A 71,100-nucleotide genomic window follows, 5' to 3' on the forward strand; every position below is an offset into this window, starting at 1 on the left:
AGACTCATCCGAGCCCTCGAGCCCGGAGCGCTCGACGGCCCGGATGTACGTCCAGACCTCCGCCGCAAGCCCCTGGGAGTCGTCTGAGTCATCAGACGACTCACGCAGGGGGATGGGAGCCGGAGACCCCTCGGACTCAGAGGAGAACTCCTCCTCTGAGTATTCCGAGTCACCAAACTCCTCCGATGGAGGAGTCGGCTCACGCTTGCGCTTGTTGTTCTTGCCCATGGTGGAAGCAAACAGAAGGGAGGAGAAGAAGGCAGTAAAGAGCAGCGAAGAGATGTGAAAAAACCAGAGAAGCAAAGGGGTTATTTATAGAAGGGAAAAGCAACCGCTCGCTTCCAACCGCGGTCACTGAACAGTCGCAAGGCATTCAATAAGCACTCCCACCCATCTGAAGACACGTCAGACGGTGGACGCCGTTTCATGCAACACTACACCCATTGGGACTCCAGTCAACAGTGCAAAGGATATGATTACACTAGCCGTCCCATCGCATTACTACTCAGAATCAGTCGGCTAAAACACTCAGCGTACCAAGCCGTCCCTTGCCCACACCCATTGGGGGGGGGGACGCCCAGGAATTATCAGTATATTTTTCAAAACGGTCACATCCGTGCAGGACATGCAGTGAATACCTCAAGACAAAAATGAGATATCAGTAAGGATCAGAGGAAAGCCAAATATAGCCAGCAAAGTACAAGATATGGCCGACAGAAGCGACGTGAAGACTAGACAGAGAACGTCTGTCAAACGTCCAATCAATCGCAGAAGCAAATAAATTGCACCACCTAGCAAGATATGGATGGATTACAAACTCGGCTGCTAAAGACAAAATATATGCTGACCTCTGCAGCAAAGTTTTGATGACATAATGCTGACTTCCAAAGCATAATGCGAATAGCTTCATGCCAATTTTTTCAAGCAAAAGGAAGACCTTCGAATGGATTATCCTCAAAAAAATCCATTTGAAAGTCGGGGGCTACACCCATTGGGTGCACCTCCGGTGCACCCCATGGAGTATCATTCTAAACCGATATAGCGTCGACTTCTAAGGCGTAGAGCAAGATTGAAAAGACCAATCCTCAACCGAGATGCAGGAGCGCGAATGGAGATAACCTTTGGAAGAAGACCTTCGAGTAGATTATCTTCTAAAATCTACTCAAAGGTCGGGGGCTACACCCATTGGGTGCACCTCCGGTGCACCCAATAAAGTCCAGAATCTTACAATCCAAATTGCCGACCTCTAAGGCACAAGCTCAAAACTAAACTTCGGTCGAACGAGTGATCAGAGCAAGAGTAGGCAACAGGAAATTATTTTTCGGACCTTGGATCTTTGAGTAGATTACCTCTAAATCAACTCAAAGATCGGGGGCTTGTGGGGGATAGATATCCCCTGGGTCCACTAAAGAAGTAAAAGGCCTCACGAAAGGCCCGAGGGCCCAATAATTCGTAAGGTCATTCTTTCGTGGGCCTGGGGAAAGACAACCAACAAAGAAGAGAAGACGTGAGACCAGATTGGTGCAAGCCCGGACGGCCCACATCGTCGAACGAGTAAATCGCAACGGAGACCCGACTTTCCCGCGCTGAAGCCCCCATGCAATGGAGCCATGCGAGGATAAGTCGGCGAGGGTTACGTAGGGATAAACTCAGGAGGTTCACTACCTTTTAGCTACTTGTTGTTATCATACCCACGTGTACTGCCCTACGGTCGAGTATATAAGGCCTAGGGGGCACCCCTTCAGAAGGATCGACCCTGTTTGACATAGCCACCCACGTAAAACTCTCTGCGCCCTCTATCAGAGAACCCTCTTGTAACCACGCTCATATACTCACCAGGACGTAGGGTGTTACGCACTTCTAAGCGGCCCGAACCTGCAAATCTTGTCCATTGTCCCTCGTGCAATCGGCACGAACCATTTTGCTACAGTCGTTGACACCGTCCTACTCCTAAAAACACCTTGAGGGGCAACCCCGGGTGTGCGGTCGGACCCAAAACACCGACAATTACATTCTGCTTTCAAGCAAACATATGTTATTACATTCCCTTACAAGCGGGCCCCTAGCTCCATTTCTGCAGGAATGAACTACGCTGCACCAGCAGGAGTCGCGCTGGAAGCTGGCTCTGGGTAGCCTCACCAGCGGCGGCGACCACATCAGCCTCTCCAGCGGCAGCGACCGCCTCTGCACCGATGGGCGGCGGCTGCCCCAGCACGCACGAAAAGGTCCTCGCTCCCGTCCCCACTGTGGGAGTGAGGACAAGACCATCCAAGAACGTCGCCGCCGCCCCGCGGCGTACGACGTCTTGTACGACCCCTCGGTGCGGCGGGTGGCATGGGAGAAGCCGTGGATGTGGTAGACCCACGCACGGCATGACCATCGCCCGTGCGGTGGACGGACAGCCACGCCCCGTCCAAGCGGCAGGAGGCAGCGCCGGAGGCGGCATCAAAGCCACCCAGGCCGAGGAGCCAGACACGCGGTAGCTGACGGCGCCTCAGACAGTTGGCCCCGCATACCTGGAGTTAGCCTCCTTCGCGAGGCTGGCAAACACCCTTCTCCCCCCGAATGCTGGAGGAAGAAGCGGGCCGCCAGCCCACGTGGAAGGCGGAGCCCCGACTCGGCTCGCCCTCCTCCCCAGCACGGATGATGAACATCCTTGAAGCTGAGGGCAGGTGGGAGGCCGCAGCCCGGCTCGCTTCTCTCCACCACAAGGCTGGTGGTCATCCTTATGGATTACCACCGGCCAGAGGTTGCGATCGGACTGTGTGATGAAAATCCTTGAAGCTGAATGATGATGGAAGTGCGCCAACCCCAACGGGATTGCGCTCCTCCAACAGCAGCAAGAAGAAGACAAGATCAGCGGCACCACCATGAGCGCGAGCTCTCCAGCGGTGAGGTCGCCGGAAGGGACGACCTTGACGCGGATCCCTCCAGAGAACACCGGCGCACCCCATCTGGAGGCCCAGAAGGCGGAAGGGCGCGATGGTCGCAAGAGGAGCGAGGCATGTTTGCTGACCGGGAGATCGACCCCTTTTTAAAGGCAGATCTCCCCACTTGCGCCCCCGAAGCGTCACGGGCGAAGTCTCCCCCGACGTGCACCAAGGTTCCCACCTTATGACACGGGGGCTAGGCCCCACATGTCATACAGACTGACCCAAAGAAGGGCGTGCAACTACCCCACGGTTATGCGCCCCTCCATTTTTCGGGGCAACCAGCGGTCAGGAAGGCAAACCGCCGCACGAGGGGCATGCAACCACCCCACGGTTAAGCGCCCCTTCATCTTCGCCGTAACTAGCGGTCAAAAAGGCGAACCGCCACGCAAGAAGCGTACAACCGCCCCGCGGTTGAGCGCCCCCTCAGCTCCGCTGCAATCGGCGGTCCAACACGGGGCCCAGGCCCACATGTCATGCAACCGGCGCGCCGGTTACCGGGTGCAGAAAAATCGCACCGCCGCTTGCGCCAATGCCACGTCTTCTCGGGGCCGTCACGGAAGTCTGAAAAGATAAGTTTTTCAGAACCAGTGCAGCGACTCGAGGCACCCCGCACATGGCCCAACAGTAACATTAAGTACGGAGGTCACGGGCCAGTCAGCCGTGGGAATAGGCGTGGCAAACGACATGACCATAGGCGGGCCGGCAGTAATTACATCAACAGGCGCGCAGGTGCAGCATGCCAACCACAAATCAGACTCTGGCCCCAACTGCAGACTCACATCCTCCTCTGAGGCGGGTCCGGGGGCCACTGTCGGTACCCTGAATCAAGGGTACCCTCTTCTACAGTATGAAGGCGCTGCACCCATACGACACCTCCAGGTCACACAGAGAGCGGCACCCGATCCCACCACATGGGCAGGACTAAGGGCACCACGTGGCGAGGAAGGATAATACGTCCCAGGAAGCACCGTTGGGTCCGGAACTCCGCAGAGGAACACCGGACCCCTGTGAGTACGAGCCCGGAGCTCCCGAGGAGACATGTCGGGTCCCCCCGAGTGAGGTCCGGGCCTTGGTAGGGACCCGGGACGGAGAGGACCCCGGCACAAGCAAAGGTCCGGTGCCGACACGTGTCCAGGACTTGCCCTACGCTCCCCGCTCAGGCGGAAACCCGCAGCGGCCACATGGCTTGTGGCCCGTAACGTAAGCCAACGGGCCGAGCCTGACGTAAGACCCATGCGGCTGTGCAGTCTTTGCATTTATTACGGAGAGGACGCGCCGCCTGCCACCACGCTGACGGGCGACGCGCCCTCTCAGTATTTAATGCGTCCTGTCCAATCTGCCGGCAGACGACGTCAGGGTCACCCAGCAGACGGCGCGTCTGACCAGGTTGTTGGCAAACAGTGCGCCCGTGCCAAGCGGTGCACAGTACCCATCACCCCTTCTACAAGAAGCTTCCCGTGCACGCCGACAAGCGATATGAGTGAGAAGAAAAGGTGGAGGAGAGTGCTTGTGTCCGATCGTTTTAGGGAACAGAGATATTCCAAATATTTGGAGTATATTCCCATCTGAAGATTGAAAAAACGCTCCGCTGCTCTTTTGTTAGAAACTAAAGATCAAAAAAAGAAAGAAATGAAGCCCCTTTATTCTACTATGCAGCGAGTGAGCTTGATGGATCATTCCATAATTTCCATCCCTCCAAAAAGCAGTTGCCACCAGCTGTATAATTTATACATGGCAACCATACGGATCCGGAGAGAATAACCGATCGACCTCGAAGCGACACGTCGTGTTTGCCGACTTTGCCTGGCGAGCATCCCGATCGCTCACGCACGTATCCATCCCAGTCCACCCATCTGTACGCAACCCACCATCGATCGATCGATCACTTGGGGACAACGATCTCTCATGATTGTCGATAAAAACCCCTACACGACCTTTCAATTTTTTTAATCAACAAAAATAACGGACGAAGCAGAGCGCATGAACGAAACTGTAAAAGAAAAAAAAAGAATGGGAGGAATAACAAATATGTATATGTACGTGAATAATTGATCATACGCGCCACTAATAAATAAAAGTGACAGCACGCAACCATCAAACTACTACATCTGCGCTACACAAACCACGATCGATCGAACAAATTAACAGCAGAGATGTCTCGATCGATCGATCGATGGGAACGTCACCTAATAAGATCGACTTTGGATCGCCGCTAATCCCAATTAATAACTGGCGTGACATCTCGATCATCGCTTGGGAGAGAGGGAGGGGGAGCTGAGAGTGAGACGTCGCAAGAAGCAACCTGCGCCCATCATCAGCATCATCCACCATCCTTGTAGCTAGCTAGGCTTTAGCAGCGAGCGAGCGAGCTAGCTCACCTAGCTCTCTCGATTGCTTCTAGATACCTCCTCTCCATTGATGCTGAGGATCGCCGAGCTTCCTCGCCGTCTGGCCGAGCTCGTCCGTCCGCCACGGCGACGGACCGTAGTCGCCGTCGCCACCGCCCGCGGCGCCGTGGACGCCGCCCATCATTGTCATCACGGTGGTGCCGCCGGCGCACGTGGCGTTGAGGTAGTCCAGCAGCGTCGCGTCCGAGTACACGCCGCCGTCGGCCGGCCCCAGGTCCAGCCCGTCCAGCCCGAGGCTGTCCAGCGCGGCGGCGGCAGCCGAGTCGTCGTCGACCACGCCGGCGCCGCCGTCGAGGTCGAGGTCGTCGGTGTAACCGTAAGCGGCGCCGTACTGGTCCACGACCCACCTTAGTTCGGATTCGGAGAAGCAGGGCACCGGCGGGAGCGCGGCCGAGGTCGTCGACCCGGACGTCGTCGACGTGCTCGGGCTCGGGTCGACCTGCTGCAGGTAGTGGCCGCTGGCCGCCGGCGCGCTACTACTCGGGTCCTCCTGCTGGCTGCCGTGGGCCGGCGGCGAGCGCGAGGAGGCCGTGCCGGCGATGTTGTGCGAGGGGTGCAGTGGCGGCGGCAGCTCGCCGTCGCCGTGGTGGTGCGCGGCCATCTTCTCCAGCAGGCGCGGCATCCAGTAGCAGCGGACGGCGTCGCGGAAGACGGCGCTGTTGGCGTCCACCCGCAGCTGCCGCGCCTGCTTCTGCACGCGCGTCCGCCAGTAGTTCTTGATCTCGTTGTCGGTGCGCCCCGGCAGGTGCTGCGCTATCCTCGACCACCTGTTCCCCCACTTGGAGTGGAGCTCGAGGATGAGCAGCTGCTCCTCAGGCGTCAGGTTGCCGCGCTTGATGTCGGGCTTCAGGTAGTTGAGCCACCTGAGCCGGCAGCTCTTGCCGGTCCTCTTCAACCCTAATTCAAGCATGGATAGCACATCAAGACGAGATCGATCATCGATAGCTTAATTAGTCGAGACTGATCGAGATGCAAGTAAGTAATACATAGAAACCGCCGGCGAAATGGAATAGTCGGACTACACTACGTACTCACCGGAGCAGCGGGCGAGGAGATTCCAGCGGCCCTCGCCGTGGCAAGCAATGTAGTTCATGAGGAGGTTGTCTTCCTCGAGCGTCCAGGGGCCTCTCCTGAGCTCCACCATCATCGCCTCCTGGTCCTCGCGATGCTTGCTGGCCGTCACTGCAGCCGCCATGGCGCCTTTCCTCTGGGACATTATTGTGGCCTGTCTCCTGGCATGCACCTTGGATGATATGAACCCCTTGGAGGGTGCAACCTATCTACTTATAGATGCATATATATGGCCATGCACTAGCACTAGCAGCTACCGTAAAGCTGTGTGTAGGTTTAGGGATTGGAAAAGAAAAGGTAGGAGATGATCAGTTGGAAGAAGAAGAAGCAGAGTTGAGAGGAGGGACCTAGCTGCATGCAAAGACAGAGAGAACTTAGCTTCTTGGTGGCTTCCCTTTTATAATGACTTGTGGCAATGATATATATGTAGCCCATATTCAGTGCAGTAAATCCGAATAGTGATATATGTATGCAGGGTCGCAGGTAGTGCTGTGAATATGGACCGGACTTTTTGAAACAGCACGAGCACGGCCTATAACAGAAGCCGAAGCACAGTGAAGCACGAAATAATATGGAACCGGACTATCACGAACCGAAGATAGGCTTGAGCCAGGCCTTAAATTCTGGCCCTTGACAAGGCCCACACGCATGGGCCGAGCTTGGGCCGACACGGCCCAATCAAATCTATATTGTTTAATTTCTTTAATTTAGTAAGTTATTGACTTTATGCGGTTATAATATTTGAACTTTATGTGGTCAAATGATGCTCACATTGTTTAATATATTTAATTTAGTAAGCTATGAACTTTATGTGATTAGAATATTTGGACTTTATGTGATTTAAATATATAGTCTGGACAGCCCAACAAAGACACATCGTGCTTTAGGGTCTCTACTCTTTGGGCTGACATATCACAACCCAAAAGTTTGTTAGGCCTTCATGGCCTGAGCCCGTTTGGCTCGAAACACGATGGACCTGAACGAGCCTGGCTGGTCCGATCCAGCCCAATTTCCAACACTAGTCGCACGGATGCTGCCTGGTTAGAGGGAAGCTGATGCTGATCATAAGTCGTAAGCTCTGAGGACATGTAGGACAGACCGGTTTGGTGGCTACCTTAGCTGCTTTAGTGCTTGGACTTAGGATCAGCTGCCAAGCCTTGGAGGAGGTAAAGAGGAAGAAGGCCAAGCGTAGTAGTGCTAGTGCAGCTACACACCAAAAAGGTTTTGTTGAAATAGCACTGCCCACCACCCCTTAGATTCTTCGCTACATGAAGCGTGTTTGACTGAACAATTTGTCACCCTTGCACTATTGGGATTAGACGAGAGAGCGGGAAGTGACACGGAGAGATGGGCGCGCGAATTGTTTGTTGGACGTACACATCCCTGCTGGGAGGTGAACCACCTCCTTCCTTTTGCTCTCGATCACTGAAATAAACAAACCACGAAAACTACAGACATGCCAAACAATATTCCTCGACTTATGTATTTTTCAGTCTCTATATATATTATTCTTTGTGATAAGGTCCAGTCCAATACTGGAACGTACATGACTGTTATACGATCACATTTTATTTATTTATTTCTAAACTATTGGTGTGTTATCTAAAGAAAACATAAAATGGCTTAGAAATAGCAAAAAAAATTTATTAAGGATGACTCTGCCAGACCGCTCGTGGCATTTTTCAAGGAAAATTTAGATGCTACCCAACAGTTAGGAATCAAACACATAAGACCTCACATCCTCACACAAAGTTTTTTCTATCACTCCACCTATAACACGTCTTACGTTTAAACTGTAGTTTTATTAACCATGTTGGGGACTTGTTTTCAAATGCTATGAATCAATAACAAGGCAACATAAAGTATAAAATGTTAAAGTCCTTCGCCATTCGAAGCATTATTTCCCTTATAATATAACGATCTTCGGACGAAAGTCATGAAGAACGTACCTTCATCATCACGGTTATAAGATAATGAAAGATGAAACATATGAAACATGAAAGGTAATATGAATAGACATATAATGTTGTTCATATGTTATCATTATATAAACTTGAATATTAAATATAATAATTAATTACATTTATACCTTCGACTTGATAGAAGGCAAAAATCCAAGTGTGGCACGCGAGCAATTACATGATAGCTTGAACAGTATAGGGGTACTGTTCATCTATTTATAGGCACACGACGCAGCCTGTGGGAAATTACATTCATGCCCTTTACAAAGGTCTACAATCATAATACAAATTATCATGGGCCGATTGGTCATTTCATCTTTAAGTCGGTGCCTTTGGAAATGTACTCCGAAGCCTTCTGATTGGGAGCTTCGGCTTTGTGTCAATCTTTCGAAGGTGTTTCTTCTTATGGGACCTTCGGCGACGAAGCAGACCCCCAACAGTAGCCCTTCATGGTACTAGATCGTTTTTTGTGACAAGCTCGATCCGTGAAAAACTCTCCTAGGCTTCGGAATGCTGAAGGTCCGAAAAACACCTTCCCTGAGCTCGTTGCCGAGAAACGATTAAAATACTCTCAGCGTCGGGTGGTCCACCGTTCAGTGTATACGAGTTATCTGGCGATTCACCGTTCAGTGTATACCATTTTTATCGTTTTATGTATTTTTCAGTCTCTATATATATTATTCTTTGTGATAAGGTCCAGTCCAATACTGAAACGTACATGACTGTTATAGGATCACATTTTATTTATTTATTTATTTCTAAACTATTGGTGTGTTCTCTAAAGAAAACATAAAAATGGCTTAGAAATAGCAAAAAAAAATATATAATTTTATTAAGGATGACTCTGCCTGCCCGCTCGCGGTATTTTTCAAGGAAAATTTAGATGCTGCCCAACAGTTGGGAATCAAACCCATGAGACCTCACATCCTCAAACAAATCTCTTTCTATCACTCCACCTATAACCCTTACGTTTAAACTGTAGTTTTATTGTCCACACATTATAACCAACTAAGTGTAAATTGACTATTTAAAGCCCTAAAGCAACTCAAACAAAAAAAGTTATCGACTACAAAGTTGAATAGCTTTTGAAGTTCCACAACTTTTATTTGCAAAATTTGCATTTTGAATTTGACAAACTCGGATGCAATTTTTGAGAGCCAAGATGATTTCAAATAAAAAGTTGTCAACTAAAAAGTTCTATAACTTTTCAAGATTTACAACTTTTATTTTAAGAGTTTTATCATCCGAGGTCGTCTAAAAAACTCAAAATATTAAGTATAAAAATGATTTTTAGAGACTATTTCTTAAAAAACCGCCTCTAGAAATCGATTTCTAGTGGCGGTTTTTTTAACGAACCTTATGTAGAAATATGATTTCTAGTGACGGTTTTTTTAAGATACCGTCACTAGCATTGGCGATTGATAAACAAAACTTGCTGTAAAAATTATATCCTAATATGCAGGCTTTAAGCTCTTAATTTTCTACTAGTACAAATTAAAAAATCATAGGGAGTAATTTACCAATTTGGACTAAATTCATCTGCCCGAGCCCGATAGTCTACTTCAATGAAAGAATAACCAGTTAATCAGGGAGACTTCTGCTAGCAAAGCATGTAGCTTTTTGCAGTTCCGTTTTTTTTTCCTCTCTAAAAAAGCCAATGAAACACTAAGCTTTGGAGACAGCTCCCTGGGAAGTAAGCAAAGATTAGGTAGGAATGCTTGTGCAGGTTTCCCGGGTAATCAATAAAATACTCGTAGAACCTAATGATTCTTGACCTAACCGTCAGGCATGCAAGCATATGCTGGTAAAAGAAATAATTCAAAGATTTAGCTAGATTGATGAATAGTTTGACAATGATGTTGCCACAGTTGCATGGATGGCATCGAGCCGTGGCGGCTGGTCAAACAATCCATTTGATTCACCTAACGTGTCGTTCGAAGTGGTTGTTTTGCGGCTACGCCATTAGTATGCTTCTTGACTGAATTTTCTGTACAACAGATCATACTCTCTAACTATGTTCTGGAGAGAAGTTCTTGAGCATGCGTGAATGTAATTGAAAACGTAGTCAAACTAGCATATAGTCTGTGCCAACGCTACGATCACGCGAAAGAGAGAGGAGATGAGGGGTTAACGACTATGGGCGCCAATGAGGAGACAGAGAGGGGCGACATGGTCACAGGAGAGGGGGCAAGCTCGGGGTGGTGGGGTCATAGCTCCCGGGGGGAGAGGGATAAGGAATGATCCAAATAATATTACCTCCATTCACAAATATATGATACCGTTGACTTTTTTCGAAAACTTTGATCACTCGTTTTATTCAAAATATTTATTTAAAATGTAGATTTTTAAGTCAAGCACAAACTACCTTAAGTGATAAAAAATCACAAAAAATAAATGATAAATTATTATTTTTTGAATAAGACGGGTGGTCAAAGTTTTTTTTTTAAAGTCAACGGTGTCATATATTTATGAACGAAGTATTGTCTATTACATTGGAGTGAGTATAGGAGAAGATGTTATCCAACGACATGAATCGTTGGTTTTGATGATGAGTTAAGTCTGTGTGCAATTTTTTGTGGATTTAGTGAAAGTTATGGTTGTGAGGGTGATTTGTTTGGATGAGTTTTGCAAAATTTAAACTGGTGGATTATATAGTGGTATAGATAAAAGGTCATATCATGATGCATAAGAAAAATAAGCAAACCATATTAAGATAGTTAAGGCTTGTTTGAACACCTAAAGATAATAGTTAGCAAGCTAACAAATTGTTAGATAAAATAGGCCAACTAACTAACCCCGACGGCGCCCCCCTAGCCTCTTGACACCGCGCCCGTCTGGCCGGTTGGCCCTTCTGCCTGCGAGCGTCTGAAAGGCTGTGTCATTTCTATAAATGTTTTGATGATTAGATGCCCAACACATAGTGTTTTAGTTGATATGTGCTAAAGTGTTAAAGAGATGCAAATTAAAAATCAATGTATGTCTCTTGCCCATGAGTTTGGGTTATGTGGGGTATTAATGTTGCCTCTAGGTACTACTCCATATTGCATGTTAGACCTTTCCAACCTTCTGGGGGCCGAAAAGGGTTCATACCCATGTGTGGGTGGGATTATCCCACGTCCTTGAGGGGCCATGGGTGCTAGAGAGGTGTTAGTTGGGGGCTAGTAGTAGGGTTGCTAGTAATATTCCACGTTTTGCTCCTCATACCCTCTCGCGACGATCCGGTGTAATACTCGGACGGTTTGTTGACGTGCCCAGACGGTCTGTGCGCATAGCCGAACGGTCCAAGCATCTCTACTGTTCCTGGCGCAATTTTTGGTGGCTCGTCGTGGGGGATAGAGCCAACCGTCGCTGGGTCGGACCGTCCGGCCTCAGGCCTGGACTGTCCGACCATGCGTAGGGGCACATGATGTTCCCATATAGGTGGCGGAGGATGTGGCTGGCCGTTATAGGAGACCATCGTCTTCCCATAAAGGGGCTAGGATTAGGCATGCCCATTTGCCGTCGATGGGTCCCGTAGTTTTTTTTAGTTTGTTGGGCATCATGTGATGGAAAACTAGTAACATCAGAATTATCAAACGCACGTGCTAGCTGAAAGGGAATTAGGCTTACACCTAGTTCCTATATAATTTTGGTGGTTGAATTACCCAACACAAATCTTTGGACTAACTAAGTTTGCCCAAGTGTATAGATTACACAGGTATAAAAGGTTCACACTCAGCCAATAAAAAGACCAAGTTTTGGATTCAACAAAAGAGCAAAGTGGGAACCGAAGGCCCTCTGGTCTGGAAGCACCGGACTGTCCGGTGTACACCGGACAGTGTCCGGTGCGCCACCGGACAGTGTCCGGTGCGCCAGAGGATCCCAACGCCAACTTGCCACCTTCGGGAATTTCCAGAGGCGACTCCGCTATAATTCACCGGACTGTCCGGTGTACACCGGACAGTGTCCGGTGCGCCACCGGACAGTGTCCGGTGCGCCAGAGGATCCCAACGCCAACTTGCCACCTTCGGGAATTTCCAGAGGCGACTCCGCTATAATTCACCGGACAGTGTCCGGTGCGCCAAGGGAGGTCGGCCTCAGGAACTCGCCAGCTTCGGGAAACTCCAACGGCTAGTCCGCTATAATTCACCGGACTGTCCGGTGTGGACCGGACTGTCCGGTGCGACTCCGGAGCAACGGCTATCTCCGCGCCAACGGCTCTCTACCGCGCATTTAATGCGCGCTCTGCGCGCGCAGATGTCAGGCGCGCCCATTCCGGCACACCGGACAAGGAACAGTACCTGTCCGGTGTGCACCGGACACCCAGGCGGGCCCACAAGTCAGAAGCTTCAACGGTCAGAATCCAACGGCAGTGATGACGTGGCAGGGGGCACCGGACTGTCCGGTGCGCCATCGAGCAGACAGACTCCCAACGGCCACTTTTGGTGGTTGGGGCTATAAATACCCCAACCACCCCACCATTCATGGTATCCAAGTTTTCCACTTCCCAACTACTACAAGAGCTCTAGCATTCAATTCTAGACACACCAAAGAGATCAAATCCTCTCCAAATTCCACAAAACGCCATAGTGACTAGAGAGAGTGATTTGCTTGTGTTCTTTCGAGCTCTTGCGCTTGGATTGCTTTCTTCTTTCTTGATCCTTTCTTTGCAATCAAACTCACTTGTAATTTGAGGCAAGAGACACCAATCTTGTGGTGGTCCTTGTGGGAACTTGGTGTTCCAAGTGATTGAGAAGAGAAAGCTCACTCGATCCGTGGATCGTTTGAGAGAGGGAAGGGTTGAAAGAGACCCGGCCTTTGTGGCCTCCTCAACGGGGAGTAGGTTTGCAAGAACCGAACCTCGGTAAAACAAATCTCCGTGTCTCACTTGCTTGTTTGCTTGGGATTTGTTTTTGCGCCCTCTCTCGCGGACTCATTTCTTTATTACTAACGCTAACCCCGGCTTGTAGTTGCGTTTATATTTGTAAATTTCAGTTTCGCCCTATTCACCCCCCCCCCTCTAGGCGACTTTCAATTGGTATCAGAGCCCGGTTCTTCATTAGAGCCTAACCGCTCGAAGTGATGTCGGGAGATCACGCCAAGAAGGAGATGGAGACCGGCGAAAAGCCCACTACAAGCCAAGGGAGCACTTCATCGGAAGAGTCCCGCACCAAGAGGAGGGAGAAGAAGAAGATCTCCTCCAACAAAGGGAAGGAGAAGAAATCTTCTTCTCACCACAAAGAGAAGAAGGAAAAATCTTCTTCCCACAAGCCGCATCGGAGTGGGGACAAGCAAAAGAGGATGAGGAAAGTGGTCTACTACGAGACCGACACTTCATCAACATCGACCTCCGGCTCCGACGCACCCTCCGTAACTTCTAAACGCCAAGAGCGTAAGAAGTTTAGTAAGATCCCCCTACACTATCCTCGCATTTCTAAACATGCACCTCTACTTTCCGTCCCATTAGGCAAACCACCAACTTTTGATGGTGAAGATTATGCTAGGTGGAGTGATTTAATGCGATTTCATCTAACCTCACTCCACAAAAGTATATGGGATGTTGTTGAGTTTGGTGCACAGGTACCGTCCGTGGGGGATAAGGATTATAATGAGGATGAGGTGGCCCAAATCGAGCACTTCAACTCTCAAGCAACAACGATACTCCTCGCCTCTTTAAGTAGAGAGGAGTATAATAAAGTGCAAGGGTTGAAGAGTGCCAAGGAGGTTTGGGATGTGCTCAAAACCGCGCACGAGGAAGACGAGCTCACCAAAATCACCAAGCGGGAAACGATCGAGGGGGAGCTCGGTCGATTCCGGCTTCGCAAAGGGGAGGAGCCACAACACATGTACAACCGGCTCAAGACCTTGGTGAACCAAGTGCGCAACCTCGGGAGCGTAAAATGGGATGACCATGAAATGGTTAAGGTTATTCTAAGATCTCTTATTTTCCTTAACCCTACTCAAGTTCAATTAATTCGTGGTAATCCTAGATATACTAAAATGACCCCCGAGGAAGTTATCGGGCATTTTGTAAGTTTTGAGTGCATGATCGAAGGCTCGAGGAAGATCAACGAGCTTGACGAACCCACCACATCCGAAGCTCAACCCGTCGCATTCAAGGCGACGGAGGAAAAGAAGGAGGAGGCTACACCAAGTCGACAACCAATAGACGCCTCCAAGCTTGACAATGAGGAGATGGCGCTCGTCATCAAGAGCTTCCGCCAAATCCTCAAACAAAGGAGGGGGAAAGACTACAAGTCCCGCTCCAAGAAGGTGTGCTACAAATGTGGTAAGCCCGGTCATTTTATTGCTAAATGTCCTATATCTAGTGACAGTGACCGAGGCGACGACAAGAAGGGGAGAAGAAAGGAGAAGAAGAGATACTACAAGAAGAAGGGCGGCGATGCCCATGTTTGTCGGGAGTGGGATTCCGACGAAAGCTCAAGCGACTCCTCCGACGACGAGGACGCCGCCAACATCGCCATCACCAAGGGACTCCTCTTCCCCAACGTCGGCCACAAGTGCCTCATGGCAAAGGACGGCAAACGGAAGAAGGTTAAATCTAACTCCTCCACTAAATATGAATCTTCTAGTGATGATAATGCTAGTGATGAGGAGGATAATTTGCGTTCCCTTTTTGCCAACCTTAACATAGCTCAAAAAGAAAAATTAAATGAATTGGTTAGTGCTATTCATGAAAAGGATGACCTTTTGGATTCCCAAGAGGACCTCCTTATTAAGGAAAATAAGAAGCATGTTAAGGTTAAAAAGGCTTATTCTCTTGAAATTGAGAAATGTGAAAAGTTATCTAGTGAGCTAAGCACTTGCCGTGAGATAATTGACAACCTTAGGAATGAAAATGCTAGTCTAAATGCTAAGGTTGATTCACATGTTAGTAATGTTTCAATTCGTAATCCTAGAGATAATAATGATGACTTGCTTGCTAGGATTGAAGAATTAAACATTTCTCTTGCTAGCCTTAGAGTAGAAAATGAAGATTTAATTACTAAGGCTAAAGAACTAGATGTTTGCAATACTACAATTTCCGATCTTAGAGATAAAAATGATATTCTTCATGCTAAGATTGTTGAACTTAATTCTTGCAAACCCTCTACATCTATTGTTGAACATGTATCTATTTGTACTAGATGTAGAGATATTGATGTTAATGCTATTCATGATCACATGTCCTTAATTAAACAACAAAATGATCATATAGCAAAACTAGATGCTAAAATTGCCGAGCACAACTTAGAAGATGAGAAATTTAAATTTGCTCGTAGCATGCTTTATAATGGGAGACGCCCGGGCATCAAGGATGGCATTGGATTCCAAAGGGGAGACAATGTCAAACTTAATGCCCCTCCTAAAAGATTGTCCAATTTTGTAAAGGGCAAGGCTCCCATGCCTCAGGATAACGAGGGTTACATTTTGTACCCTGCCGGATATCCTGAGAGCAAAATTAGGAGAATTCATTCTAGGAAGTCTCACTCTGGCCCTAATCATGCATTTATGTATAAGGGTGAGACATCTAGCTCTAGGCAACCAACCCGTGCCAAGTTGCCTAAGAAAACTCCTAATGCATCAAATAATCATAACATTTCATTTAAAACTTTTGATGCATCTTATGTTTTGACTAACAAATCCGGCAAAGTAGTTGCCAAATATGTTGGGGGCAAGCACAAGGGCTCCAAGACTTGTGTTTGGGTACCCAAAGTTCTTGTGTCTAATGCCAAAGGACCCAAAACCATTTGGGTACCTAAAGTCAAGAACTAAACTTGTTTTGTAGGTTTATGCATCCGGGGGCTCAAGTTGGATACTCGACAGCGGGTGCACAAACCACATGACAGGGGAGAAAAAGATGTTCTCCTCATATGAGAAAAACCAAGATCCCCAAAGAGCGATCACATTCGGGGATGGAAATCAAGGTTTGGTCAAAGGTTTGGGTAAAATTGCTATATCTCCTAACCATTCCATTTCCAATGTTTTTCTTGTTGATTCTTTAGATTACAATTTGCTTTCCGTATCTCAATTATGTCAAATGGGCTACAACTGTCTATTCACTGATGTAGGTGTCACTGTCTTTAGAAGAAGTGATGATTCAATAGCATTTAAGGGTGTGTTAGAAGGTCAGCTATACTTAGTAGATTTTGATAGAGCTGAACTCGACACATGCTTAATTGCTAAGACTAACATGGGTTGGCTCTGGCACCGCCGACTAGCCCATGTTGGAATGAAGAATCTTCATAAGCTTCTAAAGGGAGAACACATTTTAGGATTAACAAATGTTCATTTTGAGAAAGACAGGATTTGTAGCGCATGCCAGGCAGGAAAGCAAGTTGGAGCTCATCATCCACACAAGAACATCATGACAACCGACAGGCCACTAGAGCTCTTACACATGGACCTATTCGGCCCGATTGCTTACATAAGCATCGGCGGGAGTAAGTACTGTCTTGTTATTGTGGATGATTATTCTCGCTTCACTTGGGTATTCTTTTTGCAGGAAAAATCTCAAACCCAAGAGACCTTAAAGGGATTCTTGAGACGGGCTCAAAATGAGTTCGGCTTAAGGATCAAGAAAATTAGAAGCGATAACGGGACGGAGTTCAAGAACTCTCAAATTGAAGGCTTCCTTGAGGAGGAGGGAATCAAGCATGAGTTCTCTTCTCCCTACACGCCTCAACAAAATGGTGTAGTGGAGAGGAAGAATAGAACTCTATTGGACATGGCAAGGACCATGCTTGATGAGTACAAAACTTCGGATCAGTTTTGGGCCGAGGCGGTCAACACCGCCTGCTACGCCATCAACCGATTGTATCTACACCGAATCCTCAAGAAGACATCATATGAACTCCTCACCGGTAAAAAGCCCAACATTTCATATTTTAGAGTTTTTGGTAGCAAATGCTTTATTCTTGTTAAAAGAGGAAGAAAATCTAAATTTGCTCCTAAAACTGTAGAAGGCTTTTTACTTGGTTATGACTCAAACACAAGGGCATATAGGGTCTTTAACAAGTCCACTGGACTAGTTGAAGTCTCATGTGACGTTGTGTTTGATGAGACTAACGGCTCTCAAGTAGAGCAAGTTGATCTTGATGAAATAGGTATTGAAGAGGCTCCGTACATCGCGCTAAGGAACATGTCCATTGGGGATGTGTGTCCTAAGGAATCCGAAGAGCCTCCAAAAGCACAAGATCAACCGTCCTCCTCCATGCAAGCATCTCCACCAACTCAAAATGAGGATGAGGCTCAAGTTGATGAAGAAGGAGATCAATCAAATGAGCCACCTCAAGATGACGGCATAGATCAAGGGGGAGATGCAAATGTTCAAGAAAAGGAGGATGAGCAAGAGCAAAGGCCGCCACACCCAAGAGTCCACCAAGCAATCCAACGAGAACACCCCGTCGACACCATCCTCGGCGACATTCATAAGGGGGTAACTACTCGATCTCGGGTTGCTCATTTTTGTGAACATTACTCTTTTGTTTCCTCCATTGAGCCACACAGGGTAGAGGAAGCACTTCAAGATTCGGATTGGGTGGTGGCGATGCAAGAGGAGCTCAACAACTTCACTAGAAATGAGGTATGGCATTTAGTTCCACATCCTAACCAAAATGTTGTAGGAACCAAATGGGTCTTCCGCAACAAGCAAGATGAGCATGGTGTGGTGACAAGGAACAAAGCTCGACTTGTGACCAAAGGATACTCTCAAGTCGAAGGTTTGGATTTCGGTGAAACCTATGCACCCGTAGCTAGGCTTGAGTCAATTCGCATATTATTGGCCTATGCTACTTACCATGGCTTTAAGCTCTATCAAATGGATGTGAAAAGTGCCTTCCTCAATGGACCTATCAAGGAAGAGGTCTATGTTGAGCAACCTCCCGGCTTTGAAGACAGTGAGTATCCTAATCATGTCTATAAGCTCTCTAAGGCGCTTTATGGGCTCAAGCAAGCCCCAAGAGCATGGTATGAATGCCTTAGAGATTTCCTTATTGCTAATGGCTTCAAAGTCGGAAAGGCCGATCCTACACTCTTTACTAAAACACTTGAGAATGACTTGTTTGTATGCCAAATTTATGTTGATGATATTATATTTGGGTCTACTAACGAGTCTACATGTGAAGAGTTTAGTAGGATTATGACACAAAAATTCGAGATGTCTATGATGGGGGAGTTGAAGTATTTTCTAGGATTCCAAGTGAAGCAACTCCAAGAGGGCACCTTCATTAGCCAAACGAAGTACACTCAAGATATCCTAAACAAGTTTGGGATGAAGGATGCCAAACCCATCAAGACACCCATGGGAACCAATGGGCATCTCGACCTCGACACGGGAGGTAAGTCCGTGGATCAAAAGGTATACCGGTCGATGATAGGTTCATTACTTTATCTTTGTGCATCTCGACCGGATATTATGCTTTCCGTATGCATGTGTGCAAGATTCCAAGCCGACCCTAAGGAAGCTCACCTTACGGCCGTAAAACGAATCTTGAGATATTTGGCTTATACTCCTAAGTTTGGGCTTTGGTATCCTAGGGGATCCACATTTGATTTAATTGGATATTCGGATGCCGATTGGGCGGGGTGCAAAATCAATAGGAAGAGCACATCGGGGACTTGCCAGTTCTTGGGAAGATCCTTGGTGTCTTGGGCTTCAAAGAAGCAAAATTCGGTTGCTCTTTCCACCGCCGAGGCCGAGTATATTGCCGTAGGCCATTGTTGCGCGCAATTGCTTTGGATGAGGCAAACCCTGCGGGACTACGGTTACAAATTAACCAAAGTCCCTTTGCTATGTGATAATGAGAGTGCAATCAAAATGGCCGACAATCCCGTCGAGCATAGCCGCACTAAGCACATAGCCATTCGGTATCACTTTTTGAGGGATCACCAACAAAAGGGAGATATCGAGATTTCTTACATTAATACTAAAGATCAATTAGCCGATATCTTTACCAAGCCTCTTGATGAACAATCTTTTAACAAACTTAGGCATGAGCTAAATATTCTTGATTCTAGGAATTTCTTTTGCTAGATTGCACACATTGCTCTTCTATATACCTTTGATCATGTCTCTTTTATATGCCATGACTAATGTGTTTTCAAGTCTATTTCAAACCAAGTCATAGGTGTATTGAAAGGGAATTGGAGTCTTCGGCAAAGACAAAGGCTTCCACTACGTAACTCATCCTTCGCCGACGCTCCACGTCACTCTCCATTCTTGGGGGAGAAAGCATGAGCACCAAGAAAAGGACTTCGTCTTTGGTACAACCTTCACTCATTTATTTATGACCAAAGGGGAAGATCACTCTTTAAGGGCTCTAATGATTCCGTTTTTGGCGATTCATGCCAAAAAGGGGGAGAAATGAGCCCAAAGCAAAAGGACCGCACCACCACCTATTTCAAATTTCAAAAACTCAGTATTGAATATTTTTCATTTGGTATCCTATTGTGTTCAAAAGGGGGAGAAAGTAGTATTTCAAAAATGATTCATCAAAACCCTCTTGAACACTAAGAGGAGGATCTCTTTTAGGGGGAGTTTTGTTTAGTCAAAGGAAAAGCATTTGAAAAAGGGGGAGAAACTTTCAAATCTTGAAAATGCTTTGCAAAATTCTTATTCACTACCTTTGACTATTTGCAAAAGAACCTTGAAAAGGATTTACAAAAGAATTTGCAAAAACATAACTCGTGGTGCAAGCGTGGTCCAAAATGTTATATAAGAAAGAAACAATCCATGCATATCTTGTAAGTATTTATATTGGCTCAATTCCAAGCAACCTTTACACTTACATTATGCAAACTAGTTCAATTATGCACTTCTATATTTGCTTTGGTTTGTGTTGGCATCAATCACCAAAAAGGGGGAGATTGAAAGGGAATTAGGCTTACACCTAGTTCCTATATAATTTTGGTGGTTGAATTACCCAACACAAATCTTTGGACTAACTAAGTTTGCCCAAGTGTATAGATTACACAGGTATAAAAGGTTCACACTCAGCCAATAAAAAGACCAAGTTTTGGATTCAACAAAAGAGCAAAGTGGGAACCGAAGGCCCTCTGGTCTGGAAGCACCGGACTGTCCGGTGTACACCGGACAGTGTCCGGTGCGCCAGAGGATCCCAACGCCAACTTGCCACCTTCGGGAATTTCCAGAGGCGACTCCGCTATAATTCACCGGACTGTCCGGTGTACACCGGACAGTGTCCGGTGCGCCAAGGGAGGTCGGCCTCAGGAACTCGCCAGCTTCGGGAAACTCCAACGGCTAGTCCGCTATAATTCACCGGACTGTCCGGTGTGCACCGGACTGTCCGGTGCGACTCCGGAGCAACGGCTATCTCCGCGCCAACGGCTCTCTGCCGCGCATTTAATGCGCGCTCTGCGCGCGCAGATGTCAGGCGCGCCCATTCCGGCACACCGGACAAGGAACAGTACCTGTCCGGTGTGCACCGGACACCCAGGCGGGCCCACAAGTCAGAAGCTTCAACGGTCAGAATCCAACGGCAGTGATGACGTGGCAGGGGGCACCGGACTGTCCGGTGCGCCATCGAGCAGACAGACTCCCAACGGCCACTTTTGGTGGTTGGGGCTATAAATACCCCAACCACCCCACCATTCATGGTATCCAAGTTTTCCACTTCCCAACTACTACAAGAGCTCTAGCATTCAATTCTAGACACACCAAAGAGATCAAATCCTCTCCAAATTCCACAAAACGCCATAGTGACTAGAGAGAGTGATTTGCTTGTGTTCTTTCGAGCTCTTGCGCTTGGATTGCTTTCTTCTTTCTTGATCCTTTCTTTGCAATCAAACTCACTTGTAATTTGAGGCAAGAGACACCAATCTTGTGGTGGTCCTTGTGGGAACTTGGTGTTCCAAGTGATTGAGAAGAGAAAGCTCACTCGATCCGTGGATCGTTTGAGAGAGGGAAGGGTTGAAAGAGACCCGGCCTTTGTGGCCTCCTCAACGGGGAGTAGGTTTGCAAGAACCGAACCTCGGTAAAACAAATCTCCGTGTCTCACTTGCTTGTTTGCTTGGGATTTGTTTTTGCGCCCTCTCTCGCGGACTCATTTCTTTATTACTAACGCTAACCCCGGCTTGTAGTTGCGTTTATATTTGTAAATTTCAGTTTCGCCCTATTCACCCCCCCTCTAGGCGACTTTCACTAGCCTCTTATAATCCTCTTTCATGCCCCTAAGATTTGTTGCATCTGTTCCTGTTGTTCCTCTATGTAAGATCAAAGAGCTTGGATGTCGTCGGGTTTAATTACAACGGGCCCGATTGTAGCAGGACGAAGACTCACCATGTTGTATTCCCTCTGTCGGATGAGCTTCTGGTTTCAGCCATCCTTGAAACCAGCCAAGAATAGCTCGTCGAGTTCTACCTGCATCTTTTTCGTGGCACCTTCCAGCCTCAGATATTCCTCAACCGACAGGTCATCCGTAGTCGGCTTAATGATGTTGCTAGGGCAGACATCGAAGTTATCATTTGAACCAACCATATGGGGTCGATCTGGTAAATCAAATCTCAGTTTCCTCAATGGAGTCGCCAAAAAAGTGTGTTGGCACAGACCTGGATGCCCATTACTGGGAGTTGTTCCGCTCGGTGGGCTCTCTGTGGCGACGCGGATGGTCCGCGACGTGGACAGCAGGAGCGGGTTTCCCTGCGTCAAGCCGAACGGTCCGTGTCTGGTGGTCGGATGGTCCACGCGTGCGCAGGACGGTGGCGTTTGCTAACGGCACCTGGATCTGGCCTCCCGGGAGGGACCCCGCCAGGGAGGAGAACTCCTAAGGTTTGTCTTGGGATCGACAGGCACCCAAGATGACTCTAGACGACATAGAGTCGAAGAGAGGTGAAGATTGAGATGAAGAAAGCTACGTTATTAGCTACTGCTATGGCAAGAAAGTAAAGCAGCCGATAAACGGGTTGATTGGTTTGATTGATGGTGCACACAATCAATCGTACCCTTCATATATATATGGGGAAGGTATTGACCCGTTCTAGACATTTCCCAACAGAATCCACAGTTTTCGATGGATAAACATATACGGAAAAGGGACTTATCGAAAAGGGCTTATCCGCCTGATCTAACCTAATCGCGGGCCGTCCACGGGCCGGACTGTCCGGCTACAGAGCAGGACCGTACGGCCGTGCCCAGTGCCACAAAACGAGCTCAACACTATAGCATAAAAGTCTATGAACAAGTCATCAATGTATAAGCCAACGCCTATGAGAAGTCCATATAAGCATGGCAGGCAGGTAAGGTGCTCCTCAAACTCTGACCTTGACAATTTGACGAATGCTGATGGTCTTATGTGATCTTTAAAAGAAATCCTCTCGATCTATCAATAAGTCCGATAGAATGACTCTTAAATGGTCATATATACTGAACAACATTTACGGATCTAGACTAGAGTCTTGTAGCTCTAGTAGATACTGATGATCGGTATGTGTGTTTGAATTGAAGCGACTGACCAGCTGACTAGATGTAGTCATGTGATGGTCTAATAGCTAGCCGAGGGTCATCCTAAACCTAGTCGACGACCTCGTACTCATCTCTCTTTTACAACTAGCTATACTAGGGCCTATAGAAGGTGTATCCGTTGGGTGCTTCTCTCTAGTGCTGACGATCATCCTCTGTCGAGTACATGCATGGTATATATGCGGCTGTGAAGGTGGATATCATTGAAACGACGATTATCAACCGGTGGTTTTGCTAACTAGTGATGATAATTAAAAAAAGTGTAAGTAACAATTTGTGTCACAGCCAGAGCCAGTGCTACTGCCACCTGCTGTGTACGTATGCACCTGCTGCCAGTCCACCGCCGCCAGTGAGGACTGAGGACCCGCTCGTCATCAGTACACATGGAGAAGTACACACAATAATAATTCTCTAAAGCATGCATGATCTAGCTAATCTGATGCAACTTGCTCGTAAACGTACACATCTTTATATGTCGATCTGACATGATCTGGAGACCTTTAAAACCAAAATAATTTGGTTTCGTTCCACGGTCGACACATGGCAGCAGCTATAGCTAGCCAGGTCTGCCCGCAGTTCGATCTGTACTGCTGGTTTGCTTCCCCTCCGAAAGCGACCGCCATTTTCGTTCTCATTGCAGTGGTGATAAAAAGCAGGCCGGAGAGGCCAGGGGTCTATCGCCAGCATTATTTGAGTGTTTCTTCACCCTCCTTTAATTTTCCATCCCGGCCCCCATGCATGCAAGCACGGATCGTCTTCTCCACAACTTGCGCCTTTCGTCGCTCAACAAGTGGTTTTGATCGCAAGAGTCGTCTAAGCCTAAGCCCATTAGGGTAGGTAACCGGCCTACGCGCGCACCTTGCGCGGGCAACGCCGACGACGACGGGCGGCACATGCATGTGTTGGGTCGTCAGGATGATGTCGTTGTCGCAGCAGCTGATGAGGTGACAAGTCCATGGACGACCGTAACTTGAACACGCTACGCTACTCTTGCTTATGTTTCACGGAATTCTTTTGCCGTTTCTCACGAAAATAAACTGATCTCAGTGAATTTTTTTACATAATTTCTATAAATTTCTTGTGTTTTAAAAAGGGGCTTAAATTTATCTAAATGCATGGTACAGTGAAGAAAGCTATGGCCGAGTCACCTGGTTGTGGATTCGAAGCGGTTCCTTCGTTTCGTATTTGTAGAAGACCCCACAAACCCCTTGAGCCACTATAAATGGATCTGTCTCTTTCTAGTGTCATTTTCTGGTGTGGTATATAAGTAAACATCAATTAACATTATCAGTGACTCATTAAGTTACAAATATACGAACCAAACATCACCTTAGCATATTTAGCATATTTATGTTCGCTCAAGTTAAAATAATGCATCAATACGACATTAACCATATATTAAGAGCCGCATAGAAGTACTAGAGAATAGTAACGTTGGCATTGTTTTAATTAAGTAAACGTAATGTGCTAGTTTTATTAGTGGCGCCTTCTAGGATTGAGTCATACACCCTTGTACGCAGAGTTGCATGCTGCAGTGATGCTCTCAGATGCATATATTGCATCATTTACAACCAGAAATCCAGTCGGAATTCAAAGAGTAATCTTAGACAGTCTTTGATTTTGGAGTATGCCGGTTCACTTCCAATTTGTTTTTGTTTAGATTGATTACATATAGGACAGAGTGACTCTAAAAAGAAAAATTTTATTCAAATGTTGAACCAGCTCTCCAAAATCTTCCGGATGGAGCTGCTCCCTGTCCTAGAGCCGCTCCATCCTAACTAGCTCCAGAACAAACACTACCTTAGAGCATCTCTAATAGTTTCCTAAACTTACTCCTAATTTTGAACCGGCATTGAACTAGTAGGGGGAAAATATGAGAGATTTAGTTTGTTCACGTTTTGTTATGAACCACTACACAAAATGAGACATGTAGGATGTTTAGTTTTCTTATGAAATGCAATAAAAAGTATGGGTTAGCATACATATATGTAAGCACATCCACTCCTATACGTATAAATATATGGACACAGCTATCTTTTATGAATAATGTCTAGTACTCCTCCGTCCCAAATTAAAAACCGTTTTAGTTAATTAATAGGTTCATACAATATTTGATGTAGGTTTATATTCGTCTATTTGAATGTAAACATCAAAACTAAGAGTTAAAACGAGTATTATTTTGGAAGGGAGGGTGGTAACATATTTGAACCAAAAACATCTTAAAATTAACCAGGTCACGACTGAGCCATCAGGCGATTATTGATACCGGGCCTAAATCTTCATCGACGTCCTTCGGGCTATTCTTCTACCCAGGCCAGGCCCAAAAGCTCCCGCTTGTGTTCCCTCCGCCCAGAACTCCCGAAACCAGCCCAACACCAAAGCTCATTCCACGAGGCGACAACCTTCCTTCCATAAGAACAGAGCGGCCACGCTGAGGAGTGAGGAGGAAGGTAGGAGGAGAACCGTGAGCAGAGAGACATGGCGCGCCACCACCAGCAGCGGGCGCTGCTCCTGTTCCCACTCGTCTTCCTCCTCCTCCTCCTTGCCCCGCCCCTCGCCGGCGCGTGGGGAAAGGAGGGCCACATCATGGTCTGCAAGATCGCCGAGGTCGCGCCCGATTCCGCCCTATGAAAGTTGGGTCGAATTGTAGACAGCAGAGCTGGGCGAGCGCTCCTTCCTGGAATTCTGATGGATGCCTCTTTGCGCGGCGTGCAGAAGTACCTGTCGGAGAAGGCGGCGGCGGCGGTGCAGGCGCTGCTGCCGGAGTCGGCGGGCGGGGAGCTGTCGACGGTGTGCCCGTGGGCGGACCAGGTGCGCTGGCACTACCACTGGGCCAGCCCGCTCCACTACGCCAACACCCCCCAAGTCTGCAACTTCAAGTATTCTCGTATGTATCCTCTTCGATCCCTTCCCCGCCTACCTGCTCACCGCTGCAACAAGAACCGTAGCCTCGCGTTAAACCGCTGGGGGTTCAATTGCCCGCCATCAATGAACGTTTCGGACCAATTCATGAGCTGAAGGCGAGCGTTGTTCAGAGTGTTTGGGACTTTGGGTAGCAGTGTTAGTGTCATTCAAACTGAAGCTCGGGGCTTCGGGCACTGTACATGCACGAATCGTATTCAGCGAAAACAGACAAATGTACTCTCGGTTTAAAAAAAAAAGAGCGATAAAAATGCATTATATTATGTATTAGTATAATGTGATTTAAACAAAATTTAGCAATATATTTTGTTGCGGGGCCAGTCATAGAGAATAATTCAGCAAATAGTTTTTAAGATTTTGCAAGTGAGTACGTTACCAAAGTAGGGCAAGATATTCGACTAACTGACAGAATAAGCTTTATATATGTATTGGATTGGCTAGTTATTCACCGACAAAGAAAACGCCATCAGGTAAATGTTTCTCTAGGTTTGCGCAAGCCCATCGTAGCATTTTCCAGTGGAAAATTTTTGGCTGCACTTGTCTTGTAGGTAATGTTCGTTAGCCCGTTTACACGCCATTTTAATGCTACACAATGTTCCGTTTATTCTGTTTATGGTGCCTGTTTAGAGCTAGTTTAATAACTTAAATCCCATTCGAGACGGGAGAAGGTTGGGGAAGAAATTAGTTCATTTCTCGTGCAATCCTCTCCATTCCCGGAGTTGATTTGAGTTTGTTTCCAAACTAGCCCATTGGCCGTTTAACCGAGCAATCAGGGCGAATCTAGAGGGGTTTATCGGGATCAGCCGACCCCGATAAATTTTATAAATTCTTTAGTAAAATACTGTTAAAGTTCATAAAATTTTATATGATATAGCAAAACTGCTCTTGATGACCTCGATCATATTATCGGCTAGATTCGCTACTGCGAGCAATGATGTTTATTGTTTATTATTTAGTTAAAATTGTCTATCTACCATGGAGATGCCGCGGATGAACATCGATGCCTCCAAGTGTCATGGCTCATGGCCAACCGAATCTATTGCTTCTTGGAGCGGACAAGAGGTTGAGTGAACATGCAGGTCTCTTGAGCTGCTTTGCTTCACGCATCTCCCACATGCTCGGTGTCTGAGCCCATACTGAGAGCACGTGTTCTTCTCAAGCAACTGCTTTCATCGTAATAAACACTGGCTTTGGCTAGCTGTCTTTAGTGATCTCAACCAGAAAAATCTTGAGCCCATCCAAATGTTTCTCTCTGAATATTGCACGGCCGATGAAATAGTAGTTAGAAAACAAAAGGAAAAGGGTGAGCTAATAATTGCACGTGGACAAATGAGACAGCGAGACAGTTGTTTGTGCCGGCTAAGAACAGGATATTTTTCGTACCTTATCTATATTTGGCCCACGTTCTTAAGGGGCAGGAATAGTGACCGGGGTCAAGCACGTCGCCGGCAGCCACATGTGCACGCAAAATCTTCGGTGGTCCTTTAGGGCTGATTTGGTGATCCGGGATCCCGGAAGGATTGGAGGGGATTGAGGGGGAAATTAGTTTATTTTCCCCCCAATCCCCTCCAATCCTCCCGGGATCCCTTTGTCACCAAATCAACCCTTATGGTGCGTTTGATTGCGGAACAGCGGGGACCTCTAGTATCCCCTCTCGTTCCTGTCGTTTGTCTAATTCTGACGGATATCTAAGGAACGGTCCTGTTTTAATCCATGACCCTTAACCAAATAGTCTTATTTAAGGAATAGTCTCATACAGTTTTCGTTCTATTATTGCAACTAAACACACTCTTAGAGTCAGATGTGTTAGATACTTAGATGTGATGCTAAATTACCAGTAAAATCTGACTGGGTGAATAAAAGAAGATTGGATCGCTTGCTTTAGCAAACAGTCCACTGTTACTTGAGCCTTGAGGTAACGTAGCATTCATGTGGCAAATCAAAGAGACGTACAAAAAAAAAAAAAACTCGCCATACAGATACAGTGACAGACTGAGAGAGACGTTGAGGAGAGGAGAGCCAACCGGGAAGTGTACTCTTTTGGTTACTGAAGGCGTGTGAGACTCTGTACCAGCGTCAAGAATTTAGAACTAACACGTTAGCTGCCAAATTGATGTTCCTTTCAGGGGACTGCCACAATTCTCGTGGCCAGCAAGGGATGTGCGTCGTCGGGGCTATCAACAACTACACGGACCAGCTCTACAGCTACGGCCAGAAGACTTCGTGTAAGTGTGCGACGAACACGAACTACTGCAGTCTGCAGCACATGAACGAGACCCTGTTTGATCTAGCACACAGACCAGCAGGAGTGACTCTGTCTTCTGAACACGTGCGCAACCAGATAACCTGACGGAGAGCCTGATGTTCCTGGCACACTTCGTCGGCGACGTCCACCAGCCGCTGCACGTAGGCTTCCAAGATGACGAGGGCGGTAACACCATCACCGTCCACTGGTACCGGAGGAAAGCAAACCTCCATCACGTCTGTGCCTGCTGCACCTCTTCGATGCCAGATTTCAGATGTGTACTCACCAGGTATAGCCCGTCTGAGTCTCTGAGAGTCAGAATCCTGTGTTTTTGCTAGGTGTGGGATGTCAGCATTATTGATACGGCGATCAAGGACTTCTACAACAAGAGCATGGATACCATGGTAGAGGCTCTCAAGATGAATCTTACAGTAAGTATGCTATTCGCTTCATTTTTTTATTTATTTATCGTGTTTTAGTTCAAAAATAAACTAGCGGACGACAAATATTCGAGAACGGAGATAGTACAAGATTGACATGTTACTCCAAGACCAATGATGCTTTTCTAGTTTCTAACACTGTAAGCTGTAGGATGGATGGTCTGACGACATCGTCCACTGGGAAAATTGCAAGAACAAACACGCGACCTGCGCGAACGAGTAGGACTCGCGTTCGATCTAGAAGCTTCCATTTCGTTCATGTGTTACTACTGTCATGCAGAACTGACATTATATGACCTTGGCCATACGACTTGCAGCTATGCGATTGAGAGCATCCATTATTCCTGCAACTACGCCTACAAAGATGTGGAGCAAGACATCACTCTAGGAGGTAAGAGTATATGTATCACTGTGATATGATTGACACTGCATGATATTTTGGGTAACAGTACTTAGAAGCTCCACACTCTGGGCGCAGATGATTATTTTTTCAGTAGGTACCCGATTGTGGAGAAGAGGTTAGCGCAGGCTGGAATCAGATTGGCGTTGGTACTTAATCGGATATTTGGTGGAGGTGAAGCGGATGATATACCACTACAAGTACAGTAACAGCTCTAATAAAAGGAAGCATAGCTATTACAAGGATTTGTCCATTACGTCGTCTATACATCAATAAATTGGCATGAATTTGTAACTCCATTGCTATACATCAATAAATTGGCATGAATTTGTAACAACTGAAAGGATCAAGATGCCACCCTTGAATTGCACTTCTCAAAATTTCTTGAACAAAATAAAATTTATAATCAAGTTCAACTTTATCTCTTCTGACTAATGACATGATAGAGAGTTTTGCACTCGAAATTTCATTCCTATACTAACATGACAATTCTAGCAAAGTAAATGTGTAAAATCAATTGTTCAAATATAAATGTGTAAACTAAAGAAGGTATTAGGAAATCCTTGGTGTTTTGACGATGTATCATAGAGTCGGCACTCTCCACTAGTTCTCGTTGGAGCACTCATATAAGAGCGTTGCTCTCCTTCACAAGGACTAAGTGCTCTCTGTGAGCCGGTTTCTTTGCCACTGGATGAACATGAACCACTCACAACCATGCATAAGCTTGAGTTGGATCACTCACATGCTCTCTAGGTGATCATCAAACTTTTGATTGCCACCAAACCGTCTAGGTGATGTCGATCACCAAGAGTAACAATTACTAACTTTCATTGTTCTGACCAAGTCTAATAAAGGTGGTACATGCATACAAACTACTATTAATGCACTAGTGAGGCCACTAATCATGTGATTATCATCACTAAGTCCCTCACTAGGTAATGGATATTCTTCACTCTCAAATGGTTTCTTCAACATTTGAAATGGGCAAGAGACCTCATTTGGCTAAGTTGGAGAGTATAAATAGCCCCAAGCAAAAGAACTAGTCATTACAATTCAACTTAGCAAGTCGAGGGCACATGACATGTCCAATGCATACCAACTCCCTACTCTAGACATGTCTAGGGGTGGTAATGGATCACTATCCAAATACTTATTCATAATTTATCTAAGCCCTTAATTAATTTTAGTTCAAAAATGGATAGAAATAGAGCATGATCCTACACCGAGCTGATCTTTAAATTTTATCATGTGAAATTAAGAGCTCATTACCACCCCTAAACATGCCTCGTGTTTCCTCAATGGCTAGTTTCAGAAACTAGTCGTTATTGTACTCTTATCCGATAAGTATAGCCTCGAATGCATAATTGCATGGCTCTCTAAGTACCTTATCTGGTGCCATATCCGGTGGTGCATTAGACACAGGTACATTAGACACATTTAGTGAGTACTCGCCCTTTTAGAAACAGTTTACATCATCTCTCAGTATCATGCCCGATTGTACACCAGACATGTCTGGTAAGTACTTGAAAGTCGTCTAGAGGGGGGTGAATAGGGCGAATTTGAAATTTATAAACTTAAGCATAACTACAAGCCGGGTTAGCAAATAGAAGTATAAACGAGTCCGAGAGAGAGGGCGCAAAACAAATCATGAACGAATAAAGAGCGAGACACGATGATTTGTTTTACCGAGGTTCGGTTCTTGCAAACCTACTCCCCGTTGAGGTGGCCACAAAGACCGAGATCGCTTCTTTCTCTTTCAACCCTTTCCCTCTCTCAAACGGTCACTTAGACCGAGTGAGCTTCTCTTCTCAATCAAACGGAACACAAAGTTCCCGTAAGGACCACCACACAATTGGTGTCTATTGCCTTGGTTACAATTGAGTTTGATCACAAGAAGAATGAGAAAGGAAAGAAGTGATCCAAGCGCAAGAACTCAAATGAACACAACAAATCTCTCTCTAATCACTAAAGCTTTGTGTGGAGTTGGGAGAGGATTTGATCTCTTTGGTGTGTCTTGTAATAAATGCTATAGCTCTTGTAAGGTGTAGAAGGATAGAAACTTGGATGCCACTGAATGTGGGGTGGTTGGGGTATTTATAGCCCCAACCACCAAAAATGGTTGTTGGAAGTGTGTTGTCGCATGGCGCACCGGACACTGTCCGGTGCGCCAGCCACGTCAGCAGACCGTTGGGGTTCGACCGTTGGAGCTCTGACTTGTGGGGCCTCTGGGCTGTCCGGTGCGCCAACTGCGCGTGCTCTGACTCCGGCGCGCACTGTAGCGCATTGAATGCGGTTGCAGACGACCGTTGCGCGCGAAGTAGTCGTTGCTCCGCTGGCACACCGGACAGTCCGCTGGCACATCGGACAGTCCGCTGGCACACCAGACAGTCTGGTGTGCACCGGACAGTCCAGTGAATTATAGCGGAGCACCCTTGGAATTTTCCAAATGTAGCGAGTTCAGCTTCAAGTGCCCTGGTGCACCGGACACTGTCCGGTGGTGCGCCAGACTAGGGTGCCTTTGGGTTGTCTTTTGCTCTCTTTGTTTGACCCCTTTCTTGGTCTTTTTATTGGCTTATTGTGAACCTTTGGCACCTGTAGAACTTATAGACTAGAGCAAACTAGTTAGTCCAATTATTTGTGTTGGGCAATTCAACCACCAAAATCAATTAGGAAAAATGTGTAAGCCTAATTCCCTTTCAATCTCCCCCTTTTTGGTGATTGATGCCAACACAAACCAAAGCAAATATAGAAATGCATAATTGAACTAGTTTGCATAATTGTAAGTGCAAAGGTTACTTAGAATTGAGCCAATATAAATTCTCATAAGATATGCATGGATTGTTTCTTTATATTTTACATTTTGGATCACGCTTGCACCACATGTTTTGTTTTTGCAAATTCTTTTGTAAATTCTTTTCAAAGTCCTTTTGCAAATAGTCAAAGGTAAATGAATAAGATTTTGAGAAGCATTTTCAAGATTTGAAATTTTCTCCCCCTGTTTCAAATGCTATTCCTTTGACTAAACAAAACTCTCCCCTAATAAAATCCTCCTCTTAGTGTTCAAGAGGGTTTTAAGATACCAATTTTTGAAGGTGCTATTTTCTCCTCTTTTGAATATAATAAGAAATCAATTGAAAATTTCATCATTTTAAAACCTTTTGAAAATGGGTGGTGGTGCGGTCCTTTTGCTTTGGGCTAATACTTTCTCCCCCTTTGGCATGAATCGCCAAAACGGATACTTGAGTGAAATATAAGCCCTCATACTACTTTCTCCCCCTTTGGCGAACATAATATGAGTGAAGATTATACCAAAGTTGGAGAGTTGCTCGGAGCGACGGTGAAAGATGATTTATGGAGTGGAGTGGAAGCCTTTGTCTTTACCGAAGACTCCAATTCCCTTTCAATATACCTATGACTTGGTTTGAAATTCACTTAAAAACACATTAGTCATAGCATATAAAAGAGATATGATCAAAGGTATAATAAAGAGCTATGTGTGCAAGACATCAAAAGGAATTCCTAGAATCAAGAATATTTAGCTCATGCCTAAGTTTGTTAAACGTTTGTTCATCTAGTGGCTTGGTAAAGATATCGGCTAATTGTTCTTTAGTGTTAATATATGCAATCTCGATATCTCCCTTTTGTTGGTGATCCCTTAAGAAATGATACCGAATGACTATGTGTTTAGTGCGACTATGTTCAACGGGATTATCCGCCATGCGGATTGCACTCTCATTATCACATAGAAGAGGAACTTTGGTTAATTTGTAACCATAGTCCCTAAGGGTTTGCCTCATCCAAAGTAGTTGCACGCAACAATGACCTGCGGCAATATACTCGGCTTCGGCGGTAGAAAGAGCTACGGAATTTTGCTTCTTTAAAGCCCAAGACACCAAGGATCTTCCCAAGAACTGGCAAGTCCCCGATGTGCTCTTTCTATTAATTTTACACCCCGCCCAATCGGCATCCGAATAACCAATTAAATCAAATGTGGATCCCCGAGGGTACCAAAGCCCAATCTTAGGAGTATGAACCAAATATCTCAAGATTCGTTTTACGGCCGTAAGGTGAGCTTCCTTAGGATCGGCTTGGAATCTTGCACACATGCATACGGAAAGCATTATGTCCGGTCGAGATGCACATAAATAGAGTAAAGAGTCTATCATCGACCGGTATACCTTTTGATCGACGGATTTACCTCCCGTGTCGAGGTCGAGATGCCCATTGGTTCCCATGGCTGTCTTGATGGGCTTGGCATCCTTCATCCCAAACTTGTTTAGAATGTCTTGAATATACTTTGTTTGGGTAATGAAGGTGCCCTCTTGGAGTTGCTTCACTTGAAAACCCAAGAAGTACTTCAACTCCCCCATCATAGACATCTCGAATTTATGTGTCATGATCCTACTAAATTCCTCACATGTAGATTCGTTAGTAGACTCAAATATAATATCATCAAAATAAATTTGGCATACAAACAAATCATTGTCAAGAGTTTTAGTAAACAAAGTAGGATCGGCCTTTTCGACTTTGAAGCCATTAGTGATAAGAAAATCTCTTAGGCATTCATACCATGCTATTGGGGCTTGCTTGAGCCCATAAAGCGCCTTAGAGAGTTTATAAACATGGTTAGGGTACTCACTATCTTCAAAGCCGGGAGGTTGCTCAACATAGACCTCTTCCTTGATTGGTCCATTGAGGAAGGCACTTTTTACGTCCATTTGATAAAGCTTAAAGCCATGGTAAGTAGCATAGGCAAGTAATATGCGAATTGACTCAAGCCTAGCTACGGGTGCATAGGTTTCACCGAAATCCAAACCTTCGACTTGTGAATATCCCTTGGCCACAAGTCAGGATTTGTTCCTTGTCACCACACCATGCTCATTTTGCTTGTTGCGGAAGACCCACTTGGTTCCTACAACATTTTGGTTAGGACGTGGAACTAAATGCCATACCTCATTTCTAGTGAAGTTGTTGAGCTCCTCTTGCATTGCCACCACCCAATCCGAATCTTGTAGTGCTTCCTCTACCTTGTGTGGCTCAATGGAGGAAACAAAAGAGTAATGTTCACAAAAATGAGCAACCCGAGATCGAGTAGTTACCCCCTTTTGAATATCGCCGAGGATGGTGTTCACGGGGTGATCTCGTTGGATTGCTTGGTGGACTCTTGGGTGTGATGGTCTTGGAACTTGTTCATCTTCCTCATCTTGATCATGGGCATCTCCCCCTTGATCATTGCTCTCCTCTTGAGGTGGATCAACTTCTTGATCTTCTCCTGCATCATTTTGAGCCTCATCCTCATCTTGAGTTGGTGGAGATGCTTGCATTGAGGAAGATGGTTGATCTTGTGCATGTGGTGGCTCTTTGGATTCCTTAGGACACACATCCCCAATGGACATGTTCCTTAGCGCGACGCACGGAACCTCTTCATCACCTATCTCATCAAGATCAACTTGCTCTACTTGAGAGCCGTTAGTCTCATCAAACACAACGTCACAGGAAACTTCAACTAGTCCAGAGGACTTGTTAAAGACTCTATATGCCCTTGTGTTTGAATCATATTCTAGTAAAAAGCCTTCTACAGCCTTAGGAGCAAATTTAGATTTTCTACCTCTTTTAACAAGAATAAAGCATTTGCTACCAAAGACTCTAAAATATGGAACATTGGGCTTTTTACCGGTTAGGAGTTCGTATGATGTCTTCTTGAGGATTCGGTGTAGACATAACCGGTTGATGGCGTAGCAGGCGGTGTTGACCGCCTCGGCCCAAAACCGATCCGAAGTCTTGTACTCATCAAGCATGGTTCTTGCCATGTCCAATAGAGTTCGATTCTTCCTCTCTACTACACCATTTTGTTGTGGGGTGTAGGGAGAAGAGAACTCATGCTTGATGCCCTCCTCCTCAAGGAAGCCTTCAGTTTGAGAATTCTTGAACTCCGTCCTGTTGTCGCTTCTAATTTTCTTGATCCTTAAGCCGAACTCGTTTTGAGCCCGTCTCAAGAATCCCTTTAAGGTTTCTTGGGTATGAGATTTTTCCTACAAAAAGAACACCCAAGTGAAGCGAGAATAATCATCCACAATAACTAGACAATACTTACTCCCGCCGATGCTTATATAAGCTATCGGGCCGAATAGGTCCATATGTAGGAGCTCGAGTGGCCTGTTAGTCGTCATGATGTTCTTGTGTGGATGATGAACACCAACTTGCTTCCCTGCCTGACATGCGCTACAAATCCTGTCTTTCTCAAAATGAACATTTGTTGGTCCCAAAATGTGTTCTCCCTTTAGAAGCTTGTGAAGTTTTTTCATTCCAACATGTGCTAGTCGGTGATGCCAAAGCCAGCCCATGTTAGTCTTAGCAATTAAGCAACTGTTGAGTTCAGCTCTATTAAAATCTACCAAGTATAGCTGACCCTCTAACACTCCCTTAAATGCTACTGAATCATCACTTCTTCTAAAGACAGTAACACCTATATCTGTAAAAAGACAGTTGTAGCCCATTTTGCATAACTGAGAAACGGAAAACAAATTGTAATCTAAAGAATCTACAAGAAAAACATCGGAAATGGAATGGTCAGGAGATATAGCAATTTTACCCAATCCTTTAACCAAACCTTGGTTTCCATCCCCGAATGTGATCGCTCTTTGGGGATCCTGGTTTTTCTCATAGGAGGAGAACATCTTCTTCTCCCCCGTCATGTGGTTTGTGCACCCGCTATCGATGATCCAACTTGAGCCCCCGGATGCATAAACCTACAAAACAAGTTTAGTTCTTGACTTTAGGTACTCAAATGGTTTTGGGTCCTTTGACATTAGATACAAGAACTTTGGGTACCCAAACACAAGTCTTTGATCCCTTGTGTTTGCCCCCAACATACTTGGCAACTACCTTGCCGGATTTGTTAGTTAAAACATACGATGCATCAAAAGTCTTAAATGAAATGTTAGAATCATTTGATGCAATAGGAGTTTTCTTCTTAGGCAATTTTGTGCGGGTTAATTGCCTAGAGCTAGATGTCTCACCCTTATACATAAAAGCATGATTAGGGCCAGAGTGAGACTTCCTAGAGTGAATTCTCCTAATTTTGCTCTCGGGATAACCGGCAGGGTACAAAATGTAACCCTCGTTATCCTGAGGCATGAGAGCTTTGCCCTCAACAAAGTTTGACAATCTTTTAGGAGGGGCATTAAGTTTGACATTGTCCCCCTTTTGGAAGCCAATGCCATCGTTGATGCCAGGGCGTCTCCCACTATAGAGCATGCTTCTAGCAAATTTAAAATTTTCATTTTCTAAGTCATGCTCATTAATCTTAGTATTAAGTTGAGCTATGTGATCATTTTGTTTCTTGATTAAGGCTAGGTGATCATGGATAGCATCAATGTTAATATCTCTACATTTAGTGCAAATAGTGACATGCTCACTGGTAGATGTAGAGGGTTTGCAAGAATTAAGTTCAACAATCTTAGCACGCAAAATATCATTGTTATCTCTAAGATTGGAAATGGAAGCATTGCAAACATCTAATTCTTTAGCCTTAGCAATTAATTTTTCGTTTTCAATCTTAAGGCTAGCAAGAGAAACATTTAATTCTTCAATCTTAGCAAGTAATTTAACATTATCATCTCTAAGATTGGGAATTGAAGCATCACAGACATTTGAATCAACCTTAGCACTTAAACTAGCATTCTCATTTCTAAGGTTGACAATAGTATCATGGCAAGTGCTTAGCTCACTAGATAGTTTTTCATATTTTTCTACTTCTAGAGCGTAAGCATTTTTAACCTTAACATGCTTCTTATTTTCCTTAATTAGGAAGTCCTCTTGGGTGTCCAAGAGTTCATCCTTCTCATGAATAGCACTAATTAATTCATTTAATTTTTCTTTTTGTTGCATGCTTAGGTTGGCAAAAAGGGTGCACAAGTTATCCTCCTCATCACTAGCATTATCCTCATCACTAGAGGTTCCATATTTAGTGGAGGATCTTGATTTTACCTTCTTCCTTTTGCCGTCATTTGCCATGAGGCACTTGTGGCCGACGTTGGGGAAGAGGAGTCCCTTGGTGACGACGATGTTGGCGGCGTCCTTGTCGGAGGAGGAGTCGCTGGAGCTCTCGTCGGAGTCCCATTCGCGGCACACATGCGCATCGCCGCCTTTCTTCTTGTGGTACCTCTTCTTTTCTCTCCTCTTTCCCTTCTTGTCGTCGTCCCTGTCACTGTCACTAGATAGTGGACATTTTGTAATAAAATGACCGGGCTTACCACATTTGTAGCAAACTTTCTTTGAGCGGGGTTTGTAATCTTTCCCCCTCCTTTGCTTGAGGATTTTGGCGGAAGCTCTTGATGATGAGCGCCATTTCCTCATTGTCGAGCTTAGAGGCGTCGATGGGTTGTCTACTTGATGTAGATTCCTCCTTCCTCTCCTCCGTCGCCTTGAATGCGACCGATTGTGCTTGGGACGTGGAGGGGCCATCTAGCTCGACGATTTTCTTTGAGCCTTTGATCATCAACTCAAAGCTCACAAAATTCCCTATAACTTCCTCGGGAGTCATTAGTGTATATCTAGGATTACCACGAATTAATTGAACTTGAGTAGGGTTAAGGAAAACAAGTGATCTAAGAATAACCTTAACCATTTCGTGGTCATCCCATTTTTTGGTCCCGAGGTTGCGCACTTGGTTCACCAAGGTTTTGAGCCGGTTGTACATGTCTTGTGGCTCCTCCCCTTGGCGAAGCCGGAAGCGACCGAGCTCCCCCTCGATCGTCTCCCGCTTGGTGATCTTGGTCACCTCGTCTCCTTCGTGCGCGGTCTTTAGCACGTCCCAAATCTCCTTTGCGCTCTTCAACCCTTGCACTTTATTATACTCCTCTCGACTTAGAGAGGCGAGGAGTATAGTTGTGGCTTGGGAGTTGAAGTGTTGGATTTGTTCGACCTCCTCCGAGTCGTAATCCTTGTCTCCCTTCTTTGGTACCTGCATTCCATACTCAACAATATCCCATATGCTTTTGTGGAGTGAGGTTAGGTGATGCCTCATTTTATCACTCCACATAGAATAATCTTCACCTTCAAACATAGGTGGTTTGCCTAATGGAATGGAGAGTAATGGAGTGCGTCTAGAAATGCGAGGATAGCGAAGGGGCATCTTACTATACTTCTTGCGCTCATGGCGCTTTGAAGTAGTGGAGGCCGATTCCGAGCCGGAGGTGGAGGGTGACGAAGAGTCGGTCTCGTAGTAGACCACCTTCCTCATCTTCTTCTTGTCACCCATCCGATGAGACTTGATGGAGGAAGAGGATTCCTCCTTGTGCTTGTGGGCGGACTCCCTTGAGTGTGTTCTTCCCGAGCTTGCGGACTTGTCGCCGGTCCCGAGATCCCTCTTGACGGATGTTCCCGACATCACTTCGACTGGTTAGGCTCTAATGAAGCACCGGGCTCTGATACCAATTGAAAGTCGTCTAGAGGGGGGTGAATAGGGCGAATCTGAAATTTATAAACTTAAGCACAACTACAAGCCAGGTTAGCGTTAGAAGTATAAACGAGTCCGAGAGAGAGGGCGCAAAACAAATCATGAACGAATAAAGAGCGAGACACGATGATTTGTTTTACCGAGGTTCGGTTCTTGCAAACCTACTCCCCGTTGAGGTGGTCACAAAGACCGAGATCGCTTCTTTCTCTTTAAACCCTTTCCCTCTCTCAAACGGTCACTTAGACCGAGTGAGCTTCTCTTCTCAATCAAACGGAACACAAAGTTCCCGCAAGGACCACCACACAATTGGTGTCTCTTGCCTTGGTTATAATTGAGTTTGATCACAAGAAGAATGAGAAAGGAAAGAAGCGATCCAAGTGCAAGAGCTCAAATGAACACAACAAATCTCTCTCTCTAATCACTAAAGCTTTGTGTGGAGTTGGGAGAGGATTTGATCTCTTTGGTGTGTCTTGTAATGAATGTTATAGCTCTTGTAAGGTGTAGAAGGATAGAAACTTGGATGCCATTGAATGTGGAGTGGTTGGGGTATTTATAGCCCCAACCACCAAAAATGCCCGTTGGAAGTGTGCTGTCGCATGGCGCACCGAACAGTCCGGTGCGCCAGCCACGTCAGCAGACCGTTGGGGTTCGACCGTTGGAGCTCTTACTTGTGGGGCCTCTGGGTTGTCCGGTGGTGCACCGGATAGGTCCTGTAGACTGTCCGGTGCGCCAACTACGAGTGTTCTGACTCCGGCGCGCACTGTAACGCATTGAATGCGGTTGTAGACGACCGTTGCGCGCGAAGTAGCCGTTGCTCTGCTGGCACACCGGACAGTACGGTGACTCACCGGACAGTCCGATGAATTATAGCGGAGCGCCCTTGGAATTTTCCGAAGGTAGCGAGTTCAGCTTCAAGTGCCCTGGTGCACCGGACACTGTCCGGTGGCACACCGGACAGTCCGGTGCGCCAGACCAGGGTGCCTTTGGTTTGTCTTTTGCTCTCTTTGTTTGACCCATTTCTTGGTCTTTTTATTGGCTTATTGTGAACCTTTGGCACCTGTAGAACTTATAGACTAGAGCAAACTAGTTAGTCCAATTATTTGTGTTGGGCAATTCAACCACCAAAATCAATTAGGAAAAAGGTGTAAGCCTAATTCCCTTTCAGTACTAAGTATGTGAGGCCACTTCTGCAAACTCTCTGAGTTCCATATCCGTTCCATCGTATCATGTGCACATTGTACATGCCGGAGTTACGCTAAGACATAACATGACACACTCATGTTCAGTGTTCCGATCCATATCCAATGTCCACCGGACACGTTAGGCGTTATTGTAGTACTATCAACTCACTTGTTTTGGACGCTTTTTGAGTTGTATTTTGCTTCAAACTTCTTTGTGGGATTTTGTGGATTTATCTAGCACTAGTTTTCGCAAGTGTGCACCACCACATCTAACTAGACATGTCTGGTCAAGCTACCCATTTTATGCCCTCCTTTATATGGTCAAAGAAAAATAGTTTCCTATCACTCTTCTAAGCGTCCAACAACTCCACTAACACATAGTAGTTCCTTTAACCCTCTCAATCATCATTTAAATTTGATCATTGATTTCAATCAATAAGGGCATGAATACTATATAAGCCCAATCATCTTTCATTATTATGACCTAACTTACTATGTTTCTGTAAAACGTACGTTAGTCACAATGATATTATGTTGTCATTATCCCCAAAAACTAAACTAGGGCCTAGATGCTCACAATCTTCTGTTTGGTGATTGATGACTGAAAGGGAATTAGGCTTACACCTAGTCCCTAATTAATTTTGGTGGTTAAATTGCCCAACACAAATAATTGGACTAACTGGTTTGCCCAAGTGTATAGATAATACAGGTGTAAAAGGTTCACACTCAGCCAATAAAAAGATCAAGTTTTGGATTCAACAAAGGAGCAAAGAGGCAACCGAAGGCACCTCTGGTCTGGCGCACCGGACAGTCCGGTGTGCCACCGGACATGTCTGGTGCACCAGAGGACTCCAACGCAAACTCGCCACCTTCGGGAAGTTCCAGAGGCACTCGCGCTATAATTCACCGGACTGTCCGGTGTACACCGGACAGTGTCCGGTGCTCCAAGGAAGAGCGGCCTCAGGAACTCGCCAGCTTCGGGAATCTCCAACGGCTAGTCCGCTATAATTCACCGGACATGTCCGGTGTGCACCGGACTGTCCGGTGCAACTCCGGAGCAACGACTATTCGGCGCCAACGGCTACCTGCGACGCATTTAATGCGCGCTCTGCGCGCGCAGAAGGCAGGCGCGCCCATACTGGCGCACCGGACAAAGAACAGTGCATGTCCGGTGTGCACCGGACATCCAGGCGGGCCACAAGTCAGAAGTTCCAACGGTCTGAATCCAACGGCAGTGATGACGTGGCGGGGGCACCGGACATGTCCGGTGTGCACCGGACTGTCCGGTGCGCCATCGAGCAGACAGCCTCCCAACGGCCACTTTTGGTGGTTGGGGCTATAAATACCCCAACCACCCCACCATTCATTGCATCCAAGTTTTCCACTTCCCAACTACTACAAGAGCTCTAGCATTCAATTCTAGACACACCAAAGAGATCAAATCCTCTCCAAATTCCACACAACGCCCTAGTGACTAGAGAGAGAGATTTGCTTGTGTTCTTTCGAGCTCTTGCGCTTGGATTGCTTTCTTCTTTCTTGATTCTTTCATTGCGATCAAACTCACTTGTAATTGAGGCAAGAGACACCAAACTTGTGGTGGTCCTTGTGGGAACTTTGTGTTCCAAGTGATTGAGAAGAGAAAGCTCACTCGATCCGAGGGATCGTTTGAGAGAGGGAAGGGTTGAAAGAGACCCGGCCTTTGTGGCCTCCTCAACGGGGAGTAGGTTTGCAAGAACCGAACCTCGGTAAAACAAATCCGCGTGTCACACTCTTTATTTGCTTGCGATTTGTTTTGCGCCCTCTCTCGCGGACTCGTTTATATTTCTAACGCTAACCCGGCTTGTAGTTGTGTTTATATTTGTAAATTTCAGTTTCGCCCTATTCACCCCCCCCCCTCTAGGCGACTATCAATTGGTATCAGAACCCGGTGCTTCATTAGAGCCTAACCGCTCGAAGTGATGTCGGGAGATCACGCCAAGAAGGAGATGAAGACCGGCGAAAAGCCCACTACAAGCCACGAGAGCACTTCATCGGAAGAGTCCCGCACCAAGAGGAGGGAGAAGAAGAAGAGCTCCTCCAACAAAGGGAAGGAGAAGAAATCTTCTTCTCACCACAAAGAGAAGAAGGAAAAATCTTCTTCCCACAAGCCGCATCGGAGTGGGGACAAGCACAAGAGGATGAGGAAAGTGGTCTACTACGAGACCGACACTTCATCAACATCAACCTCCGGCTCCGATGCGCCCTCCGTAACTTCTAAACGCCAAGAGCGTAAGAAGTTTAGTAAGATCCCCCTACACTACCCTCGCATTTCTAAACATGCACCTTTACTTTCCGTCCCATTAGGCAAACCACCAACTTTTGATGGTGAAGATTATGCTAGGTGGAGTGATTTAATGCGATTTCATCTAACCTCACTCCACAAAAGTATATGGGATGTTGTTGAGTTTGGTGCACAGGTACCATCGGTAGGGGATAAAGACTATGATGAGGATGAGGTGGCCCAAATCGAGCACTTCAACTCTCAAGCGACAACAATACTCCTCGCCTCACTAAGTAGAGAGGAGTATAACAAAGTACAAGGGTTGAAGAATGCCAAGGAGGTTTGGGATGTGCTCAAAACCGCGCACGAGGGAGACGAGCTCACCAAGATCACCAAGCGGGAAACGATCGAGGGGGAGCTCGGTCGGTTCCGGCTTCGCAAAGGGGAGGAGCCACAACACATGTACAACCGGCTCAAGACCTTGGTGAATCAAGTGCGCAACCTCGGGAGCGTAAAGTGGGATGACCATGAAGTGGTTAAGGTTATTCTAAGATCTCTTATTTTCCTTAACCCTACTCAAGTTCAATTAATTCGTGGTAATCCTAGATATACTAAAATGACCCCCGAGGAAGTAATCGGGCATTTTGTAAGTTTCGAGTGCATGATCGAAGGCTCGAGGAAGATCAACGAGCTTGATGATCCCTCCACATCCGAAGCTCAACCCGTCGCATTCAAGGCGACGGAGGACAAGAAGGAGGAGTCTACACCAAGTCGACAACCAATAGACGCCTCCAAGCTCGACAATGAGGAAATGGCGCTCGTCATCAAGAGCTTCCGCCAAATCCTCAAGCAAAGGAGAGGGAAAGACTACAAGTCCCGCTCCAGGAAGGTTTGCTACAAGTGTGGTAAGCCCGGTCATTTTATTGCTAAATGTCCGTTATCAAGTGATAGTGACAGGGGCGATGACAAGAAGGGGAGAAGAAAGGAGAAGAAGAGGTACTACAAGAAGAAGGGTGGCGATGCCCATGTTTGTCGGGAGTGGGACTCCGACGAAAGCTCAAGCGACTCCTCCGACGATGAGGACGCCGCCAACATCGCCGTCACCAAGGGACTCCTCTTCCCCAACGTCGGCCACAAGTGCCTCATGGCAAAGGACGGCAAAAAGAAGGTTAAATCTAGATCCTCCACTAGATATGAATCCTCTAGTGATGATAATGCTAGTGATGAGGAAGATAATTTGCGTACCCTTTTTGCCAACCTTAACATGGAACAAAAAGAAAAATTAAATGAATTGATTAGTGCTATTCATGAAAAGGATGACCTTTTGGACTCTCAAGAGGACCTCCTAATTAAGGAAAACAAGAAACATGTTAAGGTTAAAAATGCTTATGCTCTAGAAATTGAAAAATGTGAAAAATTATCTAGTGAGTTAAGCACTTGCCATGAGACAATAGACAACCTTAGAAATGAAAATGCTAATTTATTAGCTAAGGTTGATTCTCATGTTTGTAATGTTTCAATTCCCAATCCTAGAGATAATAATGATAAATTGCTTGCTAGGATTGAAGAATTAAACATCTCTCTTGCTAGCCTTAAAGTAGAAAATGAAAATTTGATTGCTAAGGCTAAAGATTTTGATGTTTGCAATGCTACTATTTCCGACCTTAGAACTAAGAATGACATGTTACATGCTAAGGTTGTAGAATTAAAATCTTGCAAACCCTCTACATCTATGGTTGAGCATGTATCTATTTGCACTAGATGTAGAGATGTTGATATTAATGCTATTCATGATCACATGTCTTTAATTAAACAACAAAATGATCATATAGCAAAATTAGATGCTAAAATTGCCGAGCATAACTTAGAAAATGAAAAATTTAAATTTGCTAGAAGTATGCTCTATAGTGGGAGACGCCCTGGCATCAAGGATGACATTGGCTTCCAAAGGGGAGACAATGTCAAACCTAATGCCCCTCCTAAAAGATTGTCCAACTTTGTTAAGGGCAAGGCTCCCATGCCTCAGGATAACGAGGGTTACATTTTATACCCTGTCGGTTATCCCGAGGACAAAATTAGGAAAATTCATTCTAGGAAGTCTCACTCTGGTTCTAACCATGCTTTTATGTATAAGAGTGAGACATCTAGCTCTAGGCAACCAACCCGTGCTAGGTTGCCTAAGAAGAAAATTCCTAGTGCATCAAATGATCATGACATTTCATTTAAAACTTTTGATGCATCTTATGTGTTGACTAACAAATCCGGCAAAATAGTTGCCAAATATGTTGGGGGCAAGCACAAGGGGTCAAAGACTTGTGTTTGGGTACCCAAAGTTCTTGTGTCTAATGCCAAAGGACCCAAAACCATTTGGGTACCTAAAGTCAAGAACTAAACTTGTTTTGTAGGTTTATGCATCCGGGGGCTCAAGTTGGATCATCGACAGCGGGTGCACAAACCACATGACAGGGGAGAAGAAAATGTTCTCCTCCTACGAGAAAAACCAAGATCCCCAACGAGCTATCACATTCGGGGATGGAAATCAAGGTTTGGTCAAAGGTCTTGGTAAAATAGCTATATCTCCTGACCATTCTATTTCCAATGTTTTTCTTGTAGATTCTTTAGATTACAATTTGCTTTCAGTTTCACAATTATGTCAAATGGGCTACAACTGTCTTTTCACTGATGTAGGTGTCACTGTCTTTAGAAGAAGTGATGATTCAATAGCATTTAAGGGTGTGTTAGAGGGTCAGCTATACTTGGTAGATTTTGAAAGAGCTGAACTCGACACATGCTTAATTGCTAAGACTAACATGGGTTGGCTCTGGCACCGCCGACTAGCCCATGTTGGGATGAAGAATCTTCATAAGCTTCTAAAGGGAGAACACATTTTAGGACTAACAAATGTTCATTTTGAGAAAGACAGGATTTGTAGCGCATGCCAGGCAGGAAAGCAAGTTGGAGCCCATCATCCACACAAGAACATCATGACGACCGACAGGCCGCTTGAGCTACTCCACATGGATCTATTCGGCCCGATTGCTTACATAAGCATCGGTGGGAGTAAGTATTGTCTTGTAATAGTGGATGATTATTCTCGCTTCACTTGGGTGTTCTTTTTACAGGAAAAATCTCAAACCCAAGAGACCTTAAAGGGATTCTTGAGACGGGCTCAAAATGAGTTCGGCTTAAGGATCAAGAAAATTAGAAGCGACAACGGGACGGAGTTCAAGAACTCTCAAATCGAAGGCTTTCTTGAGGAGGAGGGCATCAAGCATGAGTTCTCTTCTCCCTACACTCCACAACAAAATGGTGTAGTGGAGAGGAAGAATAGGACTCTATTGGACATGGCAAGAACCATGCTTGATGAGTACAAGACTTCGGATCGGTTTTGGGCCGAGGCGGTCAACACCGCCTGCTACGCCATCAACCGGTTATATCTTCACCGAATCCTCAAGAAGACATCATATGAACTCCTAACCGGTAAAAAGCCCAACATTTCATATTTTAGAGTTTTTGGTAGCAAATGCTTTATTCTTGTTAAAAGAGGTAGAAAATCTAAATTTGCTCCTAAAACTGTAGAAGGTTTTTTACTTGGTTATGACTCAAACACAAGGGCATATAGGGTCTTTAACAAGTCCACTGGACTAGTTGAAGTCTCATGTGACGTTGTGTTTGATGAAACTAACGGCTCTCAAGTAGAGCAAGTTGATCTTGATGAGATAGGTGATGAAGAGGCTCCATGCATAGCGCTAAGGAACATGTCCATTGGGGATGTGTGTCCTAAGGAATCCGAAGAGCCTCCAAAAGCACAAGATCAACCATCCTCCTCCACGCAAGCATCTCCACCAACTCAAAATGAGGATGAGGCTCAAGTTGATGAAGTAGAAGATCAAGCAAATGAGCCACCTCAAGACGATGGCAATGATCAAGGGGGAGATGCAAATAAGGAAGATAAGGAGGATGAAGAACCAAGGCCGCCACACCCAAGAGTCCACCAAGCAATCCAACGAGATCACCCCGTCGACACCATCCTCGGCGACATTCATAAGGGGGTAACTACTAGATCTCGTGTTGCACATTTTTGTGAGCATTACTCGTTTGTTTCCTCTATTGAGCCACACAAGGTAGAGGAAGCACTTCAAGATTCGGATTGGGTGGTGGCGATGCAAGAGGAGCTCAACAACTTCACTAGGAATGAGGTATGGCATTTAGTTCCACGTCCTAACCAAAATGTTGTAGGAACCAAATGGGTCTTCCGCAACAAGCAAGATGAGCATGGTGTGGTGACAAGGAACAAAGCTCGACTTGTGGCCAAAGGATACTCCCAAGTCGAAGGTTTGGATTTCGGTGAAACCTATGCACCCGTAGCTAGGCTTGAGTCAATTCGTATATTATTGGCCTATGCTACCTACCATGGCTTTAAGCTTTATCAAATGGACGTGAAAAGTGTCTTCCTCAATGGACCAATCAAGGAAGAGGTCTATGTTGAGCAACCTCCCGGCTTTGAAGACAGTGAGTACCCTAACCATGTCTATAAGCTCTCTAAGGCGCTTTATGGGCTCAAGCAAGCCCCAAGAGCATGGTATGAATGCCTTAGGGATTTCCTTATTGCAAATGGCTTCAAAGTCGGAAAGGCCGATCCTACTCTATTCACTAAAACTCTTGAAAATGACTTGTTTGTATGCCAAATTTATGTTGATGATATTATATTTGGGTCTACTAACGAGTCTATATGTGAAGAATTTAGTAGGATCATGACACAGAAATTCGAGATGTCTATGATGGGGGGAGTTGAAGTATTTTCTAGGATTCCAAGTCAAGCAACTCCAAGAGGGCACCTTCCTAAGCCAAACGAAGTACACTCAAGATATTCTAAACAAGTTTGGAATGAAGGATGCCAAACCCATCAAGACACCCATGGGAACTAATGGGCATCTCGACCTCGACACGGGAGGTAAGTCCGTGGATCAAAAGGTATACCGGTCGATGATTGGTTCATTACTCTATCTATGTGCATCTCGACCGGACATTATGCTTTCCGTTTGCATGTGTGCAAGATTCCAATCCGACCCTAAGGAATCCCACCTTACGGCCGTAAAACGAATCTTGAGATATTTGGCTTATACTCCTAAGTTTGGGCTTTGGTACCCTCGGGGATCCACATTTGATTTGATTGGTTATTCGGATGCCGATTGGGCGGGGTGCAAAATCAATAGGAAGAGCACATCGGGGACTTGCCAGTTCTTGGCAAGATCCTTGGTGTCTTGGGCTTCAAAGAAGCAAAATTCGGTCGCTCTTTCCACCGCCGAAGCCGAGTACATTGCCGCAGGCCATTGTTGCGCGCAATTGCTTTGGATGAGGCAAACCCTGCGGGACTACGGTTACAAATTAACCAAAGTCCCTTTGCTGTGTGATAATGAGAGTGCAATCAAAATGGCCGACAATCCTGTCGAGCATAGCCGCACTAAACACATAGCCATCCGATATCACTTTCTTAGGGATCACCAACAAAAGGGAGATATCGAGATTTCTTACATTAACACTAAAGATCAATTAGCCGATATCTTTACCAAGCCTCTTGATGAACAAACTTTTACCAAACTTAGGCATGAGCTCAATATTCTTGATTCCCGCAATTTCTTTTGCTAGATTGCACACATAGCTCATCTATATACCTTTGATCATATCTCTTTTATATGCTATAACTAATGTGTTTTCAAAGTCTATCTCAAACCAAGTCATAGGTATATTGAAAGGGAATTGGAGTCTTCGGCGAAGACACAGGCTTCCACTCCGTAACTCATCCTTCGCCGTCGCTCCAAGCCACTCTCCATCTTTGGGGAGAGAGCAACAGGACTTCATCTTTGGTATAATCTTAACTCATTTGCTTATGACCAAAGGAGAAGATAGCACTTCAAGGGCTCTAATGATTCTGTTTTTGGCGATTCATGCCAAAGGGGGAGAGAGTAAGAGCCCAAAGCAAAAGGACCGCACCACCACCAATTTCAAAAACTTCGTGTTTTCAAAGAATTTTATCAATTGGTATCCTATTGTGTTCAAAAGGGGGAGGAAGCAATTTCAAAAACTTCGTGTTTTCAAAGAATTTTATCAATTGGTATCCTATTGTGTTCAAAAGGGGGAGGAAGTAGTATTTCAAAAATGATATATCAAAACCCTCTTGAACACTAAGAGGAGGACCTCATTTAGGGGGAGTTTTGTTTAGTCAAAGAAAAAGCATTTGAAACAGGGGGAGAAAATTTCAAATCTTGAAAATGCTTGGCAAAATCTTATTCATTTACCTTTGACTATTTGCAAAAGAACTTTGAAAAGGATTTACAAAAGAATTTGCAAAAACAAAACATGTGGTGCAAGCGTGGTCCAAAATGTTAAAAATTGAAGAAACAATCCATGCATATCTTATAAGTATTTACATTGGCTCAATTCCAAGCAACCTTTGCACTTACATTATGCAAACTAGTTCAATTATGCACTTCTATATTTGCTTTGGTTTGTGTTGGCATCAATCACCAAAAAGGGGGAGATTGAAAGGGAATTAGGCTTACACCTAGTCCCTAATTAATTTTGGTGGTTGAATTGCCCAACACAAATAATTGGACTAACTGGTTTGCCCAAGTGTATAGATAATACAGGTGTAAAAGGTTCACACTCAGCCAATAAAAAGATCAAGTTTTGGATTCAACAAAGGAGCAAAGAGGCAACCGAAGGCACCTCTGGTCTGGCGCACCGGACTGTCCGGTGTGCCACCGGACAGTGTCCGGTGCACCACCGGACATGTCCGGTGCACCAGAGGACTCCAACGCAAACTCGCCACCTTCGGGAAGTTCCAGAGGCACTCGCGCTATAATTCACCGGACTGTCCGGTGTACACCGGACAGTGTCCGGTGCTCCAAGGAAGAGCGGCCTCAGGAACTCGCCAGCTTCGGGAATCTCCAACGGCTAGTCCGCTATAATTCACCGGACATGTCCGGTGCAACTCCGGAGCAACGGCTATTCGGCGCCAACGGCTACCTGCGACGCATTTAATGCGCGCTCTGCGCGCGCAGAAGGCAGGCGCGCCCATACTGGCGCACCGGACAAGGAACAGTGCATGTCCGGTGTGCACCGGACATCCAGGCGGGCCCACAAGTCAGAAGTTCCAACGGTCTGAATCCAACGGCAGTGATGACGTGGCGGGGGCACCGGACATGTCCGGTGTGCACCGGACTGTCCGGTGCGCCATCGAGCAGACAGCCTCCCAACGGCCACTTTTGGTGGTTGGGGCTATAAATACCCCAACCACCCCACCATTCATTGCATCCAAGTTTTCCACTTCCCAACTACTACAAGAGCTCTAGCATTCAATTCTAGACACACCAAAGAGATCAAATCCTCTCCAAATTCCACACAACGCCCTAGTGACTAGAGAGAGAGATTTGCGTGTGTTCTTTCGAGCTCTTGCGCTTGGATTGCTTTCTTCTTTCTTGATTCTTTCATTGCGATCAAACTCACTTGTAATTGAGGCAAGAGACACCAAACTTGTGGTGGTCCTTGTGGGAACTTTGTGTTCCAAGTGATTGAGAAGAGAAAGCTCACTCGATCCGAGGGATCGTTTGAGAGAGGGAAGGGTTGAAAGAGACCCGGCCTTTGTGGCCTCCTCAACGGGGAGTAGGTTTGCAAGAACCGAACCTCGGTAAAACAAATCCGCGTGTCACACTCTTTATTTGCTTGCGATTTGTTTTGCGCCCTCTCTCGCGGACTCGTTTATATTTCTAACGCTAACCCGGCTTGTAGTTGTGTTTATATTTGTAAATTTCAGTTTCGCCCTATTCACCCCCCTCTAGGCGACTATCAATGACAACCTATCCTCAAGTATGTGGGAAAAGTTTTGAAGTTTTAAAAGGAACCATATTAATATGAATTGTTGGCGTTGAATCATGAAATGTTAGCATAGGTTCATATAATCAAAGTCTAGCTTGAATTGTTGGTACAATAAGTGTAATTACAAGAATAGTTTAGAGCGCAAACCACATGAGACAAGATATGGCAATAATAATTATCTTTGGGGTTCAGTTGCTTGCCAGTAACCTACGTCCTCGTTGTGGCGAGTTCAAGCTAGATGATTCACACACTAATTGGCATTACAAGCCAAGCCCACAATAAGGGTACTGTAAGAATCACTCTAAAGAGCCACTCCAACAAACCATTGTTCTATATTATAGTTGCTCTTTGTGAATCTCACACGAGGAATTATCATAAGAGCTCCTCCTCTCAACGATCACACATACTCTAGGTTGTCTAGATGATGACAATCACCAAGAATAATAAGAGTAGAACTAGCCCAAGTCACTCAACTAGTACCACAAAATGCATGAACTCAACATAATGCACTAGGAGTGCTCCAAACTCACCTAAGTGATGAACTATGTGTTGTAAGTGAGTGGAGTATGTTTCTCAAGCCTCAAAAAGTATATGCAAGTGTTAATGGTTGAGGGATGCCATCCAAGACTAGCCATGAGGTCTATTAATAACCCCACAAAGGAATATAACCATTAACTCTTGAAGAATTGAACTTGAGGGTATCGTACATGTCTGATGCACCACCAAGGTGCTACACCAGACCGTTCGGTGACTATCCAATGGCTATAAACTAATCGTTAGCTATGTCAAGTGTCAGATGCAGTCACTGGACATGTCTGTTGAGTTCAAAGCCAAAATGGGCACAATTATATGCTCTATGAGTGCATTGTCTAGTGTGGTATTCGGTGCCATATTGAACATGTCTAGTGCCTTATAGAGTTGAAGTGTGCATTAGACATGCTCTTTAAGTGTTATTTCTAATGGGCCATTCGGTGTCTCGTTGGATACGTCTGATGTACACTGAAAACCATGGTGCTCAACTGAAAATTATGAACTAAAATAGGTTGTATTCATATTAGGTGCCATGTATGGTGCCTCATTGTACATGTCTAGTGCTCTCTGTAAATCAGCGGCAATAGTATTTTTATCTCTCTTCTCAATTGAGCTAACCCTCAAATGTTTTGCCAAACATGTTAGAGTCTAGTTAACATTTTACAGTGTTTCGATAAACCTTTTTGTTTTCTCTCATGAGTGTCACTTCGATCTATATGGAATGCATGTGATTCTAACGCCTAGTGGTACTAGATGACCAACTTGTAGATACTTTGTTCTCGTCTCGTTTCAAATGAATGCAAGGGTGGGTCACACTAACAATGAACGGTCAACTTTTATTGATATTGGTCCGGAATGACACCGTTGTCACTGTTTTTTCCTTTATTTGATACAGAATGTAATTGTTAGTTAGCTAAAAATTAGCTTTAGAGGGTGTTTAAATGCACTAGAACTAATAGTTAATTGACTAAAAATTGTTAATGAAATTAGCTAGCTAACAAATAGCTACCTAACTATTAACTAATTTAGCAAAAATAACTAATAGTTGAACTATTAGCTAGAATGTTTCTCAACTAATTTTAGCCACTAACTATTAGCTCTAATGCATTTAAACACCCCCTTAGTACATCTAGATAGTTTGGATGATAAGTAGACTAATTTGTAACTAATTTTTTTATTAGTTATTAGCTACCTTTAATTAATTTAAACTATTTTTTTGTCTAACTAATTTCTTTCCTTTAAGGTGACCCCACATTGAAAGAATCAGTGCCTTGAACAAGCTTTATTCATATCCAGATCTCATAAACTCCACCAGCTAAACAAAACGGGAATCCTAGATACAACCACCCAATTCCAATCATCAATGTGAGCGGCCAGCTGCCCCTGCCAATACCTTGGTTACCACATGAGCCAGGATCCCGACCGGGCAGAAGAGCAGGCACAGCGAGACCGAATGCCTGGTCTCGATGTTGTTCTTGAGACCGTCGTGGTAGACCTGCCTGCATTACAAATCCACCCACACACACACTTGTTAGCACGCGTTCCCTCGCACCCCTGGTCCAGTCCCAGCACTGCAGAACTGGTACTACTTGGTTTAGTGGTGCCTGACCTCGCCGCGAAGAGATCGACTGCTAGGAGGTGGATCCATGCGGAGGCGACGGTCATCTCGCTCGCGAACATCCTGACGATGCCCGGCAGCTGCAAAGTGCATCCCATTCCTATTAGCAGCAGCTTAATCTTTAACAGCAGCAGACACATTCAGAGAGCGCGTAACTGTTTCAGCAAATGGTGCTGCAGCAGTACCTCGGGGAGCCAGTACTTGCTCGCGAACATGGCGCGAAGGGTGTCGGGGGTCCAAGACAGGTAGAGCAGGTAGGCGTAGAGGAGGCCTAGGGCGACGTAGGGGGCGCTGCTCTCCACCGTGCGTTTGGTCTGCGCGCAACCAAGAGCAGGGAGACGTGGTGACGAGGAGAGATCGAGGCGTGGATTGATGGAGAAGCGCCATGTCGTGTCGTGTCGTGTTCGTGTGCCGTTAAACTGTGTGGAGGAGAGGAAGTTGGCTTACGATGTCGGCGTTGGGGGCGACGACCATGAGCGTGTAGAAGGGGAGGACGGCGACCGTGCCCACGGTGAAGGCGCAGCTGGCGATCTGAGACGTCGTCATCACTGTTTGTTTGTTGTCGCCGGAAGCGAACAATTCAGTTTCAGTTTCAGCCGGGGAAACTTGAACAGGTAATAGTTCGATTGAGCAGAATCGAACTGCTGAAGGAAGCGCGGAAAAGAAAAAGGAAAAAGGTGCGTACTTGCGCGGGGCCGGAACAGCGGCTGCGGTCTGCCGGCGCTGCGGGCGCCGGCACGAGGGAACGCCGGCGCGAGCTCGGGCAGCAAGGGGCGCGGCCAAGAGCACGCGGTCGCCGGGCGGAGCTGGGCGCCGCCGGGCGCGCGCGGCACACGCGCCTCCGGCCGCGGCCGCGGGCGCAGCGTCAGTGGGAAGCTGCTGACCTGCAGCAAGGCGGTCAGGCGGAGGCCGAGGCAGAGCAAATCAACCAGCTGCACAGCACGGCAGACACGAGAGGGAGAGTATACAGGACAGTGGTGAATAAAATCGCCGCTGTTGGGTTGGGGCTGGCGAACGGCGAACCTACCCGCGTGCTGGCGGAGAGCGCGAGGGCGGACGGGGACGCGCAGGGCGCCATGGCTCGGGGCCGAGGAGGGAAGCAGACGCTGGGGAGGACAGGTGGGAGAGGTGACGAGCTGCCATTCGAGTCAGGTCCCTTTGTAGTTTGTGCCGCGGGTTCCACTGAGCACTCTGCGACAGTGGCGAGCACACCCAGGGCAGGGCCAGGCCGGCCTCCGAGCAGCTGCTCTGACCCCTGCTCAAGCTGTCAAGCAGGCACCAGGCAGGCGAGCAGCCACTAGTGCCAACAGCACTCGCCTCGACCTGAACCACTCGCCAACAGCACTTGCCATGCTCACTAGTGCTGAGCGGGTCGGGTCGGGTCGGGTCGGTGGCTGGGCCCGCCGGAGGAGGTTGGATTTGGGCGGTGGCGGCGCTGGAGGCGTGGGCGGGCGCACCAATCGCCAGCCCAGCATCGTGGTGGCGGTGACTCCATTCCATCACGAGTCAAGCGAAGGCCATGTGCGGATGTGCAGGGGACGAAGCGAGGGCCACCCCCCTTCCCCCGTGTTCAATCTGCCCCCGTTCTTGGCCACCGGCGCGGCGCTTCCGCCTCGACACGTCGCCGCCCCGCCCAGGAATATCCGCTCCGCAGTCCGCACGCCTTCGCTCGTATGATTTCCCGCACGGAAAGAATATCTGGATCTGGATCATGGTATCTGAGTCCAAAATTTTGTCCGTATGTTTAGCTCCACTATTACATGATACGGTAGATCATGGACAGATGAGAGCTAGCTGTTCACCTCGCCTCCTCCCCTATCATCAACTCATCATATTCAATATAGATCATAAAATATCTTTGACAAAATATGCTAAATCATAATACAATCATTGACAATGGTCTAGACCTACAACCACAGCTATTCGGACTGCTACAGCTACAATTCATAAAGACAAAATATTATAGAAGTCGTAGTCACAGCCAGATTAAAGTCGTAACAAACATCAGCGAACATGATGCTGAATATGAGCTGTCTAACTCGACCAATCTAACATGACTCACTCTGAAAAAAAATCAATCTAACCCAATCAATACAACGGACAATTACAAACCATAGTTTTGATCCACGTTGCCATGATTATTGACCCAAAACCCGACCAAACACAAAAAAAAAAACGATCTAAAGCCAAAAAACTGACCCAACCCGAAAAAACCACGTCAAACAGGTCTAATCTAATCCAGTTCCACATAAACTGCAGATAATCGGCCATAAAGGAAACCCTTAACATCCTCACCACCAAGAAACAGTAGGTTACATACAGTCAAACCCAGATATCAACGCAACAGATACCAACGCAATTTAAGCAGATATCAACGCAACAGATACCAACAGTAGGTTCCAACACCAGAAACCACACCTGCGAAAAGGGAGATCTTTGACAAAAGCATACTGACATGGGCACAGCATCACACAATTTAAGCAGATATCAACGCAACAGATACATGTAGCCGACAAGCACACATCACGGAATACGATTCAAGATTCTAGATAACCAAAACTGTTTGCCAACATCATCTCAGATGCACAAAGAGAAAAGCAAAAGGTGTTAATCCTCTGGTCGAGCCATTTGACTCAACCTTCTTCGCACCCACCAGTCTACCGATTAAACCAACTCTCTGCAAAGTCGACTACTGCATCTCCCTCCTACCATGCACCGCTGCTGCTGGAGGAAGCGCGGGAAAAAACGGCGACTCATGAAAACTGTAACCTTTCGGTTCTACCACCTATCCACCCCCCCCCCCCCCCTCCTTATTCTCACCACCCGTTGAGCTCTCTTCACTGCTGAGTCAGCCATCCATGACTTAGATCCACCCACGTCTGGAGATCCTGGACAGGTATGTTCAGAACGACAGGTGCGATGAGACCATCGCCTGGATCTTCTCCCACTCGAGCGGAAGGTCCATGTCGGGAGATGATAGCACGAGACTAGCTGCAACTGCGAGGGCGATGCCCACAAGGCTGCTCTTCAGGCAGGTGGAACTGCGCGTCAGCTTTCCAAGGATCACCTTGCAGTGCTTGTCTGCTTCTTTGATAGATGCCTGCTTTCCAGCATCTGTTGCTGACTCCAGCGCTGCCTCATTCTGCCATAGCAACAAATGTACACAAATTAGAAGTTTAAAACACAAGAATGTCTAGGGATGTGCTGTGATTAAATAATATTGCGTGCCATGGTAAAACCAGTACGCTTTAGCTGCCATATGATTCAGTGGGATCTGGAAAATGCCTAAAGTAACATAATATGTGCTCATTTTGGCATCATACCTTCTAAGGCACTTCACAACGTGACTTCAACATTTAAAAAACTATTCTTTTACTTTATTCAGAAGAGTAGCAAAAAAGTTGCACACAAAATAAAATGTGGACGACATTGGCATCTGAACTGTAAAAAGGTTGAAGTAAAAAAATAAAGGCAATTTATGAAGCAATCACTTGGCTTACCTTAGCCTTCAAGTTCTTCACTGTTGCCTTGAGAGCTTCAGAACTGAGCTTAGGAGACACATCCTTCCAATCAATCACAATTTTGCTCAGGACAGCAACACTGGCTTCAGTATTTTCAGGATAAATTCTTTCCTGAATAGTGAAAAAAAAACAAGCCACTTCAGGCACAACTTTCTTGCTCGGAGCTACAGTACACGGTCAAATGGACAAAAGACCACTCACCCACTGCTTGTAGGACTCTGCATTTTGTGTCAAGCACCAAATGAACACATCAACAGCCTCCCTGGTGAGCTCTGCATTGTCTGAATATGATATCACACCAGTAAGCTGATTAGATGTGTACCAAAACAAAGGCAAAAAGGAAATATATGATGTATAGTAAACTACTAAAACATTCTATGTCAACTCACTTTCTTGCATTGCTTTTGCACACAAAGGTAAAAGTTGCTGTGATGCTTGTTTCACAGTTTTAGAGCCAGGAGAACCGGCAAGAGCCAACTCCTTGATTGTTCGATAAGCTACTTCAAACCTTTCTGTAGCCTACAGAATTGCTTTAGGTCATCAGAGCATGACTCACGAATGTTTACTAAGAGGATCTCAGGGATGAGAAATAAACCTTCACCCGAGCACCAGAAACCGGAAATGTGGCTCTCATGAACAAGTCAAATGAAACAGGGGGAACTAGGCGTTCCCCCTTTCTAACAGCACCATTCAATAAGATAGAACGAGCTTTGGTGACAGATAAAATTCTACACACAAACAACATGAGGTGTTAGAACTACAAATATTTTCGAAATGTGTTAAAATAAAATCATGGTGCTCTATAATAGGGAGCACAGCAACACCATGATGTTACTAATTAGAGCTTTATACTAAGTGATACCTTTCAAGCAACTGCAAAACCAAATCTCTTGCAAGGGGATTCCCACTTGGCTTCGCACATAACGTGGGAAATAGAAAATGAGCCCAGCAAAACATGCCAGTCACTAGGTCACCTTGAGATGCCTGCGATAAGAAAAGAATTGGTACAACAAAATTATAAAATGGTAAAAAAATTGGGAAGCACAAGTAACTAGCACAAAGGTGCCAGGTAAAAGAGTACCTGAGCAATAAACCAGACAATGATGGGAAGCTTTTCCTGTCCAAGATATTTATTGTTTCCCATTATCTTTGGCATAACATTTACAAGTACATCAGGCTTTCTTCTTAAAGTCATGGCAAGAACAACAAAGATTGCAACCTGTTGTCATCAACAACCAGTCAAAAAATTAGCAGCAAAAAAGAAAAATGGAGCCATTCATCATTACAAATGAAAGGCCAACAGTTCAGCGTGAGTGTTGACCAAGATCGACTGGATCCCTGTTACTGGTGTCCGTCAGTAACGTTTTGTGCTAGTGTGTTTATAGATCATCTTGTGAAGAACAAATAGGTAGGTTGTGCAGATGTTATATTATTTTTAGGCTTTTAGCAATATGCCGACATCTCACATTTGTACATAGGAGTATGTGCTTTGTAGTGCCATACATCAAGTTCCAGATTGTGAAAATTTCAAATAGCCTGCTGTAGTTGTTCTCTAGATCTCTTTTCATGTGTACAAGTATTTAGATGTTACCATAATTATTTGGTCAGAGGATTGATTGTTTTTGTATTCTAATGTGGTTTTCGGTCATCATCTGATCCTAATTTTTTTTGCATTATTTGTATTCACGATTCTGATATATTGTTAATGTGAATTGTGATTCTCCAGTATGCAGTATGTGCCCTTTTTGCCGTTTATGTAAGGTGTTTATGAGTAGAATCAAATATTTGCCTTAGATCTTCCAAGACTATGGATCATATAGGTCCATCTATATGATAAATCTTAAGTTGTTGATCTTGGTCAACACTCACGCTAAATTGTTGGCCTTTCATTTGTAATGATGAATGGCTCCACCTTTCTTATTTGGAATATCTTAGCTCAAGTTGCAGATGAATAATGTGAATTAAACCAAACGTACATTTTCATCAGTTCACCTAGATGTTCAGAATAGTAGTCATTTCATATCCAACAAAAGAAATAAAATTTCAACTAGAATGTTATTTGTGTTTCGAAACATGTACATGTACATTATACATCCCAGGATGATAGTTAAAAGTCAGCATGGCATGAATGTTACCTGGGCCCTTGGAGACTGTTGGGCAACCTTCTTTGAACCCTTAGGTCCTGCTGATGGGCCTGACAATTCAGACATGATGCTATCTATACACCACAAAACAAAGTCTCCCAGGGCATCATAAGATCTTTGACTGATCCAATCACTCGCAGTCTTGATGACAGCCTCAGGAATATGGCACAGTGGGATCTGCTCGACACAGTAACTAGTTAAACGCACACAAAAAAATTGACCAAGAAAAAGAAATCAGAGGCATTATTATGTAAAATCTCGTAGTGTAATGTAAAAAACAATCATGCTCATGAAGCCAGAACAACAGTGCCAACTACTATCAGTATACAGAAACATTAATTACAAGCAGATAAGATTTTAGCATTGTAGAATTACATAATAACAAATCAATGTGACCCATGAAGGACTATAACTTCATCCTAATATAGAGAATGTTTCTTAAAAATATATGGTAATTAAATAACTTGATCCAGCAGTACACTGCAACACAATTGACTATAATAATAGGGTGTCCTCAAACACTTACCTCGGTTGGTTCTCTCAGTTCGTTAAGATACGACAAAAGTGTCATAACGGTTTCTCAAACCGAAGACATTAATGCATGGATTTTCCAAATTTTGGCACCAAGCATGAATCTCGAGTACATCACTACGTGCGACTACAGCACAGTAATGTAACATGAAAACATAAACCTCCTACAGACAGAAATTGCATCTAAGCACAATCTGAAAAAAAATGTATCACATGCATAAAAAGCCAAAGACTTAAATGTATGGATTTTCCAAATTTTGGTGCAAAACATAAATCCTAAATACATCACCATGTGTGGCTACAGGAGTACAGGACAGTAACATAACATAGACAGGAATTGCATCAAACGATAACTCACGTCAACCATCTTAGACACTGTTGATTCCTTGAACATCTTTGCCCATGCAAATTGGGATGCGCTTACAGCTACAAATGCCCGGCCAAAGTAATCAGCAAACCTCATGAGTTGAATGTCCTGTTGATTCTCGTATGATGACTGCACACAACAAATAATCAGAATATGCATACAGCAGAAGGTGTACCAACCTTTGGTAGGATCTACTCCTAGCACCAAAACCCAAAGCTCCCCGACATCCCATCTTTACATCCTAAAATTCGACTTTCAGGTAAAACAGATAGAATTTTGATTCAACTTGATCCAAAATCCCGTAGGACCTAGCATTTCGTCGGAATTTCATGAAGTCCAGCAAGATCCATTGCTAAACCCTATCCAGATCCGATCCCTAAGAAACGGACAAAACCTTCGATCCGGACCGTCGACCCAAGATCTGATTTTCAAGCAGGAACTCGACGGAGAGGAGAGGTTTTGATGCGGTGTTACCGAGATCTCGACGAGGTGCGCTGCGAGGTTCTCGGCGTCGATCAGGGCGGCAGCCTCGGCGACCGTCACCTTAGGCTTTTTAGGCTTCTTAGGCTTCTTCACCTCCCCCACCTGGCGCGGGGCGGTGGCCTCGTCGGAGTCGGAGTCGTCGGAGTAAGCGCCGCCTGTGACCGGGGCGATCCGCGCGTCGTCGAGGTCGGCCGCCCTGGATGCGAGCTGCTGCTGCAGCGCGCGGTGGCGCTCCTGGGAGCGCTTCTCGACGGCGTCGAAGACACCGGAGCCTTTGCCGTTGGCCTGCAGCGCCAGATCGGGAGCCATGGCGCGGGGTGGCTGATGCGCCTGCTTGCGGTGGCGCTTGGGGTACGACACCGTCTGCCAGCCGTGCGTGGGGTCGGAGGCGGCGGCCGCCACCGAGGAGGAGGAGGCACCCGCGACGTCTTCCATCGCCATAGATAGCACGCGCGCGCGGAGGGAAGGCAAGGGCGCAGGCTAGGTGTCCGGTGTTCTCTTTCTGATCTCCGAGAGGCGACGAGACGAGAAGCAAGGAAGGATGCTGTGACTGTGAGAGACGAGGACGAGGCAAGCCGAAAAAAACCGCCACGCAGCAGTAACGGTTTATCACCAGTAAACCGCTAAAAACTGGCAAAATCAATCGGTTTGGCCAATTCAAACTAAAGCAAAGTTAAAATGGGTTTTCCTGCAAAAACCAGTAGTAAACAGTCAAAAACCGCTGGTAAATCGCTTGAAACCGTCAATTTTCCACCAAAACAAACCGTTTTTTATGTTTTTTTTTAAAAAACAAAAAATGACAGGTTTGTTTATAATTTGCTCAATTCACGTTGAATCGTTTATTTTAATTGATCCACACAACATATGTTCACCAAAATGACATACCACATACATATGCAACCACAAACTCTAGTTCTCATGGAACAATCAACCATCGGACTCCACAATACTCAAATACAAGTACTTTTAGAGTTCTCCCACGACACATATGTCGACATATTTCACAATACTCATGTATTCAGTTAATCATAGTGATAGTACTCAGGCATGTGTGGAAGGATCGTGATATGGGTTCATTTTGTATACACAGTCCTGTACAAAAGGTATGAGATACATTAGTGAGAAAAAACAAGAACGACAAATAAATACTTATCGACGAAGCAAAAATAACATACTGGTCTGCTTGTAGTTATATGTGCATGCATGATGCATCTGGGCATGTCCCCCTCCGCTCTTTGCCAACGTCAAGGCGATAAGCTACATGCTGCCATCCTCCATGGCAATGAAGTCTAAGGTACCAAGGGTGATCTTGGTCCTAAGGAGGAGATTGTGAAAGTTGTCTAGAGGGGGGTGAATAGGCAAATCTGAAATTTATAAACTTTAAACACAACTACAAGCCGGGGTTAGCGTTAGAAATAAAATCGAGTCTGAAAGAGAGGACGAAAACAAATCAACCAAAGAAATAGAGCGGATGACACGGTGATTTGTTTTACCGAGGTTCGGTTCTTGCAAACCTACTCCCCGTTGAGGTGGTCACAAAGACCGGGTCTCCCCGTTGAGGTGGTCACAAAGACCGGGTCTCTTTCAACCCTTTCCCTCTCTCCACCGATCACTAAGACCAGCGAGCTTTTCTCCTCAATCAAATGGGTCACTTAGACCCCACAAGGACCACCACAACTTGGTGTCTCTTCCTTTGATTACAAAGGTGTTGAGAACAAGAAATGAGGAAGAAGAAAAGCGATCCAAGCGACAAGAACTCAAATGAACACAAATGTCTCTCTCTCTCTCACACACAAGTCACTAAGTCTTTGGAATGAGTTTGGGACTTGTAGAGGATGTGATCTCTTGTTTGTGTCTTGGAGTGAAGTATAGAGCTCTTGTATTGAATGCAATGGCTGAAAACTTGGATGCCTTGAAGTGTGGTGGTTGGGGGGTATTTATAGCCCCACCCACTAAAATGGCCGTTGGGGAGGATGTCTGTCGATGGGCGCACCGGACAGTCCGGTGTGCCAGCCATGTCACCCAACCGTTAGGGTTCGACCGTTGGAGCTCTGACAGCTGGGACCACCGGACAGTCCGATGGTGCACCGGACAGTCACTGTTCACTGTCCGGTGCACCTTCTGGCGCCTGCTTTGACTCCGTGCGTGCTGTCCTCGCACTGTTCATGCACTGTTCACCAGACGACCGTTGGCGTAGTAGTCGTTGCTCCGCATGGCACATCGGACAGTCCGGTGCTACACCGGACAATCTGGTCAATTATAGCGGAGTGGCTCTCCAAAAACCCGAAGCTGAGCAGTTCAGAGTTGATCTCCCTGGTGCACCGGACAGTCCGGTGCGCCAGACCAGGGCAGCCTTCGGTTGGTTTTGCTCCTTTCTTTTTGAACCCTATCTTGGACTTTTTATTGGTTTGTGTTGAACCTTTGGCACCTGTAGAACTTATAATCTAGAGCAAACTAGTTAGTCCAATTATTTGTGTTGGGCAATTCAACCACCAAAATCATTTAGGAAAAGGTTTGACCCTATTTCCCTTTCAATCTCCCCATTTTTGGTGATTGATGCCAACACAAACCAAAGCAAATATATAAGTGCAAAATTGAACTAGTTTGCATAAGGTAAGTGCAAAGGTTGCTTGGAATTAAACCAATATAAACTTTTATAAGATATGCATGTATTGCTTTCTTCTTATTTAACATTTTGGACCACGCTTGCACCACTAGTTTTGTTTTTGCAAATTCTTTGGAAAATTCTTTTCAAAATCCTTTTGCAAATAGTCAAAGCTATATGAATAAGATTGAAAGGAGCATTTTCAAGATTTGAAATTTTCTCCCCCTATTTCAAATGCTTTTCCTTTGACTAAACAAAACTCCCCCTTAATGTAATTCTCCTCTTAGTGTTCAAGAGGGTTTTTTCAAATTGAAAGAGGATCAAATATTTTAGATACCAATTTTTGAAAAACTCCTCCCTTAAAATATAGATACCAAATGAGATAGAATTTCTTATAGGAATACTAATTTGAAAGATATCAATTGAAAACAACTTTGTTTCGAAAAATTTTGAAATTGGTGTGGTGGTGCGATTCTTTTGCTTTGGGCTAATACTCTCTCCCCCTTTGGCATTAATCGCCAAAAACGGAGACTTTAGAGCCCTTTTACTTTCTCCCCAATGGTATTAGTAATGAATATGAGTGAAGATTATACCAAAGTGGAGAGCGATGCGGAGTGACGGCAAAGGGTAAATAATACCGGTAGAGTGGAAGCCTTGTCTTCGCCGAAGACTCCATTTCCCTTTCAATCTATGACTTAGCATAAGAATTTTCTTGAAAACACATTAGTCATAGCACATGAAAGAGATATGATCAAAGGTATATAAATGAGCTATGTGTGCAAAATATCAATAAAAATTCCGAGAATCAAGAATGTTTAGCTCATTCCTAAGTTTGGTAAAGGGTTTCTCATCTAGTGGTTTGGTAAAGATATCGACTAATTGTTCTTTGGTGCTAACATAAGCAATCTCGATATCCCCCTATGTTGGTGATCCCTCAAAAAGTGATACTAAATGGCTATGTGCTTAGTGCGGCTGTGTTCAACGGGATTGTCTGCCATGCGGATTGCACTCTCATTATCACATAGGAGAGGGACTTTGGTTAATTTGTAGTCATAGTCCCTAAAGGTTTGTCTCATCCAAAGCAATTGCGCGCAACAATGGCCTGTGGCAATGTACTCGGCTTCAGCGGTAGAAAGAGCTACTGAATTTTGTTTCTTTGAAGCCCAAGACACCAGGGATCTCCCAAGAACTGACAAGTCCCTGATGTGCTCTTTCTATCAATTTTACACCCTGCCCAATCAGCATCTGAATAACCTATTAAATCAAAGGTGGATCCCTTGGGGTACCAAAGACCAAACTTAGGTGTATGAACTAAATATCTCAAGATTCGTTTCACGGCCCTAAGGTGAACTTCCTTAGGATCGGCTTGGAATCTTGCACACATGCATACAGAAAGCATAATATCCGGTCGAGATGCACATAAATTGTCACACCCGGGTTTCGGGGCACCAAGACCCGGGCGCAAACATAATCACCAGGTGTGCTGGGACCAAGTCTCACACATATGATGAATCATGGCACAGGATCGAATGTCACAACTTTACTATATAATAAGAGTTCTATACAAAATAAATAATTACTTACATTATAAGGAGACAACGGTCCAGCAACCCAAAGTTGACTGGGAGACGACGACCTAGACCTCTCATGAACACATCTCAGCATCCTCCACACGCCTCATCTTGCGGTACCTGTTCTTGACCTATGGGGGTGTGAGACAGCAAGAGTGAGCTCACATATGTTCATCGCTCAACAAGTTATGAGGAATAATGTGCATGAACTCGCCAAAGGTGGGAGCTCACGTGAAGTGTAAGGCTTACCAAAGAGGATGGTTAGAGTTGAGCATTGCTTTTAAAGTTCGTCAAAATTTTATTAGCAGTTACTAAGTATAAGTAAATACTAACCCAATTAAGTAGTAGAACAAAAATAACAACATCACCTGCGATGCAATGCATATGACAAATTGAATTCAGTTCCATAAATTAATCATGTGAGGGTCCGAGCTGCTCATGACTGTGAGCACGGCTAGTATACCAGTTTTACACTCTGCAGAGGTTGCACATCTTTACCCACAAGTCATGTTACCCATCTGCCAAGGGATCGCGACTTCCCATACACCTCTACCGAGGAGGCGAGGCAGGGTAACACTACGAGGCCTTTACAAAGTTCCACTAGCTTCAGAAAACCCGCTACAGTTTATAGGAAGCTTCAATGCAGGGATCCCTTGCCTGACCGCCATCGCAGCAAAATCAACCAAGGACCTCCCTACACTGACCACTCCCCTACTGCCCTTGCCCCTTTCGGGTAAGGTAGTCCTCCACTAGCTTTCCTAATTAATCAGCCAAGGGCGTCCATAAACCCTTGTGGCCTTGTGGTAGCACTATTTTCCCGGGTGGTCGCTCCATGTTCCAATTAACATAATGATCTTATCATGAACAGTAATAATAAACAGATAATAAAAGTGTGATCATGAATAATGTATCTTCATACCCAAAACCACATAAAGCACTAGCAAGTACTACCCAAAAAGTTCAGTGGTAAACAAGGTATAAAGATAGACAAACTAGGGTAACCTATTGGGTCCCATCAAAATTAACCTATGCAGATCATTATGATTAATCAGAACATGGCTGGGTAAAAAGAAGTGATCAAGGGCACAACTTGCCTGACACTTGAGATTCCAGGTACCAACTTGCTCTTCAGGTGATACGTGTTCTCACTACTAAACGTAGCAATACAGACAAACATGGTATATGCAAAATTAACATCACACCAAACATAAGAACCAAAATATATATTAATAATCTACATAATACAATAAAATCATAGAAATAGGAATCATTAATTTTAGAATTATAGATTTTAAGTTATGAATTTATGAGTGTTTTATGTGTTTTGCACAAGATTAAATAGGATATAAATTTTATTGTGACATTCATGACAAAACAGTGGTACTAAATGATAAACAATAATATTACAAAATTATAGGAATTTGAATGTATTAATTTGGACTTCATATGAATTTTCTATGGATTATACAAGTTTTACAATTATTTTTATACCCAAAATCAATTTCTAAATATCTTTTTTCTGTTTTCTTTAATTCCTGGATTGGGCGCACTAATACAGAGGAAGTCAGGGTTTAACTCACAAAATATCCCAGACTCAGCCTTACCCGAGCTGGACTGCGGGTTGTTTACGAAAACGAGAAGGGGCTCTTTTGAAAAACGGCCAGGACCGAAGGGGTAAGATTGCGTTTGAGCCGTCCGATCCAACACCAGCGGACCAGATTAGTCCGAACGGACGCCAACAGACAACGCTCGGATCTAAGATCAAGGGCATGGATTTAAAGAAGCCGAGATCACCCTGGATCCATCCGATCCACGACACACGACCACGATTCTATTAGGTGAAAGGAACGCCTGATCAGATCGTGGCCACCCATCTGAGAATCGACGACTGAAAGTGCATTCATCCCTTTTGTGAGTTTTGGTGATTTGGATAACAACACATTTAAAGGTCTAACAAGTTTGCTAAGTGTTGAACAGGAAATTCAGTATGATGAACATACTTGAATAGTGTATAATGATCAGTGAACAAGGTTCAACACAAGGTGAAATAACCAGTGAGACAATGCAAATGGATATAATATGGTCTCTATATTGGTTTGAATATATGGACAAGTCCTGAGAAATCACTATGCATAAATATGATCATAATAGAGGTTGAAGTGATTAAGAGGATTGGTCAAGCCAAAGTGAATAAGATATGAGGAATCGTGAATTGGCTTGACCATATTATTATTAGTCCATATATGAATATATGAGAATCAAACTAAAGCTTGATTAATCTTAATAGTTATATCTAGAAGACATTCAAGCAAGGTTCACAATATTGAAGAAATGATTCTCTTAATGGATGCTCAATAGGATGTGACTCAAGAATGGCTTGATAGGGTGAAGATAGCAAGGAAAGGGCTTCGAGGAACTAAGCGAAGGTGAAGGCCAAGCGACGGCTTGTAGACCGAGGTACCATGGCTAAGGTGAAGAAGAGAGTACTTGCACTAAGTCGATGAACTAATCAGCTATGAAGAGTTACAACATGTTGATGCATCAGTAAGGTGACTTGAAGCCATGATTTGAACTCATATAAGGTGATATGGTACAAGTCACAGGGTTTGATTTGAGTTTGCTTCAAAAGGTGAGACAAAGATGTTTGTGATCCTTATGAAGCAATGCCATGGAGAAATCACACATGAGACACCAATGACTCAAGGAGTTTACTTCATTTTATTTTATTTAACTTGAGTATAGGAATCGTCGTACTATAAAGGGGGATCCAAAAAGAAGGTTGGTGTTTGCCAAAGCTCAAACCTCTCTATTCAAAAGCTATTTATGAAAAGCAAAAATCTCTTTATCGTTCTATGGTTGACCATGGTTAGGTTTGAGAAACCTAGAGTGTTCTTGCTGAAAAGCAGCTGAACTTGTTCAGCTGCAGCTGAGCTTTTCAGCTGAGCTGGACTTCAGCTGAGCTGAGCTCCTTCAGCTGCAGCTGAGCTTTTCAGCTGAGCTGGACTTCAGCTGAGCTGAGCTTCTTCAGCTACAGCTGAGCTTTTCAGCTGAGCTGAACTTCAGCTGAGTTGAGCTTCTTCAGCTGCAGCTGAGCTTTTCAGCTGGGCTGAACTTCAGCTGAACTCAACTTCAGCTGTAAATCTCTTTGACCATACACCAGCTGAACTTGCCTCTGGGCAGTTGAGCTGGGGTTTTCTCTCCTAAACTCTCTGGTCAAGACCGGTTGAACTGGTCCTGAGGGGCAGTTCAGCTGGTCTCTGACCCCTCTGACCTCTGATCTGCAGTCTGCCAGTCAGACTGGCAAACAGGTCGCCAGGAGCTGTCAGGGGCGGTTCAACCACCCCCCCCTGGGCGGTTCAACTGGTTTTGGTCAACTTTGACCAGTCTGCGGTCAGTCTGCGCGTCAGTCTGCCAGTCAGACTGGCAGACAGGCTGCCAGGCCTGCCAGGGGAGGCTCAACCGCCCTAGGGGGAGGTTCAACCGGTCTCAGGCAGAAAAATCTGCCCAACGGCTAGTTTTGAGCTCCACCTAGATATACTACCTCCTACCTCTCTCCCCAAAGTAGTGAGCACGATTTGAACTCCATTTCTAACCCAAGAAACACCTCCCTCTCTCTCTCACACATCTCTTGCCTCTCCCATTTCAAATCTTTGGAGAGAAATCTTTGAGTGAGCTTGAGAGCTGCGGTTTTGTGCTTCATCTCTAAATCTCTCTTGCTCTTCTTCTTCATTCGAGCTTTGGTACTACATCGAGTTCTTTGTGGATTCATTACTCTTGGAGCTTCTAGCTCCTAGACGACTAGGTGTCTCTTGTGAGTCTCCAAATCTTGTGGAAGACCACAAGAAAGTTTGTATTACCCGCTCGTTTGAGCAAAGATTATTGTGTGAGCTTGACCTTTGTGGTCGGCAAAGGGAGGATTAGGGTTGAAAGAGACCCGGCTCTTTGTGGGCGCCTCAACGAGGAAGTAGGGCACCTTTTGTGGTGTGACCGAACCTCGGGATAAATCTTGTGTCTCTTGTGTTCTTGTTCATTGTGTTTGTTTGTGTTCTTCGTTCTCTCACCATTCCGTAAAAGATTTGTTTATATCTTTTTGGTGTGTGGATTTTGAGAAGTGCCCTTCTCAGATCTACTACTTTGAACCCTGTGGATCATTTAGAACATCTCATTTCCAAAGTTAACTGGGTGAATTTCGAGATCAATTCAGTTTTACCCAGTTTGCTTCTAGTTTTTGTTGAAAAAGTTTTAACTTGCCTATTCACCCCCCCTCTAGGCAACTTTCAATTGGTATCAGAGCCTAATCCTCGTTCTAACGCTTAACCGCGTGAGGAAAAGATCATGTCGGGGGGACTAAGAAACGAAAGTGCTTCTAAGCTTGAAAAAGTTGAGGTTGCCTCGACTTTATCTTTTGGTGCAGATGTTGATCCTAGGGCAATAGATCTTGCCATGAGAATCGCCGAAAGGATGTTCCTCAAAATGAAGGAAGATGAGGCGAAGAACAAAGTTGAAGAAGAAAATGATCGATGGAGACCAAACGACGAATCCACCTCTTCACAAGGTTCGTCTTTCAAATCCACTTCTCATATGTGCTTTATTGCTAATGGGAGTGACAGTGAAAGCGAAAGTGAGGATGAGGAGGAGCAAGAAAGTGATAGTGAAGATGAGGATGATCTTCAACAATTCTTCGCTGAGCTAAGCAAGAAACATCGGATGAGCTTGCTCAAACTCATGAAAAGAGCGGAAGAACAAAAAGAAATGCTTCATAAGCAAGAAGACTTCCTCATCAGAAAAATCGAAGACTTAGAGAAGTTGACCAAAGAGCATGAGAAGCTAAAGTGCTCTCATGATGATTTGGTCCAAAGGTATGAAGACATTTCAATTGAGCAAATTAAAGTTGTTAATCATTCATCATATATTGCTCAATTAGAAAATAAAAATGCTATGTTCAAGAACACGATAGAAAGGCTAAATATTGAAAATCTAGCTTTGCAAGAAAAACATGATATGCTTGTGTGCTCTCATAATAAATTTATGGATTCACATATCATGTTAGAAATGGCTCATGAGGTTGTGTTAACTAATTTGAAATCATACCAACCTCACATATGCACATGTACTCAAGTAGAAACTATATTATCATGTGCTAACAAATGTTACTCTCAAGAAAGCCAATCGTCCATTGAGCTAGAAATTTCAGGAACTAGTGATATTTCTATCACACAAGAAAATAAAGAGCTCAAGGAAGAAGTTGGAAGGCAAAGAAGGAGCTTAACTCTTTTGAAGGGAAAGTGTCATGCTCAACCTTCTCAAGATAACCGTGATAATATGGTGAAAAAGCTTGAGAAGGGGACAACCGTAGCATGCACAAAACCCCTTCAAAAGAATACTAAGCTTTCCAAGAAAGTCATGAGCAAACGTCAAGATAAGAAATCCAAAGCTCATGACAAGTGCCTCAACCACGTCTCCACATGCTCCACACAAGGTAACAAACAAGCCACTCTTCCAAATAAGAGAAGATGCACTAGAAAGTGTTATCAATGTCATGAGAAGGGACATGAGATTAAGTCATGTCCCTACATAAAAGATAGTGGCTTAACTTTAGAAAGAAAGAGGCTCACTAACCATGTAGCAAACAAGAAGCAAGGCAAGAAGGAGTCTTGCAAAATTAAAAATCAAATTTGCTACACTTGCCGAAGAAAGGGACACCTATGCAAGGATTGTCCCATGAGTAAGTATCCTAAGTCTACCATGTCAATTCATTCATATTCGCTTAGGAGACCCAAAAATGACATTTGTGCTAGAAATGTAATTAGTTCACCTAAAACTAGCACAAAGGCCATTTGGGTGCCTAAGTACTTGTTAGCTAACCTTGGTGGACCCATCCAAAGATGGGTACCAAAATGTACTTAATAAGTTTTGCAGGTACCCGGAGATGATATGAAGCTTTGGGGTGCTTGAGCAGTTTAACTCAATTCTTATCTCCAGCTATCAATCTTACATTGTCTATCCTTTAAGATTGACCCAAAGATGAATTGAGTTGTTATATCACTAACTTCATATTCATCTCTAGCAAGAACTTGTGTTGTAGGGAATAAGGATTAACCTTTGTGGGAATCAAGCAAAAGGCCCATAACCAAGTGATATCCAAAGGATGGTAACAATTAATTCTTAAGTGCACATTGCTTTTAATTAGTATATTCCTTTGTGTCTTTTGTAGCCACATAGGAAAATGAAGTACTTGAGAATGAACTTAAAAGATTTTACCTTGCCTTGGAAAAGATCCAATTATATGGTAGATTGCAAGTTCATATTTTTATATTATGACAATCTACATGCTTTAAATTGGTTGTATGTATCTTGTGACATATTTCAAGTTAATCATCATATTATTGCCATGACCTAGACATAAAGAGTATTATCCCATGTTCTTAAATGAATAGAGTGCTAAGTAAGAAATTCAAATTCTTAAAGCACTTATCAAAAGGGGAATTCTCTATATGACTAGAGTTGTGAGACTAATGTTTTTATCTGAGTGATTTATATAGTTTCACAACATGAGAATGTGTTTCCCAAATGGAGTGTGCCATTCAACATTCAAAGAAGATCGAACCAATACTATGTGATGTATTCATTCTTGTTTAAATTGGTTTTGAGTCTTCTCCATTAATCACTCACCATGCTATGAATTAAACTTGCCATGTAAACTTAATTAAATAATCATGCTTTGTTCACCTTGTTTAATTTTGGTGTTATGCATGATGCTTGTAAGGGCAATTTAGTTCATATCATGAGGTTTCCTTATTTTAGTAACCTTCTTGTCATTCATATACTAGAGGTTTCTAAATAGGAAACTATTGCTTGTGTTTCTAATGCAATCTCTTTTAAGCTATTTCATGGAAATTCATAAGTAGAGATTGTGCTCTTTCATTTGGTAAAATCACAAGCATTAAAGGTTAATCTTCACCTAAAAGAAAGATTAGGAATGCTCAAGGCAAAGGTATGGAACAAATTGCTTCAATTGGTAGTTGATCAATAGTAGTTCCTTTCAAGTGGCATTCTTTCAATTAGTAATAATATATTCTATGGAAAGGAATGTCAATATGAAGGTTAAATTCCTTTTGGCTTAAATTTGTAAATTAATGCATATTGTGAATTCATTGCTCCATGTGCATTAACTTAAAAGGAATTTAATTTATGCCTTTACGCCTCATAAATGATGATTTGTTTGCCATTCATATATAGATATCATCATTCATTAAATACTTCCTTGTACTACTAATACCTCTTTTCAAAGTGTTTTATCGACTAGTTTTAAAAGGAAAAGAGATAACAAAGAAGGAAGTCTCCACAAATGATGAAAAGAAGAATACTAAGGTGACACCACCACAGGTAGTAAGATCTATCAAATTGGTATAATAAATGGTACATTCTATATGGTGGTAAGTATTCTTAGGCATAAGTTAATTCATTGCAAATTTGTCATGCCTTGACCATGATATGTAATGTACTCCTCATGAGACTCTTAACTGAATTGAAAGTGCATGTGGTAAGTCATTCAAATACTTGATGCACATATCTAGTGGGAGAACATTATATATATTGTGTCGTAGAGAATAAGTTTCCCTTGAGTAAGCTATACTAAGACAATCCAAATTGGTAAATTTGTATCTCATTCATATGGATTGTAATCTTTATTTTCTAAATAGCTACTCTTGATGCAGTTTAAAATTCTCTTATCGTTAATTCTAAAAGTGCATAAGAATCTTTTTGTTGATATTCATCACATACATATGCACTAACATGGATATGATTTTTAAACTGTAAAAGGTACAATTAGTGATCCATACTCTCTAAATTTTGGAAACCCATATTTTGATATCTTAGAAATCTACTTCAATCGATATCCATATGCTTCACATTGAATTGGATCACTAAGTTGTAAATTACATGCATAACTTGTCTTTATGATATGAATGCTTGTGCGACTAACCATGATAAGCTAGGTGCACCCAAGGTCAAGCTAGGTTCATCATCAAGAAGGCAACACAATGATGTATCAAGAAAAGGAGAAAAGGCTCCTATTCTCAACTCTAGCTTTTATCTATGTGATTAAAT

The 71,100-nt window shown here is 44.8% G+C and overlaps 4 protein-coding genes across 7 annotated transcripts; 1 reads left to right on the top strand and 3 right to left on the bottom strand.

The window, feature by feature from the left end:
* Window positions 1-4,945: 4,945 nt before the first annotated feature.
* LOC100273260 (MYB transcription factor) lies at window positions 4,946-6,755 on the bottom strand. The gene is made up of 2 exons (NM_001147702.1): window positions 6,377-6,755; window positions 4,946-6,238 (listed from the first exon to the last, which is right to left on the bottom strand). The coding sequence occupies exons 1-2, from the start codon at window positions 6,555-6,557 to the stop codon at window positions 5,331-5,333; spliced, it is 1,089 nt and encodes a 362-aa protein (NP_001141174.1). The 5' UTR covers window positions 6,558-6,755; the 3' UTR covers window positions 4,946-5,330.
* An 18,408-nt stretch (window positions 6,756-25,163) lies between these two features.
* LOC100170237 (uncharacterized) lies at window positions 25,164-29,252 on the top strand. The gene is made up of 8 exons (NM_001130119.2): window positions 25,164-25,438; window positions 25,547-25,718; window positions 27,880-27,978; window positions 28,095-28,234; window positions 28,337-28,429; window positions 28,590-28,657; window positions 28,756-28,829; window positions 28,917-29,252. The coding sequence occupies exons 1-8, from the start codon at window positions 25,310-25,312 to the stop codon at window positions 29,045-29,047; spliced, it is 906 nt and encodes a 301-aa protein (NP_001123591.2). The 5' UTR covers window positions 25,164-25,309; the 3' UTR covers window positions 29,048-29,252.
* Window positions 29,253-51,402: 22,150 nt separating this feature from the next.
* LOC103634782 (protein MAO HUZI 4, chloroplastic) lies at window positions 51,403-53,672 on the bottom strand. Of its 4 annotated transcripts, none has more exons than XR_556932.4 (6): window positions 52,794-53,672; window positions 52,452-52,698; window positions 52,214-52,314; window positions 51,952-52,080; window positions 51,758-51,866; window positions 51,403-51,647 (listed from the first exon to the last, which is right to left on the bottom strand). XR_556932.4 is itself a non-coding variant. In XM_008657377.3 (6 exons), the coding sequence occupies exons 1-6, from the start codon at window positions 52,842-52,844 to the stop codon at window positions 51,509-51,511; spliced, it is 708 nt and encodes a 235-aa protein (XP_008655599.1). In that variant the 5' UTR covers window positions 52,845-53,672; the 3' UTR covers window positions 51,403-51,508. The 4 variants fall into 4 exon arrangements, 2 of the variants coding, with proteins under 2 accessions (XP_008655599.1, XP_008655598.1); XR_556931.4 differs by having other exon boundaries at window positions 51,758-51,846; window positions 51,923-52,080; XM_008657377.3 differs by having other exon boundaries at window positions 51,758-51,846; window positions 52,452-52,650.
* Window positions 53,673-54,222: 550 nt separating this feature from the next.
* Window positions 54,223-59,412, bottom strand: LOC103634783 (transmembrane protein 214-A). The gene is made up of 10 exons (XM_020543431.3): window positions 58,804-59,412; window positions 58,321-58,458; window positions 57,423-57,608; window positions 56,369-56,506; window positions 56,150-56,271; window positions 55,883-56,015; window positions 55,677-55,806; window positions 55,489-55,568; window positions 55,267-55,398; window positions 54,223-54,908 (listed from the first exon to the last, which is right to left on the bottom strand). The coding sequence occupies exons 1-10, from the start codon at window positions 59,251-59,253 to the stop codon at window positions 54,669-54,671; spliced, it is 1,749 nt and encodes a 582-aa protein (XP_020399020.1). The 5' UTR covers window positions 59,254-59,412; the 3' UTR covers window positions 54,223-54,668.
* Between the last annotated feature and the right edge of the window lie 11,688 nt (window positions 59,413-71,100).

The sequence above is a fragment of the Zea mays genome, chromosome 8, assembly GCF_902167145.1.
Source record: "Zea mays cultivar B73 chromosome 8, Zm-B73-REFERENCE-NAM-5.0, whole genome shotgun sequence".
NCBI classification, from domain to species: Eukaryota; Viridiplantae; Streptophyta; class Magnoliopsida; order Poales; family Poaceae; genus Zea; species Zea mays.

Excerpts from the sequence above, each read along its gene's own strand:
- LOC100273260 (NM_001147702.1), bottom strand. The coding sequence starts at position 6,557 with ATGTCCCAGAGGAAAGGCGCCATGGCGGCTGCAGTGACGGCCAGCAAG. Across the intron at positions 6,239-6,376 it reads TCTCCTCGCCCGCTGCTCCG|GGTTGAAGAGGACCGGCAAG; the intron begins GTGAGTACGTAG and ends TGCTTGAATTAG.
- LOC100170237 (NM_001130119.2), top strand. The coding sequence starts at position 25,310 with ATGGCGCGCCACCACCAGCAGCGGGCGCTGCTCCTGTTCCCACTCGTC. Across the intron at positions 25,719-27,879 it reads CTGCAACTTCAAGTATTCTC|GGGACTGCCACAATTCTCGT; the intron begins GTATGTATCCTC and ends TGTTCCTTTCAG. Across the intron at positions 27,979-28,094 it reads CTACGGCCAGAAGACTTCGT|ATAACCTGACGGAGAGCCTG; the intron begins GTAAGTGTGCGA and ends GTGCGCAACCAG.
- LOC103634782 (XM_008657376.4), bottom strand. The coding sequence starts at position 52,844 with ATGGCGCCCTGCGCGTCCCCGTCCGCCCTCGCGCTCTCCGCCAGCACG. Across the intron at positions 52,315-52,451 it reads GCTGTTCCGGCCCCGCGCAA|TGATGACGACGTCTCAGATC; the intron begins GTACGCACCTTT and ends ACAAACAAACAG. Across the intron at positions 51,847-51,951 it reads GCAAGTACTGGCTCCCCGAG|CTGCCGGGCATCGTCAGGAT; the intron begins GTACTGCTGCAG and ends TGCACTTTGCAG.
- LOC103634783 (XM_020543431.3), bottom strand. The coding sequence starts at position 59,253 with ATGGCGATGGAAGACGTCGCGGGTGCCTCCTCCTCCTCGGTGGCGGCC. Across the intron at positions 57,609-58,320 it reads CAGTGTCTAAGATGGTTGAC|ATCCCACTGTGCCATATTCC; the intron begins GTGAGTTATCGT and ends TGTGTCGAGCAG. Across the intron at positions 56,507-57,422 it reads AACAGTCTCCAAGGGCCCAG|GTTGCAATCTTTGTTGTTCT; the intron begins GTAACATTCATG and ends TGATGACAACAG.